The sequence below is a fragment of the Elaeis guineensis genome, chromosome 6 (assembly GCF_000442705.2).
Source record: "Elaeis guineensis isolate ETL-2024a chromosome 6, EG11, whole genome shotgun sequence".
Taxonomy (NCBI): Eukaryota; Viridiplantae; Streptophyta; class Magnoliopsida; order Arecales; family Arecaceae; genus Elaeis; species Elaeis guineensis.
In genome coordinates, this window is record NC_025998.2 from 7,194,139 (window position 1) to 7,266,227 (window position 72,089).

Sequence of the window (72,089 nt, forward strand, 5' to 3'; positions counted from 1 at the left end):
AGACGGCGGACGGCAGATGACAGTGGCGATGGTGGAGATGGGCCCACCGACAGGAAGAGAACGGGGGAGAGCTCAAAGAGGAGAGAGGAGAGGGAGAGGGAGAGCAGGGAGAGAGGGAGAGAATGGATTTCGTGTGAAGGAATGTCAATTGACGTGCATTGAATGCAGAACTATTAACAATGAAAATTTTTTCGTAATACTATTATTAGCAATAAAAAATAATTTTATCGTCAATAATTCCTGCAAAAAAAATTCCCACTAAAAAAAATTTCTTGTAAATTTTTTTTTTAAAAAAAATTATTAACGATAAAAAAATTTCATCATTAATAAACTGATTAGCAATAAAAATTTAATTTTCATCATCAATAATTCTTGCTAAAAAAAATTCACTAAAAATTTTTTTCTGCAAAAAAAATTTCATGATGAGAAAGAAAATTTCATCGTTAATAATGTTATTAGCAATAAAAATTTAATTTTCATCACCAATAATTCTTGCCAAAAAATATTTTCTATTAAAAATTTTTTTGTAAAAAATTAAAAACTTATTAGCGATAAAAAATAAAATTTCATCGTTAATAAATTTATTACCAAGGAAAATTTGATTTTCATCATCAATAATTTTTGTTAAAAAAATTTTCTCACTAAAAAAATTTTTGTTTCTAAAAAAATTTTGCCCAAACATAAATTATTTATGATGAAAAAAAAGTTTTATCAATAATAAAGTTATTAACAATAAAAATTTGTTATCCGTATCTAATAACTATCACCAAAAAATTTTCTCATAATTTTTCTTTAAAGAAATTAAAAAATTTATTTTTAAAATAGTTTTTCTGATAAAAATAATTTTCATCACTAATAATATTTTTTTTAATTAATAAATTTTTGTTCACAAAAATTGATTAAAATAATATTTTTAAAAACTATTTTGAGATGAAAATTTGATTTACGTCGCAATAATTAAATATCTTTCCAATATCAATTTCATAAAAAAATTAATTTTAAATTTTTTCCATCAAAAAAAAAATTATCCAAAAAATTTAAAAAAAAATGACATTAAAAAAATATTCGTGATGAAAAATAAATTAATTTTCTTTAATCAAAAAAATATTTGGTCTAAAAAATTTTTTAAAATAATTTCATCAAAAAAATTAATTTTATTAATCAAAAAAATTTATATAAATAGTTAATTAATGATTTTTCTTCAAAAAATTTTTTTTTTAAAAAAATTACGTATAGAAAAAATATAATTATGACGAAAAGTTTAATTTATGTTGCTAATCATTGTTATAAGAATAGCTCTTCGACTTCCGCAATAGAATGGGCATTATGGGAGATCGATGGCTTTGAGGTCTTCGATCTCTAAAAAACTTCTTGGAGCCCTCATTCTAGAAGTCGGAGTATAAAAATATCATGATGATTCTAAGATCACAAGAGAAATCCATAAAGATTGAGATTTGAAGGATAAGGTAGGAACAGAAAGTTAGAGGTCCAGAAGCTCATATATTGCATGCAATTAAGCAGAATTAAAGTAAACCTACGGATAATGCAAGTTGTATTATAAAGCACAAGCTCATATTTATGCTTTGCATTATTAGGAAGATGAGTACTCGTATTGTTTGTCTTCTTATGATTGGAACTCCTACAGAGATACATTTAGCATTGATCGATATGGGAAACGCGGTATCTTTCGAGATTATGGAAGCCATGCTAGAATGCGCTGCTTAACTATATATTTTGTACATGAAAGAGCATCCTTTCATGCAGCTTAAGGCAGACACTCCATCAAAATGATTCATTGATATCATTAGTAACAGTGACAGCAATGAACAGATAATTTTATGTCGTAAATAAACGTATGGCTCATTTCATTCAAAAGGATCTATTCATTCTAATCTGCAATATCATCCATTTTCATATGATTTTTTATATAAAAAGTTCGATCTGAATCATAACTCACATTTGCTTCTTTACCATGTAAAAAGATAAAAAATATATACAGCTGCTATAAAAAATAGATACAATTGCCTTACACAAAATCAAAAATTTAAATATTATAATTTTTTTAAAGTTCTAATTTTTTTACATATTGATGATAAAATATTTTCATCATAAATAAATATATTTATGATGAAAAAAAATTTATTGTAAATAATCATTATTTACGATGAAAAATTTCATCAAATAATTAGCAACTTTTGATTTTTTTTAAATATTTTTTTAAGTATTTACGATGAAAATATTTTCATTATTAATAATCAGATATTTATGATAAAAATTTATTTTTCATCATAAAAATAGCTTATTTACGATAAAAATTTTTATCATAAACAATAATTAATTTTTAATTTTTTTTAAATTTTTAATTTTTTTAAACTATTGGCGATGAAAATATTTTCTTCAAAAATAATTGAGTATTTATGATAAAAATTTTTTCATCATAAATATTCGATTATTTACGATAAAATTTTTGTCACAAATAATTAATAATTTTTAATTTTTTTAAATTTGTTTAACTATTTTGATGAAAATATTTTATCGTAAATAATGAGTGTTTATAATGTAAATATCTTTTTTCACAAATACTTATTATTTACGATGCGTTATTTTATCGCAAATAAGGTTGATTTTTTTAAAATTTCTTATTTTTTACTCTTGGCACGAAAATTTTTTCATCAAAAATAATCGCATATTTACGATGATAATTTTATTTTCATCGTAAAAAGCTTTTATTTACGATGAAAAATTTTTGCCACAAATAATGAGTAATTTTTAATTTTTTTAAAATTTTTAATTTTTTTAACTATTTGCGATGAATATAGTTTCATCGTAAATTATCAAATATTTATGATAAAAAAAATTTTATCATAAATAATTTATTATTTATGATATATTTTTTTCATCACAAATAATATGCAATTTTGATATTTTTTAAGTCTCACATTTTTTTTTGAAATATTGACGATGAAAATATTTTCATTGAGAATAAAGTTACTTTTGATGAAAAATTATTTTTCATCGTAAATACTGAAATTATTTACAATGAAAATATTTTCGCCGCTAGTACTTAAAAATTTAAAATTAAAATAAATGATGTATTATTTACGATGAAAATATTTATCGCAAATAAATCATATTTACGATGAAATATATTTTTCATCGCTGATATGTAACTATTTATGATGAAAAATTATTTTCATCATAAATATTTTATTATTTACGATGAATTTTATTTTTTATCGTAAATGCTATTATTAGCGATGAAAATATTTATGTCGTAAATAATTTCATCGCAAAAACTTCTTTTTCTTATAGTGTTCAGTGCATCAATTTAATCATGTAATAATTTATGAATATTTCATAGCCCTAAAAAAATGCTTGTCTTATTTAATACCTTGTAAAACCTTATGACTTTTCAAGCGTTTGATCAACTCTGGAATCATAAAAAATCAAAGAATTTCACTACGTTTATCCTAGCGACCATCGAAGCATCCTGGAAGGGAGAGACTTCAGACAAGGGATGTTAAACATGAAAAATAAAACAAAAGAGAAACATTTTGGAAACCATCAAGAGAGCCCCAAGATACGCACCTCTCTTAACAGGAAATGGTGCAGTAGAAAATTTTGCGATTCACGGTAAAATACGTTTCTTATTCGACTGGCCAAGTTTAAAAAAAAAAAAAGAATAACAGAAACAAATAATGTGTGTCAATCGGCCAATTTAGGCTGCAGTTTGATAGCCTCCAAAATTAACATTGTCCGGCTGAATGCTTTGAGCTGTTGGTTGTTGCAACAACCAATAGCAGATGATAAGCATTACATGACCACATAAATATTCAAATAATATTGATCATTTGTTTTGAATTACATTAATATAATGATGTGTAATACAAATTAAAAAAAAGGATTAGAGTAAATAATTGCCGCTCTTCTGGGCGATAGGGTGAAAGTAAACAATGGTGGCTACTTTGTATTGTGAGCGTGACTTTTTTTGTTTTTTGTTTTTTGTTTTTTTTTTATACCAGCAAAGCGGCAAGTCACGTACGGTTAAGGCTCACTGTCTGCCCAACTTGCCCGCCGGAGTCCTCTAATGCTTGCGTCACGCAGAAGATCATCCGAAATCTTTTTTTTTTTTTTTCCCGCATATTTTGTTGCACCCCGCTTAAAACAAACATTGAAAAACCAAAATAGAATGGAACTCGCGACTAACCCCATCCATCCTGTAACTTGGAAAAAAGAAATACATCAAGCATCCGTCCGTAAAGCCGTTCACTTGTATCTCTTCCTTTTCTTAAAAATATCCTTTCCTCTCCAACCATCTATATATATTAAATTATTAAATAATTTATTTATTAAATTTATATCATCTAACTATATATAATATATTAATAAATATTATATTTTAAAAATTATGTATCGATATATTAAATTGCTAGATGACTAATTTACTAAATATGTATTATCTGATCGTAAACTGTATATTGATTAACACTATATTCTGGAGCTATATATTGATTTACATAGAGCTTTGTATTGAATCATTGATGGTAAATATCAAAAAAATTTACAATACATATTAGAAAGCCGACAAGTATGTATCATCTAACCATATACCATATACTAGTAAATCTCATATTCTACAAACTGTATATTAATTTGTCTGGAGATATGTATTAAATTGTTAGATAGCTTATTTGCTATATTTTTGTCGCATACTTATATATTATGTATTGATGAATATCATATTTTAAAATTTATATATGATTTATATATAGATGTATATTGAATTATTGCTAGATATGTATTAAAAATATTTATAGCATTAGAAAGCTGTTAAGTGTATGTAGTATTTAAATATAGACAACGTGCTAGTAGACACCGTATACAAATGGAGAGGGAAGGGTGGTTTAATAAGGAAAAAGAGATGCCAATGCATGGTCTCATGAATAGATGCTTTATGTATTGTTGCCGCAAGACTCTGATCAAAGCTGATGTGGCTGGGGATGAATTTCGATCCAAAAATCAGAAGAAATCCACACGCATCGAGGGTTCTCCGCTAGGAGACCCTCTGATGCCCAAGTTAGCTGGAGCTTGAGAACAGTTAAAAAAGAGAGAGAGAGAGAGAGAGAGCTTATCCTGAGGATCTCAAGTTATCTCTTTATATATAGGCGGAGGTGTAGACTGTTGAGTTTGAACCCAATAGGCTGTTAGGTCAGGCCACGATCTGACAGGCCGTTAGAATAGGAAATCTGCAAATACAAGGTTGTCAGACGTATAGTTCATTGGAATATTCCTGATGGTAATCCATGTGGCTAAATAGGCTGGTAACCCCAGGTAGCACACAGCTAAAGCCTTAACCTGGATGTGTTATCATCAGTGTCGGTTATGGAACCTCATCCCGTATGGTCGACAAGATCCTGACCATGCGATCGGTACTCCTGAGCTCGAGGTTGGATGGAAGTCGATGACTAGACAAGATCCTGACCATGCGATCGGTACTCCTGAGCTCGAGGTTGGACGGAAGTCGATGAAGTCATTTTGATTTGGCTCCTTATGGCGGTCTTGATGAATCGTCAATTAAGTCATCGGTGATAGTCCGACCTCAGGCTCGAGAGTCTACCGACCATATGGTTAGGATCTTGCCGACTATACGGAATGAGATTTCATGACCGACACCAATGATAACACATTTGAGTCAAAGCTTCAGCTATGTGTCGATCTCGGATTACCAGCCTATTCAGCTATATGGGCCACCATCGGAAATATTCCAATGGACTATCAGAATGTGCCACTACCCATATCTAGCAATCTTTAATTTGCAGATTCCTTATCTTAATGGTGTGTCAGATCGTGGCCTGGCCTGATAGTCTATTGGGTTCAGACATAATAATCTATGCCTTCACCTCTATATAAAAAGATAACTTGGGGACCTTCGGGGTGAGCTTTCTCTCGCTCTCTCTCTCTTCAACTATTCTCAATCTTCAGCTAATTTGGGCATCGGAAGGTTTCTTGTCAGAAAACCCCTGACGTATGTGGACTTCTCTTGCAGATCGCTCTTGGCGTATCAGTTCCCTGATTGGTATCCATCTTCGGCTACATTAGCTTCAACCAGAGTCTTGCGACAACAGATTGGGGCTAAAGAAACCGGCTATAGTGTACAAGGAAGGGCTTCATTGTCCCACATAAGTGGTGAATTAAGGGAGACTTTGACTTATATAGGAAGAAATCATCCTTCACATATGAGGCGTCTTTTGAAGGGCAAAATCGTGAGGCCCATAGGCCAGAGCGGACAATATCTTACGTACCAAGCTATGAGTCCTTGACCGCAATATATATTATTATTTTTTTAGAGGGTTTTGCTATGGTACTTCAAAGGATATTTTAGCCGTTTTACTATTTATCTACTTCTGACCTTTGGATTAAATATGGACCACTCATATTTCAACTAGCTAGATCTCAATGTGTATAGCTGGTATAGTAAATATTTTAAAAAATAAGATCATTTCAGGTCACAACTTTTTTTTTTGAAAAAAATTTCTCCGTGGGCCATTGAAGGGGGCAGGTGGTGTGGTGGCCCGGGGAGGGGGGGTGGGCATGGTGGGAACCACGGCTGCACACCTAGGGGCGGTGGCGCGGAGCAGCCACAGGCCGTCGCGGGGGGGGGGGGTGTGGGGGTTGGCACGGAGAAGCTGTGGGCCATCGGGAGAGGTGGGCGGCGTGCGAAGAGCAGCCGCGAGTATTTTGTAAGGGCTGCGGTGGAGGGGGGATTTGGGGAGAAGCGATTGGGGTGCCTTGCAAGGCTGCGGGGGAAGGGGAGATTTGGAGAGGAACGGCGGGGGTTGCCGACACAAAGTAGCCACGGGGGTTGGGAGGATCAAGGCCGTCCAGAGAAGTCGCGGATGCTTGGGCCTGGTACAAAGCAATTATGAGCACCTAGGGTCGGAATTTGAGGGGGTGTGGAATCGCAAGCGTAGGGGTTGTAGGGGGTGGGGTTGGTGGTGCTGCAATGAAATCGTGGGCGACCACGGGGGGCGGTGTGTGGGGCGGGAACATGGGCGGGTGGCACAGAGGAATGCGAGGGAGGAAAAAATAATAATAATAATAAATATTATTTTAAAAAAATAAAATATATAAAAATAATAATAATATATAATATTTTAAATATTTTTATAATATAATACAATAAAGAAGCATCATAGTAAATTTGTTTTTTAAATTATGACATGGATGAATTTTATTAGTAAAGAATTCCTCCCAACTTTGATGGCTCAATTGCTAATTTACGATGGATGCGGGAGCTTCCCCCAAAAAAAAAAAAAAATGATGGATGCGGGAAATATGTGGCTAAAGACGAAAATGGCTGCAGACGATCTTTTGTGGTGGAGACCACGGCCTTCCCTTGCCCTGTCCGGCATCGTGCTCGGCCCTCTCCTGCTGAGCTGCCCATCTCTTCTCAATTGCTGTTCACTTGCTGCAAGGGAAGCAAAAGAAAGAAAAGAGGTTCGTATTTTCTATCCACGTACCAGCGACTTAGATTCACTTTCTCGTTGGAGTTTGTGTGGACAGAGTAGGGAAAAATAGGAATTTAGTAATTGGATCATATTGAGAGTTGTCAGTGTTCGAGAAAATAATAATGAGAAGCCGCTACCTGATGTAACACCCCTTCAACGTCGTAATTGACTCCAGGATGGTCCGGAGTTTGGTCCCCACCACGCCAGCTGCGATACCGGGGCACAGACACAGTCACAAGCACCTCTTTTGCCCTTCACTCCACGCAAAACTTTGGCATTAAATCCCTTTTAATCACCCAACATTGATGTGGAACTCTACTAATCAACCCTCATTAATTATTAGTTAAGAGTAAGAGAGATTTTGGACCTTAGATGAAGAGAGAGTCTAACCACCACCCAACTTCACATTTTTGCACAATTGCTTAACTGGCTGTGCTGATAACTTTATGGATTACCAGGTTTGCCCTTCGAAGCGCTGAGATTGAACATTTAGTAAAGCATACATAACTTAGTAATTTGAGACTTGTTAAGAACTGCCACAAAACCCTGTTGAACCCTTCAAACTTCCTTAGTGATTGATCCATATTTTCCTGCAGCAATTTCTGGTCCTCGACATGTGGTCTCTGCATTTGTACATGAATTCAATGGGACGAGCAGAGAAATGTTGATCCTATGACCATGGACAAGGATTAGATGCTGTTTTTCTTTGTCCGTGCTAGACTTTCCATAGCTGCAACTTCGATTGATCTACTCCCAAAGACCTTGAAATTTTCTCAGCGACCAAGTCTTCTGGCACTCATCAATTCCAGACACAAGAAATGCGTGCATTAGATAGAGAGCATTTTCTCCCGACCAATCTTTACCACCACAACCACCATCATTAGCCTTGCAACAAACGTTGCGACATGAAAGGGGGCAGAGTGGGAATCCCAATCGAAGCAACGGTACAATTACAGCAGAATGCCCACCCAAACCAACGGAGCCTGCGGCTCTGAAGTCAATGGCTCTCAGCCTTTTTGGAATCGGCATCCCGAGGCCAAATGGTCCACCAATTCATAAATTTCCAAAACAGCAATTTGCCAGGAAGCCATCGGGTATTTTCCCGGAACAAAGCAAACGGATCCCCAACACCACCAAGAGAGAGAAATAAAAGAAAAAGGGAGCGACCAATTCTTTTCATCTCATTAACCTTCTTCCACACACAAACTGTGCAGCTCTAACTCCTCTCCTCCTCCACCTCTCTCTCTCTCTCTCTCTCCGCCCTCTCCTTATCTCTCAATCGCAACACCAACTCCATCTCCCTTCCCTTTCTATCCCTCCTCCTCTCCTCCCTTTCCTCACCACTCTTTCTTTTTTTTTTTGTTCCTCTCAATTTTTAACACTACGATCGATGGAAAACCACCACCAAAATCTCCAAGAAAGAGAGCACCCATCCTCCCACCCCACCTCCCCAAATTCTACAGCCAGCAGCACCAGCAGCAAAGGCGTAGCAACCACGGTTACAGCAACAATCGCAGCAGTAGTACAGGTTAATCCACCACCTCCAATTCTACAGCCTCCAACGCCCAAACCCATCCCCAGATCCATCGAATCCAACCCCTACCCCACCACCTTTATCCAGGCCGACACCTCCTCTTTCAAGCAGGTCGTCCAGATGCTCACCGGCTCCGCCGAGACCGCCGCCAAGCACGCCTCCACCGCCGCCGCCTCCTCCAACCCGCCGCCACCCAGGAACCCCATCCCGCCCGCCGCCAAGGCCACCGGCCCCAAGAAACCGGCTTTTAAGCTCTACGAACGCCGGAGCAGCCTCAAGAATCTCAAAATGATCAGCCCACTCATCCCCGCCTTCCTCAATTCCGCCCCCGTCTCCCCGGCCAGCGGCGCCTTCTCCCCCAGGAAGCAGCCGGAGATCCTCTCGCCGAGCATCCTGGATCTTCACTCCCTGGTCCTCAGCCCGGTCACGCCGCTGATACTGGATCCCTTCAACCGGTCGCCGCAGACGGACTCGTCGACGTCGCCGGCGATTTCAGCCGAGGAGCGGGCGATCGCCGAGAAGGGATTCTACTTGCACCCGTCCCCGAGGAATACGCCGAGGGACGCCGAGCCGCCCAGGCTGCTGCCGCTTTTCCCGGTGACGTCGGCCCGAATCTCCTCCGCCTCGGCTTCCTCTCCTTGAGATTGCTGGATCCTTATGAAAAGTATTATGACTACTTCGTCCAATTTGAATTCTATCTCTTCTGCTTTCCCTCGGAGAGAGATGGCGCTGGCTAGGGGAGGCCTCTGCTTCCATTGTATACAATTTGAGTTAACTTTCTTCCTCTCTCTGATTCGCTCCTCTGGTATTCTCTCTGTAATGCAAACCAATTACCAGCCGATAGGAAACGAATGGTATCCGGAACGGCAAAAGGTGGCCTTTCTTTTTTTTTTTTTTCCCCATCTCTCCCCTCTGTCTGATGTATCTTTCGATCTGGTTATAAGATTTTGTTTACTAATGGACTCCATGAGACAATTTCCTTTCTTATTCCTCCTAGTGTTGTTCCATGTTCATCTGTGTTAATTTCTTTCGGTAGCTTCACAATATTTTCAGGGAGAAGAGGAGAGAAAAAAGAGATTTTAATGCTGTTAAATATTTTGTTGCCTTTGCTTTCTGTCTTTGCCAATTTGAGAGCTGGTTTTCCATGGGCTGCTCTGTGGATGGGGAGAATGGTGAACATAGAGAAAAATTAGGCATTACTCCTCCCTAACCTTTCTTGAAGAACATCATTAGAGGAAAACACTAGCTTTATTAACTTACGAAGTGATAGAAGAAGACCAGTTGGCGCCTGTCAGGAGCTGATTGGAAGGAGTGCCAAAAGAATCTAAGGTTGCTTGTATCCTTCTGTCTCTTTCCCTCTCCTCCACGAGAAAATGGGGGGAGCCGAATAGCCACAGTCTTTCTTTGGGCTGGGTCCTCTGGAGCCCAATGCAGAGGAACAGGACTATGTGGCAGTGAAAGAATTTTCTAAAACTTGGAAGTGGCGTGAGAATGCTGCTTCTTTGTGTGGGAAAATTTTAGAGGTGGCATCATGGCTCGGTCAACTTGGTGAAGTGTGTGACCGTGGCAGGAGAATAGCCGAGGATGGCAATTGGCAAGCACTATGCTTGTGCTCAGAGCCCATCATGTCCCCTTGTGATAGTTGGGAAGAGCCTTTCTAATACTACAGCAAAACATTTTGGTCTTCTTCCTTTCAGTTTTGGGAAAGATCTTTTTGGTCTCCAGTTTGTTTGGGACCATCCATCGATATTAGAAATCAAACCATTTGAGTACTCCACTGCAGTCAAAAGACTGGACTGAGCTAGCTGAGGGTTGGATTGGTTCACCTGAAATGAGCCTAATAAATTTGCACTCAATGGACCCATCACTAGAAGTCATGTCAGCGGGAATCGCATGGCTCCGGTACCATCTTGCTTTGACTTAAGGTTCTCTTTAACGCCTTTCTTGGGATTCTATTTACAAGACCTCTTAGATGTGGGATTGAGACGCGGGACTAATTTGTTCGTTACGCAATGGTATATAAGCATCTCATGGTTGTCCATTTACTCGTTGTCAAGTAGGTCCAACATGAAAGGAGGTTGGATCCTTTCCAAATTTGTTTCTATTTAATCCTTGTAAACTTGAATTAGCTACCGCTTTCAAATGGATCCCACTAATCAATGATTGATGATTAAATAGAAGAGTATAGAAACTAAAGGAGGCTCTCTCTCTCTCTTCTCTTCTTTTTCTTTTGTCTGTTTTTTTTTTTTTTTAATCTGTTTTCGATCAATGGAATCCATTTAAGTAAATGATGACCAATGCTAATTCTACCCCTAATACAGAATGCAAGTTTTATGTAGGACTTTTTTATCAAGAAATATGGTGACGATGTCACCACCAAGTTTAAATCCTTGATCTTTTCTGAGCTGAGAGATAGCATGCAACTAGTTTGAAACTCGTTATGAGAAAAATTTATAAATACCCAATGTCTATTTGATAAATCCTCAAAAATATCAATTCGTTGGCCTCATCAATCCTCTAGAAGCTAAAGGACAAGTATTCTTTTTCATGAGAAAAAAGGGATTCAACTTCTTGTATGCCAATCACCGTGGAATCACACAATGATCATTTTAAAATCGATATGAACGGATGGATGGATTAAAAAAAAAAAAAATTAGAATGCTTTGATATCTGTACAAGATACAATCTAACGGTTAATATCGGAAAAAGAGGTTAATCACTCTTTCGCGCCGACCAAGCAACCCCACCCCCAAGCTAAGGCTCAGAGAAGTCCGCCGAGCAAGATACGGCAAAAAGCCAAGCCAGACGAATTAGTCACCGGCCGGGCAGGTCACAGAAGACGGCCTCATGGACCAGGAATTAAATAAAAAGATGTGGAGTTGGACCGCAGCCAAGTCATTGCGTTGCAGGGAGAAAATACAAAAAAGTTTGTAAGAAAACAGGGAAGAAACCTTGACCCAGTCTTTCACGTCAGGGTCATGAACCCCATCGCCCAAATTCTCCAGAATTTTCTAAGTCTACGTTTCTGGTACCTAACCCACGCCATCCCATCACCGGTTGGGAAAAACAAAAAACAAATAGCCCTCCTTGTAATCAAATTTCCAGACCATATATACATATATTTGAAGTGGTCAATTCAATTGGCCTGACACAGTAATTTGTCCACTTTCTTTAATTCCAAAGCCTTGGACTGATTGGGCCCTCATTCCCCGTGTGAGGCGTGTGAGCTTTTACATCTCCTTTCTTCTTCTTCTTTGCTTTTTTTTTTTTTTTTTTTGGATAAGTGAGTGCTGAACATTAATGAAGAAAAGCAGTCCGATAGACAAAATGATGTTGCCACCCAAAAGCAAAAAAGGAAAACAATTAGCTCCTAACGGAAGCAAAAAGATGATATACAAAAGTCTGAACATCATTGTGTGTTATTAGAGTATAACAAAAAGTACCGTCCCACCAGCGTTGTGTAGTCTCTGTGAGTAGCATGATTTGTAGCCAATGGATTAGGAAAATACAGTGAAGCATCCAGCTTCAGACATCTGAATAAGATATAGAGGCCATGGCATAGCTGATAATTAGGTTTGACATCTCCTATTTGAAAGGCCAAGGAAGGTACCTCCAAGGCTCCACCCCTTGCCAAAAGAATTTATAGGATATGTTTCTTCTTGCTGATTTTTTTCTCATTTCATTATGCATGGTCCAGCATATTTACCAACTTCTAACGCCCACCCTTTGACTAGCATGATAACGTTAGGTTCAGACCGTTCTACACATAGAACTTGACCATTTTTTTTCCCCAAGAGCATTGGCATGCCTAATCGTTGATGTTTAAAACTTATCGCCCATCATACTATTCACTCAAATCTTTTTTTTTTTTTGATAAATTGAACAACCTATATAAATCTAAAGTGACCGCATCCAATAAAATCAAAAAATAAATTATTATAAACCTGTATCGAGGGACCAGAAGTACCTGTTCAAGTCCTATTGCCAGAATGATCCGTATCCATCCAAATTCTATTGCCAGAATGATCCGCAACAAATGATGTCATCCAGTCCTGTGCTATTCACTTTATGTATGGTACAAAATGCAAAACACTGATTGGCAAGTCTCCATATGTTAATTAGTAGGGGATGGCAATTGGCATTGCTAGATTTTCTCAATATCCAACCAATCATCCTTCAGAAGAGACCGCATATGTTCAAATAATTCGTTCATCCAACCCAAGCTACTAGAGAGGGAGGATAATTTTTTTAAACAACAATCCATATTATAATAGGAATGGTAATGAATAAATTTGATCGGATATTATATATCCATCTTCAAATCTGAACTTAATATCCTATATCAAATCCTACCCAATATCCGATCGGGTAAGAAAAAAATACCCATCTTCATACCCAATAGGTTCGGAGATACCCAACCCATACCAGTCCCATGCCCAACCCATACCAGCTCCATACCTATCCCATACTAAAAAAATAAACAATCAAAATAATTTTATGCAGTTATCAATCAAAAAAAATTATCAATTCAACGTAGAACATAATTTATAAGTCCAAATTATAGAAATCAAACATAAAATAGAATTACAATTCAACATAAAACATATAAATAACAAAATAATTTTATACATATTATCAACCAAAACAGAATTAACAAAATAGAATTATAAACATATATATTCGGGTATTATCCATATACATGGGTTCGGATTCAAATTTGAGTAGAAAACAGTACTACTCATATCCTATCAATCCGTACTACAGTTTTCGGATTTTATCCAAATCCAAACATAAATCCGATCAAATTTTATTTTTAGATTTGATCGGATTTGAATAAGATGCATATCTATCGATCGGATCGATTTTATTATTTTTAATTATAAAAAATTATTATTTATTGGGTTAGGACATCGAGACAAAAATAACTCATCTTCACTCCCGTGTTACAAGGGGTTAGCCCCTTTACCCAACCAGAAAGAAATAAAGGTAGCCAGAAAAAATAGAAGAGAGACTTTACTCCAAAGGCCCCAATCATTTTTTAATAATTCTTTCTCCCGGATCCTCAGCTTGGTGGTCTCCTCTACTTCACATATGGTCAACCTTTTCTTGCCAGGCCAAGCTCCACTTTCCAGCCAATTTCCACTCGATCATTGGCTGCTCTAGTTTCCCCACATCAGATGCATTAATACGTGACAACTAGCTACACAGCTATATGACCAAAAAGAAGTAGAACCTAGTCAGAAATAAGAAGCAAAGAGTGATACCTTTTCCAACCATGTTTGCCTGGTAATCGAAGTCAGTTTATGGGACCAACATCATTTGCGCCTCTGGAGCTTTCACAGAGATGAGTCTTGCATCATTTCACAAAATAGAAATGATCCTGTTCTTTTGACCACAAGAAAGGTTTAAGAAGGATAAAAGTTCGTCATGTGAATCCCTGATGATCCATGGAACAAAAATGATTGAAGGCAGAATACTTCATCAGTAAATAGGAAACCATAAGATCGGTCGAATTAATTTTTGACACATTATATATTGATCGCAGACTCACTTTCTGTTATGATCTGATCCAATTGAGTCATAAACCCAGCCCACAAAAGCCCAACAAAAATATTTTTTTTTTAGGAAGACTCCCATAGGGAGTCTTCTTCTCCCGACCGACTCCTAATCGGAGTCGAAAAACCTTGTCGGGAAGGAGTCAAACTCCTCCCCTCCGACTCTATTTAAAGGAGAGACCCCTTCTCCCTTCCTTTACTTGAAAATTCCGAGGCAAAATGGCGGGGATCGCCGAAAAATCCTCACGAAAGTCCATCACCGTGCTCGTCTCGATTTCTCACCGGAGACGTCACCGGAGCTCGAGGTAAGCCTCGATTTCTCTTCCTCTCTTCTTTTCCTTCCTTCTTTTGCCTGTGTACATGATCGCCGGCGATCGGAGTCACCGAATTTTGTTGGAGAAGATAACCTCTATTTCAGTCCCTCTTGTCCTTGATTTTTCAATACCGGTGGTCACCGTCGACCGTCAGATTGGCTTCTTCCGAGAGGCACCATCGTCGTCCTCCTGCCGTCGGCCACCATCGTGCCGGTCGTGCCTCTAATCGACCAATCAATGGGGAGACCACACGGTCCCTTGTTTTGCCAAAAGAGACCACGGGAAGAGAAGGAAGGAAAAGAAAAAGAAAAAAAAAAGAAAGAAAAAGAAAAAGAAAAAAATAAAAAGAAGAAGAAAAATAGAAAAAATAAAAAGAAGAAGAAAAATAGAAAAAAAAAAGGCTCTTTCTCTTCTCTCTCTCTCCCTCTTTTTTTCTCTCTCTAATCTCTCTCTAAGTTATTTCTCTCTCTTAAGATTTCTAGAATTTTGAGAAGAATAATGATGAATTAAAATTGATCCTAATAATGAATTTTGGTCTGTGATCGCCGGATGGTATACCGGCATCCACCTTAATCAGATCTAATATTTTTTAAGATTCTATTTTTTATGATTTTATTGAATTATCCATATAATAATTTCAGCATGATTTGATGTGATCGATCGGATTTGTTAAATCATATCGTCTGACGAGTCCAAGATGAATTTTCTCTCTTTAAAATTTTCTCTCTCTAAAACTATTTTTCTCTCTTGATCAATTTCTTTCTCTAAAAAGATTTATCAATGAAATTTTTTTTTTAATATTTCTGATCTGATGAAGAATCCTGATCCATGATTATCGGGCAGCGTACTAGTACTCACCTTGATCAGATCCAATATTTCTCAATTTGATTATCCATGATCCTGATTTAACCATGACTTGGATTAGATCATTTTGATCACACCAATCGAGATGTTGGACTGTGGTACCTGATTAATTTGAATTGTATCTCATGAATTCTCTCTCCTTTAATTTTTTCTCTCCACTTGATTTATGAAATCAATGAAGGAACCTCGGTCTTATCACTTCGAATTCGATTTGATCTGATAGTCAAACTTTGGATCGTTTATGTCCTAATTAGATTTTGATCAGATAAAAATTAGATGATCGGACCAATCTGGATGATAAGATATGGATGTCCATCAATTCTATTTTTCTTAATTATTTCGATCCTTTCTAATTATTGAAATTGATCTTATATAGGATTGTGGATGTTTGATTATGGGATATCACGATATGATCTACGAACAGAATTATTGAAAAAAAATTTATAGAATTATGTGGATTTATTAAAATACGTTCGAGGTAAGTAATATTTTACTTTTTCTAGATTTATCGATAAATTATAATATATTTTTTTGACATAATTTATGAAACGATGTATGAATTAGATGAATGATATTTTGTTATGAAAATATCTTATTTAAAATGTTATGATGAAGCATGATTGAATATATTAATTTTATGATATATTATATTGATTGATTTCGATACTACATGATTATATTTTTTTATCGAAATTAGAATATGAAACATAATTTATGAAGAATTCTGATATAAGAACAATATGAATTGACAACCTGACTATGTAAAGGACCCCGCTAATGGGGGCATATACGTTGGTAATTGATTTGTCCTAAGAATTTATGTCGCCAGCGAGACCAACGACATATCACCAGATAGACCAATGACAAACCGCCAGCAAGACCAGTGGTTTCGAAGGACTTTGCTGCCAGATGATTCGCAGCTCACCGCAAGAAGATACGCGATATTATGACCCTGCCACAGAAAAAATATGGTCATAGCTCATGATTGATGAAAAGAATGTAAGAATGAAAAAAATTAAAATCTCGAAATAAATTTAAATTTAAAAAAAAATAAATTTAGCATGAATTATATTGCATAATTGAAATTGATTTCGAATTGATGAACTCTATATACTTATTTTCTATAAATGATTATTTACTTTAATATCTAATAAAATCTATTGAAAGTGATCATTGCTTACTGGACTGTCTAGCTCATTACCTCCTATTTTACTATTTTTATAGATGTTAAGGAATTAAGATGATACAAGATGTGAATGGAAGAGTGATTAGAAGCAAAATCTCCATACTTTTATTTTAGGTTGAAAGTCTTATTGAATTTGATGTAAGGCCTATGGAACTTTGTTGACTTTATTGAGATATTAAAGTTAAAATTTGGATTGTTATATTTTTTATTTAAATTATTGACTAATTATTTCACGGTGAAGCATTGATATCATGATAAGATACCTTGCATGCTTATGGAAAGAGTTTTCTATAAGTATGCAGAGGTTGCCATGACCCTCGATTCACAGTCTCGGATTAGGGGTGTGACAATTAAAGTAGTATCAGAGTATAAGTGGATAAATTATGAAATATAGAATCAGATATAGAATGAGTGTAAGTGGATAGACACTAGGGTCATTATAGTGTAGATCTATGATGATTGCAGTGTAAGAAATCTTTATGATTTTTGGTTAAACATTAAGATTATGTATGGAAAGATCACAAGAGATTATGACATGTAAAGTTTGAAATATGATGGATGATCTATGGATCATATATGATTAGTTAGATTTTGATCGAAAGTAATTACAAAAAGATTGATATGAAATTTTATTGTACATTATGGTTATTAATTTGATCATTGATTATTCAAGTGAATAGTAAGCTCAAATTTGATGTAAAAATAATACTATAATATTACGTCTGGTTGAGAAGTTGATTATTATTGGTAAGATAAAGATTTGATGATAAAATATTGTTCCAGGATGGACTAAGAAAGTTTTTATGATGTTTTATTGAAATATTTATCGAAATTAAACTTGGTATGTGGATCATGTATAAAGTGATATATTAGGATGAATGCATATTTGGGGATATTGCAAAGAAGTCTATTTCTTATTGATGAAATCGATTATGAGATTGTAAGATATTCATTATGCTGGAATCTTTAATTATCATCCTTAGATCTAAATAATAGATCTTATTTGTGTCTTTTGGAGACTACATGATGTGTATGAAATTTTAATTTAAAGATTTCATATTTAAGTTGATCAAAAAAAATTTTGATATTGTTGTTGAGGTTGTTAATGAAAAACTGATATCTTTAGATTAAGATAAAAGATTCGATTTATATTTATTTGAGATTATAGGATCTATGTGAATTTATAATTTAAAAATTTTGGATTTAAGAATTGATATGGAGTTCTTTTATTTTTGTTAATGAGGTCTCTGATTGAATTTATTAAGTAGAGAATTGATTTTTTGAGGCTTGTATGATTATTATGAAAGGATACTTGATAGATATTAAGGATCGTGATGATAGAAACTTTAGAAAAGATAATGATTTGAAATTCTTATATGTTCTGATTATGTCCTAACTTAATGGAGCATCGAAGGATTTTCTTGTTGATTTGATTTATAAGAATTTTGATTTAGAATTATCAAATTGAATTGATAAGAGAATTAAGAGTTGATTCATATTGATTATAGTAAACCTATATGATGGTTTTAAATGTGATATTGGACTCAAGGGTTAATCAAGATTATTGTATATCAGTAAAAGTATGGATGAGAATCGAAAGCTAATCTTTGACTTCAATTGAAGTTTGAAATTTTAGATCTTTTCTATTGATAAGATAAAGAAATAATTTGATCAAAATTTTTTGATAAACCTAAGAAATTTTGATTGTTAGAACAGAGTGCGCAGTGGAAGCATGGTGATCTGGATTATTTTGAGTAAGTCAGGAATGTTGACTCTTTGAATTAAAGAATTTTGATAGATGATATGATTTGATACAAAAAATTCATTGATATTAGAAAGAATAATATTTTTTTAAAAAAATTTGGATATCCTTAATGTGATTTTTAAAAATAGTACTTCCACCTACTATGCTACAAAAATATTTAACATCTTAATTCTAAAATGAGTGGACCCTTGATTTTTTATTTTAGATTTAGAATATTTAGAGATAAAATTTTTTTATCTTAGAATTAAATAATTCTCTATTTATTAGAAAGAATTTGAGATTGTTTATCGAATAATGATTTTGATCTTAGATTTTTATACTCAAAAGTTTATCTATGCAGAATGTAGTAAAATTTATTTATAATCTTGTGATAAATTGATTAAATCATGAGCAATTAAAGATTTTTGGTCAGAAATTTGATATCTTTATCTAGAATTGAGAGATTAATTTCGATGATCAAAAATAGTGGTATTGATTCTAATCAATATTAGTGATATTGATCTTTTCCTATGAAATGATTTAATGATGAAGTTGCATAGTAAATTAAAATATCAAAAGTTTGAGGATGAGATTAAAAAGATAAATTTTCAACCTTTGAAAGCATGAATAAGAGAAAATATTTTTGAATTTTTACTGATTTGGATATCATCATATGATTCATACAAGTATGTTTTCCTATCTTACGATGGATTGATTAATTAAAATCGGTTAGTATTTTAAAAAAAATAAAAAAAATAAAATTCTTATTGAGAAATTAAGATATTGATTTTCTTCTATTTACAAAGATAGATTTAATTTTGATCTACTCATGAGGTATTGAACCTTATTTTTATAGGAAATGAGATCATGATTTTGAAATCTTAAAATATTAAAAATCTTTGAGATGTTGATTTTTATAATAAAAAAATAAATGGTTCTATTTCACATCAATACTTGATGTATTGATCTTTTCCTTATGAAATGATTCAAGAATAGATTTGTATCAAGAATTAGAATATTGAAATATTTGTGGTGAGATTTTTACCATAAATCTCAAGTAAGAAATTATGAAGACTTAAGCAAAAAAAATTTTGAGGATAAAATTTTTTTTAGAAGAGAAGAATGTTATGACCTGGCCCAATTGAGCCCTAAACCCAGCCCATAAAAGCCCAACAAAAAAATTTTTGAGGAAGACTCCTTCTCCCAACTGGCTCCTAATCAAAGTCGAAAAATCTTGTCAGGAAAGAGTCAAACTCCTCCCCTCCGACTCTATTTAAGAGGGAGACCCCTTCTCCCTTCCTCTACTTGAGAATTCTGAGGCAAAACGACGAAGATCACCGAAAAATTCTCGCGGAAGCCCGTCACCGTGCTTACCTCGATTCGCCAGGGACGTCATCGGAGCTCGAGGTAAGCCTCGATTTCTCTTCATCTCTTCTTCCCCTTCCTTCTCTTGTCTGTGTTCACGATCGTCGATGACCGGAGTTGTCGGATTTTGTTGGGAAAGATAACCTCTGTTTCAGCCCCTCTTTTCTTTGACTTTTCGATGCTAGTGGTCACCATTGACCGTCAGATTCGCTTCTTCCGAGTGGCACCATCGTCGCCCTCCTGTCGTCGGCCACTGCTATGCTAGCCGCATCTCTAATCGGCCAATCAATGGGGGGACCACATGGTCTCCTATTTTGCCAAAAGAGACCACGGGAAGAAGAAGGAAGGAAAAGAAAAAGAAAAAAAAAGAACGAAAAAAATAAAAAAAAAATAGACTCTCTCTCTCTCTCTCCCTCTTTTCTTCTCTCTCTAATCTCTCTCTAGATTATTTCTTTGTCCTAAGATTTTTAAAATTTTGAGAAGAATGATGATGAATTGAAATTGATCCTAATAATAAATTTTGATCTGTGATCGTCAGATGGTATACCGACATTCACCTTGATCAGATCTAATATTTTTTAAGATTCTATTTTTTATGATTTTATTGAATTATCCACATGATAATTTCAGTATGATTTGATCTGATCGATCGGATTTGTTGAATCATATCGTCTAAAAAGTCCAAGATGAATTTTCTCTCTCTAAAATTTTCTATCTCCAAAATTTTTTTTCTCTAAAATTATTTCCCTCTCTTGATCGATTTATCTCTCTATAAAAATTTATCAATGAAGAATTTTTTTTAATATTTCTGATCTGATGAAGAATCCTGATTCATGATTATCGGACAGCGTACTGGCACTCACCTTGATCAGATCCGATATTTCTCAATTTGATTATCCATGATCCTGATTTAATCATGATTTGGATTAGACCATTTTGATCACATCAATCGGGATGTTGGACTGTGGCACCTGATTAATTTGAATTGTATCTCATGAATTCTTTCTTTCTAATTTTCTCTCTCTACTTAATTTATAAAACCAATGAAAGAACCTCGGTCTTATCACTTCGAATCCGATTTGATCTGATAGTCAAACTTTGGATCGTTTATGTCCTAATTAAATTTTGACCAGATAAAATTAGATGATCTGACCAATCTGGATGATAGGATATGGGTGTCCATCAATTCTATTTTTTTAAGTGTTTCATCCTTTCTAATTATTGAAATTGATCTTGTATAGGATTGTGGATGTTTGATTATGGGATATCACGATATGATCTACGAATAGAATTGTTGAAAAAAAATTTATAAAATTAAGTGAATTTATTGGAATGCGTTCGAGGTAAGTAATGTTTCATTTTTTCTAGATTTATCGATAAATTATAATATATTTTTCAGACATAATTTGTGAAACGATGTATGAATTAGATGAATGATATTTAATTATAAAAATATCTTATTTAAAATTTTATGACGAAGTATGATTGAACATTTTTGATTTTATGATGCATTATATTGATTGATTTCAATACTACATGATTATATATTTTTTTATCGAAATTAAAATATGAAACATGATTTATGAAGATTTTGATATAAGAACAATATGAATTGATAACCAAACTATGTAAAGGACTCCGTCAATGGAGGCATATATGTTGGCAATTGATTTATCTTCAGAGTTTATGTCGCCAGCGTGACCAGCGATATGTCACCAGAGAGACCAGCGACAAACCGCCAACGAGACCAGCGGTTCCGAAGGACTTTGCTGGCAGATGATTTACAGCTCACTGTAAGAAGATACACGATATTATGATATTGCCACAGAAAAAATATGGTCATAGCTCATAGTTGATGAAAAGAACGTAAGAATGAAAGAAAATAAAATCTTGAAAGAAACTTAAATTTTTAAAAAAATAAATTTAGCATGAATTATATTGTATAATTGAAATTGATTTCGAATTGATAAATACTATATACTTATTTTTATAAATAATTATTTATTTTAATGCCTGATGAAATCTGTTGAAAGTGATCATTGCTTGCTGGGCTGTCTAGCTTATTACCTCCTATTTTACTTTTTTATAGATATTGAGAAATTAAGATGATATAAGATGTGAATGGAAGAGTGATTAGAAGCATGATCTCCATACTTTTATTTTAGGTTGAAAGTCTTGTTAAATTTGATATAAGATTTATGAAACTTTGTTGACTTTATTGAGATATTAAAGTTGAAATTTGGATTGTTGTATTTTTGATTTAAATTATTGACTAATTGTTCCGCTGTGAAGCATTGATATCGTGATAAAATGCCTTGCATGCTTATGGGAAGAGTTTCCTATGAGTATGCAGCAGTTGCCATGATCCTCGATTCACAATCTCGGATCGAGGGCGTGATACTTTTTATCTGAAATAACTCATTAAGAGAGTGTTTAATTGGGGAGAGTTGAGATCTAGAATCGAAATGAGAATGATTGACTTCCATTCCAACCATTTGATTGGAAGGAGTCCCATTCTTCGAGCAGAATGGGAATGGTTCAATTTACCTAAAACTCAATTCCTATTCTCCTTTAAGATTCAAATTTTCATTTTCATTTCGATTCCGACCATAAATCAAATGCTTCGGAGGGTTTAACTATTTCGATTTTTATTTCGATTCCGATTCTACTTGTGAACTAAACATCTCCTAAGATTAATTAGCCAACAGAAACAAACTGTTGTTCCTTAAAAATATTCACTCATGTCCAAATCGAAGGACATCCGGCTTTTAATGTTTCACAATACTATCGGTGAGAAGAGAAAAATCAATAAAGGAAAACATAAGCCATGGTTCTGTTTCAATAGATCTTCCTTGAGCAACCAACTACTTCTCATAAACCAAGTCACGTTCATCAAATTTGACGCCTCTATAAAAATCAAATCAACTCAACCGCACATTTTCCTTCTCTAGCTGTTCTGATCTTCCCAGTCTGCAACCATAATCAAATATGATGTAATTGTACAAATTACAGAAGAAGTAAAAGACTTCTTTTCCTGGCATATAAGCTTTACAGTGACATGTTCTGGATTCCTGATATATTATTTCAACATCTATTCAAAAAAAAAAAAAAGGTTATTTATTGCGCGGGATTGCAAATGAGAGGTTGCATTGTTATGAAAGAAATCTCCATACCGGAGAATTTAACAATGCTGCAAAGAAATAAATGCACACAAAGTCACAGACAGCTCATGTCTAAGGAGTAGATGCAGACGCCATATTAGGTCTGACTTACCTTCAACCGGATAGAAAAAAATCTCCCGTCTTTAGCGTTGTTTCATTTTTTATCACTGGCGACCAATTGACCCGCACATCCCCATTAATTACTGAAAGAAGAAGAAAGGTTGCATTGATCCCACTATTGATGGGCAGATAGAACTACAAGATATGATATTCAATTCCCTGATGAGCTAAAACATCAACAGTTCATTGAGAGAAGTGTTGGCACAAGCACTAAGCATATTATATGCAGAATGATACAATGAACTTGAACAATTCATTTCAAGGAAAATTAAACAAAATACACATATTACTCCACAAGATCTGTAGCAGCACCATTCGAGTCCTAAGCAAGAAAGGAAATATCTAGGACTTGTAAAGATGACGCAAGACCTTGGAGTAAACTCATCATTGTAAACATGGTCGAGGTTGCGGTCTTTCAAGAAATGTGTACATTAAAATTCTGGCAGTTTCACTCTTTTGCGAGAGTATACTGCATTAGAGGATTTTATTCGTTGACATGCAGCATGCATCCATGGAGGCAACATCAATTTGATCCGTGAGTAGTGTCTCAGATGATCGATAGGATTAGATAGCGATGTCAATAGTTGTCGCATGGTAAAGCTGCATAATTAAAGGTCTTTATTGCATGAAATACAAGAAAGAACAAGTCTTCAAGCAGTAGTGAGAAAGCTAAAATTAATTCCACAGAGAGGCTAGTTACTACAGACACATAGTGTATGTTTCTTTAAAAAAAAAAAAAACAAGAAGAAAAATTTCTAACATTGTTGTGGTGGTTTCTAGAGAAAAATGGTAAGAATGTTAAAAGTTTTTGAAGGACAGGTACCAACTTCAGTGGCCACTGAAGTTTTGTACTTGAAATTTGCATGATTTTGACTGCTTCAGGAAAACCAGGCTTGAGCAGTCCATTGCTTTTTGTTTTTTTTTTCTTTTTTTTCTTTTGGGGGGGGTGTTGGTGGGGAGGAAGGAGGAGAAGGGTGATGTTGTAGGATAAGGCTATTACTTTGTATTCGCTGGTAGTGGTAAGACTGCTGATTTCCATGACGTCTGGGTTTCAGCAAGGGATGGCCTTACCTGGTACCGTTACAACCATTCTAGTAGCATTTTCCTGGAAGATTCACTAAGCAGCTCCATGCCATGTGAGTTACAGATGATGCAAATGAAACAAACATTTAAAAATAAACTTCTTTAGAATAATAATAATGATAATAAAAAAGCCTAAGGCAGATCATTATCATTATCATCCGAGCTTATTCCATTAAATAATCCACAATGAAGCAAAATCTAAGTGAAGGAGATTAGGAGACTCCATGCAAGGTAACAGAATGTAAGCAGAATCACCATGACAGATGTTAATTCTTATGTTATATGCATAATTAACACATAATTCTCGGCTAAGCCAAGTTGTTAGTTGTTACCACACCAGTTGCACCGGCTACTTGTGCTTTTTATAGGATAAATTAATTTTTTTATCACCCAAAAATAATCAATAAATATATTTAAAAAATAAAATATCTATAAATAAGAAGAGGCCTCAAGGCAAGCACATGGCTTGTTGACGCAACCGATGTTAGCTCTCCTTGTTCGATATGGTTAACAGGTATAATTATAGAAGACCCCCGGCCGAAATGACATCGAGTAACGCACACTCAACGAGCCTAGTTGCGTAGGCCCGCGTTGCACCGGCCCGATTAGCACCTCCCCGCCTGTGCTCCGTGTCCAGCTCGGCCACTCCATCGGATTCAGGCACCAACTTCTTCCGTTAAAAAAACAAACACTTGATCCGCACCCAAATTTCCGTGCATGACCGGACAGGCTTCAACTGGCCCATCACGTCTTCTCTCTCGATCAATAAATGCTCCAACCCTAAGCACAAACCCAAAGCATTTACTACGATGAACCCAGACAACGCAAACGGCCGGGAATCCAGCAAGGTGACTGCTATAAATACTCGCTTTGTGGCTCAAACTTTTGGTCATCAAGGCTTGGAAGCTGAGTTCAGGTACTCGCACTGTGAGGGGATAGAGAGAAGATGGCTTGGTTGAGGGGAGTTCTGTTTGGGCTTCAGTTTCTGGTGCTTTTTCTGGGCTCTGTTCCTTCTCCTGCCGAGTGTGCTTACGGGGGAAAATTACCACCACCCTCGCCGTCACCATCCCCACCACCAAACACCCTAAAGCCGACGCACAACGTCTCAGTTGAAGGTGACGTCTACTGTAGGTGCAAGCTCCCGGGTTATGTTACGCCCAAGGATGCTTCGCCTCTTCCCGGTTTGTTCCACCACCTTCTTCTCTTAGTGTCGCATGCTGGCGAAGAACTCGTAGCAAGAGCTCTATAATATATTAGTACACATTGGCCAGCCTAGGCCAGAAATTGTACATGCTACCGAATCCCATGCATTTGTCCTACTATACAACATTAACTCTCTCTCACAAAAGCACATATCCAGTGGTATAGTACCTGAATAGCATTTGCATCTTCAGCTTTTCACAAGCCTTGCACATATATAAGAGGTCAATGTATAAAAGTGTGAAGTAATCATTCATAACGCATTCCAAGGTAGTCGAACAGATTTCCTCAGCGCGTTCTCGGAGAAAATTTATTTAGAAAGATGCCAATCCCATAAGGAAAGGCATTTGAGGTTAGACCTCGCAGATGGAACAAGGTGCAGTTAGAGTACCAACTGCTGAGCCAGTGTGTTCCTCCTACTTCTGCTGGGTTATTGCATGTTTACACCCTCTAAATGGACCCATTAGGCCACAATATATGTTCTTTTTGCTAATCTTAGACAACCTTCATCTCTTCGTTATGGCAGGTGTACTAGTTAGCTTCAAACATGGCAGGCGATCTTGGAGCGGGAAGACAGATGCCAGAGGACACTTCTTGGTCAATGCTAAATTTCCTTCGGAAGAAAAGGACGTGAAAACATCTGTGGCCAAGTACGGCAAGGTGTACGTGGTGTCGACCCCATTGCCGGCGTGCACCGTGCCGGAATTTCTTGGACACAAAGGGAAGGGAGCTTCTGTATTCTATGAAAGGGACATAGTGGCTGGGTACGACCATGTGGCACTCTTCTCTGCAGGCGTCTTGGACCTCGGCCCGGCCAACTCTAAGATGTGTCACACTTGAGGGGCCGTTTGCCGGAGCTTCTGGGACAAATGGAATGCATGGTGCAAGAGTGTTTAGCATATATATATATATTGCTTTAATTCCTGTTGATGTATGTCGTGGTTGTGGTAGCAAGTGTTTTGGTTGGGACAATAAAGGGCGCCTTAACTGGCTCTTGTAGGAGCCAAAGCTTGGAGGTCATAACTTTCTGTTTAGTTTTTGCCCCATGTTGTTGGTGTTGAGAAATAAAGGGCGCCTTAACTGGTGGTTGTAAACAAAAGCTCTGATTTCATTACTTTCTGTTAGTTTTTGCTGCACGTTGTTGGTGTTGGGATTAGATTTCCATAAATTTCATGGTTAGGTTCTTGGTAATTTGGAGCTTCTTAATCGCACCATTGCTGCATCCAGGAGAATAAATTAAGGAAGAAAGTTTGGGAAACTCTGTAAACAACGTGAATGGATATAATAAATATCAATGACAACCATATCCATCATGTTAGCGGTACAAATATGTGAGGAACACATATCATCTACATACGGCAGAAAAGGTTTGGAAATCAAGTTTGTAACACCTTCCCATCTAGATTCCATTAAAAAATAAAAAATAAAGGAGGTTGAAGCCTTCCTCACTTGTTGATAGCCCAATAAAAAGAAGAAAAATATTATAAAAAGGTGACAATCCATTCTCTTAGAAGAAAGAAAATAGAGTAAAATAAGCCATACAGACTATTTTATAAAAGGGAATTCAATCGATTCCTTTCTCTTCTCTACTAAATGCGAATTAAACTAGGAAATTTGGGATCACAAATCTCGTCTCAATTTATTGTTCCCCCTATCTTTAATCATACTGATTCGCTCCATCTCAGTTGGCTGTCTGTCTTCTCTTTTTAACCAGAGCCATCCATCCCATCTCAATCAACTCTCTCCTTCGCCATCTTCTCTCCAGTATTATTCACGGATTCACAGATTATGAAACAGTAGATTTCTGTACTCGTCTCATTTAACCCGATCTGGCGTACGTTGTAACGTTCCAAGAACAAACTTGAATTTTTTTTTTGTTGCAATTTATTAATTTGTTCAGACGTCCACCACGTCTGCATGGACACCGTCCGCGTCCTGTTCCGCCAGACGCTCGACTCCTTGCGTCGACCCCGACATCCTCGCCCTCAGCTCCCTCCTCGAGTGCTACGCGAGCTTGCTCCGCCTGAGCGCGAGGGAGCTGTGGGCGGAGATGAGGGGAAAAGGAATGGCGCCGAGCAGGAGGGCGGCGAATTCGATGGTGTGCGCGTTTGAGATCGGGGAGGGGCGGGCGTTGGATGGGATCACGTGCCGGACGCTGCCGGAGGAGAATTGCCGGCAGGAGAGGGTTGGCGACGTGGCGGGGCTGTCGAGGGAGATATAAGACACGAAGTTGGTGGATGGGATGCGGCACGGAGAGCTGCTGCATGGCATTCAGGATGAGTTTGGTGATTGCAGCCATGATATAGATGGTGGTAACAGCTTGGGATGTGCGAAGGGATACATTCTATCGCTTTGGGCGAGGTAGAGTCTTAGCAGGACAAGGCAGATGCATTCTTTGAGGCATTTCTACATACAGGGCATTTGGAACCAGTCGAGCTCATGGCTCCATCACGGGCACGCTGAAGAAATGTTGTGCGCGTAATTCAGTCAGTTTTTCCCTGATAAGAATGGAATTAAGTCGGTGATTGCAATTGTGAACATAAGCATAGCAATCTTTCCATGTGATTGAGGGGAAACAATGTATTTGTGGATACAGTATCTAGTGAAACCTAAGGATGAAAGAACCTGATGTCCTGGTGCTAAGGTTGTAATTTTCTTTTTTTCAAAAAAAAAAAATCTTAATTTTGTGTTTGGAAACATTTGTAAATATTTAGAAGAATTTAACATATTTTTTGTTAAATAGCATAACACTATGATTACAATAGCCACAAGAATACTAGTTGAAGGCTGGAATGCATGCATTCCGATGAGCTTGATCCTCTAATATTGCAAATGCACATAGAGACCTTAAAGTGCACAAGAAAATATGAAAGCTTATTTAGCAAAAAAATTCCATAATTTAACACATAAAAATAAACTTCAAAAATGTAAGCGAACTCAGACCCTATATCAGAAACCTGTCTCCCGCGATTGATCAGCTGCAATAAAAATAATAACAAAAACCTACAACATGTTCCGGCTTCCTGTTTCCTCTCAAACAAAACAAAAGCCATCACCCTGCCTTCAGCTGTTCGATGGAAGCCATTCAAGAGTCTGTCCTGCAAACAAGGGTACTATTTCACCAGATGCGTATGTATAGGATTCTGGCACTCTCCATGCACTCTGTCGCAATACAATCTTTGATGTGTTTCTTGGAAGACCATAGAAATCTGGGCCGTTGAAGCTTGTAAATGCCTCCAGTTTGTCAAGTGCACCAGCCTAATAAAAATAACACCAAAAAAATGTTCGTCAAACAGATTTTGTAAGATTAACTTTGCCAGACAAAAATGTCTCAGATTAACCATTCAACTTTTCATGTATCTATGCACTAAAAAGAACGAGAGACTGCACGGTAATTATCTTCATTATCTTAGATACTACGCATATAAGGATGAGAAAATAAACAAAAGTTGTAAAGAATTCAAACAAGGTAGCTGAAGAGGAGACTTGTTTAAAAATGGCTTCATAAGGAATTAAAAGGCCATAATGTTGAACTCTGCTGGATTACATGAGTGTTCTAAACATGAATCATCAGTGAAACAATAACTCACAAAGCTGAGACCAGAAAGATGGCAAGGCTTCTTATGTCTAGTTCTCTGTAATAGCATTTTGACCATGCTTGAGACATATGCCACCAAATGAAAATGGATTTCAGAGTTTCATCAAACAAAAAGTTTTGATACCTCTTCAAATACTTTTGCGTAAAGTGACAGTGCAACAGGAGCATTGTATATGCCCGCACATCCACAGGGACATTCTTTTCTTCGTCTCTCGTGGGGAGCACTGTCAGTCCCAAGAAAATATCGTCTGCTTCCACTTGTAACAGCTGATACCATAGCTTGTCCTACAAAAACAATTTATAATATGTAAGCATTGAAATTATTACAATTATTGCAAAAGGTAGAAAAGATAAGTTAATTTCCTTGAAATTGCCAGATAAATATAATAACATAAATTGGTTCATTATCACATTTCTTCATTGCAAAAGTTCGATAATGTTTACATTAGCAGTAATCACACACATATAGAGGAAACCAAGATAAAATAATGTCGAATTTCAAACTCCTATAACTATTAAAGAAATCTTCCATCAAAAAACAAAATAACTCTTAAAAAATCTATTTATTTTAGTGACATTTATTCATAATGTAACCTGAATTTATATCATCACAGACAGAAAAAAAAAAAAAAAAAAAAACACATTGTTGTACCATTGGATTCACATGACAGACCAGCATTTTTTAAGTTTTTCATACAATTTGAGAAAAACATATTTATGATTATATTTTTTCATATGTTTTGTGTCCCCTGCACAGGGGCGTTTGCATTTTGGAGATTAATAGAAAATTTTGGTAATCATCATTGTATTAGATCATAGCACTAAGTTCTTTAAGTCCTTGCCACATTAGAAACAACAGACTCAGGATTAGCAAAGGGAATGATTGAACATACTGTGAGTCTCTCTTTTCAATACTGGAAGGCAGTAATTGTGAGGCTGTAGTCCACCTTGAAACAAAGAATTTCTATTGAGAAAAAGATGCTGTGGCGTCACAGTTGCAGCAACTTGGCCTAAAAAATTACCGTGTGTTAGTAAGAAACTGAGCCCTCAAAAGAAACAAGGAAAATGGAAAACAAAATTTTGTAACAAAAGATACCTTCACTGCATGATTCAATGAACCTGACTGCATCCATAGTGGTGATATGTTCCATTACAACTTTGAGTCGTGGAAGCTTCTGGACCAGTGGTGCTAAAATTGTTTCAATAAACACCCTTTCTCTGTCAAATGTGTCAACGTTTGGATCTGTAACTTCCCCGTGAACCTGTAAAACAAGTTCACAAAGATAAAGCAGTTTCATTAGTACATTGCAGCTGGTAACCAGGTAGCTGATCAGAAATAAAAGACTGTGAAGTGCAGTAAGGGCTCTAAAGATAACAAACATAAAAATGTCCACTTGGAAACTGGATAAATGAAACCTTTATGGCAGAGCTTCATCAAATCCAACAAAAACTTCTGGTAGGTAAAAATGTATATGAGATGACAAAAGCAGGAATCAGTTCTCGGGTACAATAATAATTCCAAGGACATTAATGATGAAGGAAAAAGGATCGGTCCTTCAACTTCTGCACATTCTAATAGTTCAAGATGCAGGTTGTTCAAAAATAAGGTTGATCTGACACTGATAATAGAACCAGAAGTGTCATTAGTACGTATCAACCAGAAGTTTTGTTTGTAAACTCTCAGAACAAAATTTGATGATTTTTTGAAAGTTCAGTTCTACCGTACATGGCTTAGAAACAGCAAATGCAACCTTGCTCTATTTCACAAATCAAAATGAAGGCATATCTCTAAATTTAGCACTAAAAGTTCATCATCTCTTGGTGACATCTCAATTTAGTAAAAGTTAGTCCCTCCTAAATATTGCAGTACTCTTAAACATGTTGCAAAATCACCCAAATTCAGATGGATTGAAGATTTCCAAGAATTTTGCTGCAAATGGTCAAAACAATAACAAAAACAGGGGAATTCAAAATTCCAGCATCCATCCAAACAACAAAAAAAAAACATCCAATAAATGATCTTACATGTATATGACGAGATTTAAGAAAGTCTTTGGCAAGATATTGAAATATAAGTATCATGTTTACAAGTGCAACTTATCCAAGCATCACCTTCCATATTATATTTCTTCTGGTTTTCAACTCAAATTGAAATAGATCCAACCATATTGATGGTCCTCAATCGCATGACAAAATGATGATTCATGTGTGTATTTTATATGTTAAGTATTATGGGCTTGAATTAAATGACTTTGTTTGAAAAGGGGCAGTGTCAAACAGCTGTAGACAATATTGGATCACATATACTGCAATAGAGCAGGGTATAGCAGTTTCATTTCCCCGATTTTTTCTATACAATTTGAGAACCCATTTTATTTGGATCCAAAACATTTTGTTCCCGGTATTAATAAAAGCATCCTTTGGAACCAGATTTACAATAACCTTGTTTTTCAACTCCACATTTTATCTTACTGTTTTTAACATGCATTAAATTATTTTCGTGCGACCCCCAGAAATGGTGTCTGTATGTATGGATTTTACCTACCAGCAAAGGCATGCTTTGCTCTACCATCTCCTCAAGGACAGCTAAACATTTTCCAAAAACATCTGTAACCCCATCTTGTGAATTGGTTGTTGCTCCAGCAGGGTACAGTTTTACAGCAAAAACCACTCCACTCCTTCCTGAAAATTAACATCAACATTATCGAAAAGATGATACAAAAACTAACAAAGCAAGAAATTGTAATGAAATGGAAAGCAAAAAAACCAAACTGAACCATCCTCGTTGGATAACGTTAGGATGAACTGTGGGGAAAAGAATTAAGTTGTCCTAAAATTAAAGAAAAAGACTCGAACTAATTACAAAATTTATCGTACGTCACCATCAAAAGCCAGGTTACTGATCCGATTTTTAAGATGCTTATTCTTAATGAGGCAGAATCCAAAAGATGCTTCCAAAGATTAAATATGCTGCTCCATACTCTAGGTACGCACAAGATCATCGACACATATTGGTAGCAGCATCAAGTTCATGCAAAGGATCAAGCAAAATTATCCACAGAACTCTCATGATGATATAAATGTTGTTCGGTGTAGTTCATTTTTCTTCTAGGGTTTTCGAAAACAAATACAGAAATCACACAAAAAGGGTGTTGTTAATTCGACTCACGGGCAAGCTTGACCTCCTCCGGGCTCGTGTTATCAGTCAGGTAGAGAGTCATCAACGGATCGAAGCCATTGTTTGGGGGCAACGCCTTCAGTATTGACTCCCGGTAAGCCACAGCGGCGGCCGTGGTAGTGATGGGAGGCTTCAAATTGGGCATCACAATTGCCCTTCCAAAATGGCTCGCACTGCACTCAACACAAAATAGCTCCAGATACCACTAATAAAATCAAGAAGGAAGAGAAAATAGGAAGCCGAACCTATGAGGCACGACGGCTTGTAGGAGGTCGCCATCGCGAAGATGGAGGTGCCAATCGTCGGGCCTCGTCACAGTAAGCTCCATCTTCACTCCCTTTGATGTCAGTGGAATGGGTTTCCACGAAGCCGCACGGAGGGGAAGGAGGTTCGGTTGGCGAGAGAGGATGAAGGAGGATCCCGGTAGGCCTGTGAGAAATTGGATCGAACAGTAAGCGGGCATCGGCGGGCGATCGAGCTCGGAGGAGAAGGGATGGGAAGATCGGAGAAGAGAAGCTAGGGTCGGCGTCCAGATGAACGGAATCCACTTGGGTTTTGGGACGGAGGAATTAGGACCAGGTTAGAACGGGCCAAATGCCTGCCAAAGGTGCGACTCGGCTTGGGCTCAACTTTAACCTAATCACACCAATTAGCTTATTGGGTAAAGTTGGGTTAGCAATTTGAGAATTAGCACAATAGGTATTGGTATCAGATTCTGATTTGCTCTCATGTTTTTCTTAAGTAGAGGATAAATTATTTGCATATTGATTATTTGGACCAAATTTTTCTTCGACATAATAGTGGTTAATTCAATAGCTATAACTACGATGAAAATGGGTCAAATTCTAGTAGAATTAATAAAAAAAAATTAGTTTTGGGTTTTCTTTGCTGGAATTGATTAGGTCATTGATTATTGGATGTTTAATATCCCGTAGCTTTATAATACTTTTCTGAACTAATACTTTTATCTTTTTAACCTGCCTAACTCTAAGCATAGAGTATATTATGTAACAACCAAAAAAATATTTCTAGTATTACAATATTTCTTTTTCCTTTCTTTGTTTGAATTAGGTCCCATGGTCTATATACACCCTTATCATGTTTTCGTATAATATCTAGCCTCCAAAATTATTTCTCATATGATCTTTTTGTGTATATATGCATCTTTTATAAAAAAAATAAAATATGTAATTTGTTTTTATTATCACAACCTTCCATATTCATCACTCTAAAGTAACCAAGAGAGAAAGAAGTTGATGAGATTAACGTGGGGAATATCGAATATCCTTCAAATAATTTTGACCGATGAAACTATAGTCATTCATCAAATACTTTCTTGTCTTATATAATGTACATGTATCATGTATGCTGTATATTGATTTTTGTTGTTATCGAACTTTCAAATTGAGTTGAGGATGGTCGGACCAAAGTGGGACTGAGATCGGTACGACAGTTGCTGCTCCTCAAATGACTGTTGAATATGAAATGAAGTTTTTTTTATTAGAGTTTCTTCGACGGAGGATCTTCCGACATTCAAATCAGTCGGTATGTAGAGAATGATAGAAGAGTAAGAGCAAAAAAATAGGTCTTGAAAGATTTATCCAAGCGTTTTCTATCTTTCTCTATTTATAGAAGGAGGTCGATAGCTATTTTTCATGATAAGAGGTGTGTACAACAATTATGCAATAACGAATAGTCAGTAGTTTAAATAGATCATAACGGTTGACCATGTGCCCCGATGATTATAAGTATTTTAATCATATAATAATAGTGAAACCACCATGGACATTCTCAAATCGGAGTGATCGTGCCTTCGGATCGTCTATATCCAAGGTGATAAAGTTCCATCTCAGATCGAGGTGAGTCGAAACATCCTCTATATCAGTTTCAATGATGCTGGACATCTGTGCATGTCATATCATCCATGTGGGGAAGACAAAAATAAGAATGGTTTTTGATGTCCGCGAGAAGTAAACTTCTTATGTTTGGCATGCGTATCGGGTGGAGGACAGAAAAGGTCAATAAAAAACCTATAGAGCTGTTTGTTTCAGATGAATTAAACTTCGTCTTACCTCTTTCCACGATGTTTTCTATCCATGTGGATATCTTTTCCCTATGATTTTTTTTTCATGTTCCAGATTGCATTTTTTTTGCTTTCCTGATTTTGGGGCTATGGGCCTTGGAGTCATAAACTCTATGCTACTGGACTCAAGTGGATTTGGCATCATAAAAATTATGAAAATCCACAGATAAACTTCCAAACGACCAAAAAGAAAAAAAAAACTTTGATCTTATCAAAAAAATGTTGGACTTGAATTCACGCACAACTCAGTTCTTGGATCCAATCTAAAGTTAAGTCTGGTCAAGTCCTCACCCTGGCAACATTATTGTGTCCTACGTGACCAGCTTCACTCCATTTGATTACAATTCGCTCAAATTTTCTTTTACACCAGTCGCAAGACGTTAGATGCATCTTTTTTAATAAATTAATAATATTATATCATGTATATATATATAGCTCAGCAAGAATCAGAAAATAAAATATCAAAGAAATAAATCAAAGGATCATTTGCATAATCCTACAATATAGTCCAAGTATGGTTGGCCATATAAGCCACATTCTAATACGCACTACCATAGCTATTTGCCATATCAAATAAAATCAATATACACATAATTTTCCGACATCACAAACAAGAGGTACATCAAATCTTTGCTAGCAACCTAAAGAGGGTTTTGTAAATCTTTCAAATATCTTGGAAGCAATCATTTTATCATCATCATCATCATTGTTGTTCTAATATTGGGTATCTCATCTGACCCTAATGGAACTACAACTAAAGAATCTGAGCACAAAATGTTCCGAAGCTGACTAGGTATAATAGACAAATTCTCTTATGATATGCTAGAGAATGACTAGCTATATAAAAAGTCATCCAATCCACAACATCATTCACTTTCCTAAATATACGAGTTATTTTGAAATCTACCATCTCCTCCACCATTCCTAATGGCCAATACCCATCAAAAGTAGATAGATACCAATCGAATTATGCTGCCTCTCCACCTAGTCCACTGTTATATTAGAATATCCCTCTAAAACTATATGGTTAGCTTGAAGGACCATGATAGTATATCTGATGTCCTTTCATATCGCTCTTAACTTAATGGTAGGATTAGAAGTATCGTAAATACAGAAACCTTCTATTGCTAGCACACAGGTCTCTAATCATAAACACCGCACCATCATAATTATGCCATCAAAGTTGATCTTCAAGTAATTGGAGGGTGGGAGCTCCCAAGTAACAAAAATATCGGAGGAAGTGTATGATCTGCAGAATGAAAGTTTATTATTTTTCTCTTAAAGAGTTGTTCGGTTAGTAAAAAGTAGAGAAGAAAGTATGGTCAATGAAAAGTAAATTTTTTTTTTCTTATTTGGTTATTGTTTTCTAAAGAGAGATTTGAAGAAGGTATTCTCATGTGAATAAATTTTTCATATTTTATAAAAAAAAAAATTTACATAAGATATGAATTTTTGATCTTTTTATAAAATAAAAATTAATTTTTTTTTTAAAAAAAAAATAAATCATTAAAAAATTTATGTTTGAAATGAATATTCTCTCCACCATAATATCTCAAATCCTTCTCTAATATGATCTATAATAAAAAAATATTCTTAACCATCATGATATTTTATTTAAAAAAAATGACAATATATAAGATTGGATAAAAATTTTTTATATTAAAAATATAATAAATATTTTATATATTTAAAAAAAATTAGATATTCAACCGTGTATAAATCAATCTGAAATATATTATTTTTATATAGTCTATCAAGCATGTAGACGTTATTTTTTTTAAAAAATGATATCTTCATACGTCAGTCTCTCAAAAATAATATTTTTAAGAGAGACAAATTTTTTGCGCCAATCAAGCGACTTTCAACAGTCGTAAACTTGAAGCTGTCTATTTCACCTATCACATTTGACTGACTCCAAATAATTGTATAAAATGAAAATCTACACCGCCCACTCAGTCTCACGCGAACTTTGACGCAAGCAATCCATTTCCACTTCGGCACCACCATGCCGACAAACCACGAGCGTTCGCTAGCCCCCACCCCCCAAAAAAAAAAAAAAAAGAAAAAACCACGAGCGTGACAGCGAAAAGCGAGGCGCCGAGCGTGCGCGCACCAGTACCAAATCCGCGGCAGCGTAGGTGACGGTGACGCACCACATTCTCTCCCCCCGGTCGCAGTCGCGCCCGCCGTGTCCCTTCCCTTCCAAACCAAACCAAAAGTAAACCCAAACCAAACCGGACAAAAAAAAACAACAAAAAAAACCGGGGCCCCGTCCACCGCCCCATATCCCGCACTAGAAGAAGCCATATACGATAACATTAACTATCTCCGACTCCCTCGTTCATCACGGAAACACTCCCTTGGTGTCCATTTTTCTAGCACTACTCACGTGTTTGATTCGAGAATGACAAGAGATGAGATATAAATAATTATAGCTGCTAGAATAATTTATAGTACAAGTTACTCTTATTTTTATTTGACTATAAATTTTATATACATTTGGTCAAGATGGTTTCGTTCATTAAACAATAAAAAAAGAAAAATTGGGTCTGACGATGATTTTGTGTCATGAATATTTTATGATAAAGAAAGCGAGATTTGAAAAACAACTTTATGTCAAGAAAATCTTACAATACTTTAAAATAAATAAATATTTCCTGTTTAAGCAAATCAAAACAGCAGCTTTTGACCTGCACACCATACATGGGGAACAGGGTGGCTTGAAAGCTAGTCGTATTTATTGTTTATTTATTCTGTTACATAATTTAATACATGATGATAAATACGTATCTCAAAGTTTGACATTTATGGTTGTAAAATGGAAACTAAATTTTTGTTATCTTATATCAAATAATTATATATTTTTAAAATATTTGAGTCTGCTCTGAATTCGCAGACCAAATGCCGGAGAGAGAGGTGTCTTAAAAAATTAAAATAAAATAAAAAGGAAGGTGCTCTAATCAGCTCGAAGGCAATTACTGTTATAAAATAATATTAAAAATAGACCCCCCCGGCTGGACAGTATTTTATACGGTCTAATATACGCCTTCGATGGAGTAGCAGAGGGACAAATCCGTACCATCCTTCCCTACCCTCCCAATCCTAGAAAAGATATTGTCCTTCTTCCCCGTTTCACAGCGTCATTCCCGGGGACAGGACCAAAGCCTGGGAGGAGCAAGAGGCGGCGCTGCTTTAATCTCTCTCTCACCGTTCCTTTTCTTCTTCCTTTTAATCCAGGTATCGCTTCATTCTCTCCCTCTTCTTTCATGAGATAAAATTCCGGTTTTTTTTTTTTTTCGATGGCGAGGAACCCGTGCCGGGACGCTAAAAAGGGTTCCTGTGTGGTGTTTTTTCCTACTTTTCTAGAAAAGGAAATATGTGATTCCGATTTCGATGTTAATAAGGTGAACGGGGAAACAGTGATGGTTTCATCGACCCGTTCGCTGAATGGGACCAGTGTTGCTTTTTTATCTATTAAATTTGGTTTTTTTTTTTTTTTTTGATATTGTTTTCAGGATTTATGGAGTATTCTAATCGGATTGGGGAGGCCAACTGGAGCTCGGAAGGATTCGATGAGGATGACGGTAGGGTTCAAGAAGCCTTGCTGCCGGTTTTTTCGTGATGGATTTGGAGGGATTCTGGGATTCATACTCTGGTCGTCGAGGTACCTTTCGTTAAGATTCTGTTTAGATTGAAAAACTTGGTGTTGGAGTTTTGATGGTTCGTTGGTGGTATTGTTGAGTGAAATTGGTGAAAATGGAGGACGAGTGCAGTTCTTGGGTGAGGAGGCCAAAGTTTTCACAGACTGTTTATCACCGGTGGAATTCTTCGAGGTCGCCTTCGATCCGTGATTGTGATTTGGAATTGAAGCCGAAGAGCTTGAATCTAGGCTCGAAGAATAGGTGTTCAACTTTGGAATTGAAGGCGAAGAGCTCGAGACTAGATTCATCTAGCCAGGCAATTCCATCGTCGGCTCGACTCGATTCTGAGCGGGGACTCAAGCCAAAGGCGTCAATTTTAGAGGCTTCCGATGTGTCTTCGGTTCCATTCTCTTTCCAACCTGACAATGATCCGGTTATAAAAGCTAATAGCTTGAATTCAGGTCCTTCTGTGCAGTCTAAGCCATCTCAGGTACAATCGGATTGCAGCTTGGGGCCAAAACCAAAGAACACAAGTTTGGTGGCTCCTAGTTTGCCTTCAGTTCCGTTATCTCTCCAACCAGATGGTAATCCCTCGAAGCTGCAGCGAGAGGGCTTAGGTATAGACTCTTCTGATTTCTCTTTCTATCCTGTCAGAGATTCTGGCCTGAATCCAAAGAGCTCAGAATCTGGAAATGTTTCTATATCTTATGGGAGGGCTATAACGGATTATGGGCCTTCTAAAACTAGCTTGTTTACTGATGGTAGCAAACAGAATTCTAAATCCAAGCAGAGGTCACTATCTCCTCTTCGGACTACGATCCTTTCCGATGTCTTTAAAGAAGCTAAGTTGATTGGAAAGAGATTCTCCAGCCCACCACCTAGCAGGAAAAATTCTAATAAGACCCATGAGAGTGGTAGGTTCGCTTCGCTGTCACCTCCAAAAATGAGTTATTTTCAGCATTTGTCTTCAAGTAGAGCCTCTGAGAACTTGAAGACTAGTTTGAGCTCTAATGGTTCAGGTTCAAACATGGTTTCAATCTCTTCTGGGATGGTTAAATTAGATCCCGATTCTCATAATTCTAGCATGATTACTAATGGTAGAAAGTGGAACAAACCGAAGCAGAGGTCAAAATCTCCTATTCCCACTACTGTCCTTACTGATGTCTTCAAAGAAGCTAGATACATTGGAAAGAGATTTTCCACCCCACCTCCTAGCCGGAAGAAAGCTGATAAGACTAACGAGCATCATGAGTTCACTTCCCCATCACCTCCAAATCTGAGTCCTCTTCAACATTTGTCTTCAGTTAAAGCCTCTGAGAAGTTGAAGAGCAGGAATGATTCTTCTTGGACAAGATATTTTGATTATGGAGGAGGGAGAGTCGTTGCCTTGGAGACCACGGAGAAATGGACGGTTGATCTCTCCAAACTGTACCTTGGGCTTCGGTTCGCCTCTGGAGCTCATAGCAGGTTATACCATGGTATTTATAAGGATCAGCCTGTTGCTGTGAAAATTATCAGGCAACCTGATGATAACGAAAATGGAGTGATGGCTGCACGACTGGAAAAGCAGTTCGCTAGGGAAGTCACATTTCTGTCTCATCTCATCACCCAAACGTGATCAAGGTACTTGTTGTATCATCTTCTGTTTTTCTGACATTTTGTTGTGGCTTCTGATAACTTGAATAATTTTTTGCATCAGCATGTTGAGATGATAAATGCAATGTGACTTTGTTCGCTTGTGCCTTGCTGTAGTTGTCCACTGAGTTCAGTGATCTTCAACCAGTCCTGAACTTCAAATGAAATGTAAACTGGTGAATCCTTAACGAATTGATTGGACCTAGCCCGGAAAAAAGATGTAAACTAGCAAAGTGGGTGCCCACCAGCCTAAGCTCTGCTGGGAGAGGTTGAGGGTTCAAACACCGGTGGTGGTGTCTCCACCATATTTTTCTTTAAAAGATAAAAAGTGAAGTTGGCCTCCAGATTAACTTCTTGAGTCTTGAGAGAGATTTCAGTGTATGATTCTTTATATTATATCTTTGATGGTTATATACATGAAATTTAGATCGGTTTATGTGCATGAAAAGTATTTATCTTTATGCGGTGCTACTTGTACACTTCAAAATCTAGTTTTTTTTTTAAAGATCTCATATCTGGTTCTTATGAACACTTGGACATTTGACACCGATGTCACATTTCTAGGCGACATTGTCTTTATGTGCTCATAATTACTCAGATAAATATGCCCACAAGTTGCATTTTTGCAAAACTTAGCTCTCTTTTTATTCAAGACAGCTGATTGAGAGCATCTTATCTACTATAAAGTTTTCGGCTGAAAATTGAGCAATTTTCAATGTGGAGTGAAAAAAGAATCTGATTGGAAGATTCTTCTTATTCTTTTCCCTATGGTGGAAAAGGGTTATAATGTGTAAAGAGAGAGAAAAAAGAAGGATGAGGTTCAAAGCACTATATAGTGGTAAAGAAGGAGATGATCATCTTGTGGTTGAAGATGGCTCCCTTGATAAGATTCCTGTGGAAGATGGAGGGTGAGATCTTGGAATTTGGTTTGGCAGGTCGCGGATATCATAGACTAATTTCTTTGGATGATTTTCAATTCTGTAATGTATGCGGTGCTATTATTTTGATGTATGCCTCCACAAAGTCTAAGCTCTAAAAGTAACTAGAACCTCTGAAGGAGTGGGGCTCTTGACCTGATTAATATCCATACTTTGTAATGTTATATGCTATGTAGATTTATTTTTTTTTTGATGCTTAAATATTAAAAAAAAACCTTACACAACTATGAACTTTCTTGGTTATGCTTATATAGTAGAATTAAAGGAATTATCAAAGTTCTCTTTTGTATTCTTTCAGGCAAAAGTATTATCATGTTTAACATGATTAAGTTATCATCAATTGGCAAAATGTATTTATTTAACTATTGCAAGAAGAAGGTATAGAATTACCTCTTAGTGCTGGTAAATTTAGAGCCCAAATGCCAAGTCCTCTAATGTTCTTATAGACCTACATCTCTACCCCAATCAATGCTGAAAACAGATCGAAAATGGAATGGATACTTGTTTCGCTGATATTCTTATAGATAGAACATTATTCATGCTATGTTTATTATTTCAAAATGAGGATGTAAACCTCCCTCCTCATTTTTTAATTACTTTTTCTAAAACAAACAAATGATCATACATAAAATGACAAAGATATAATTACATCCACTCAATCACCTAACTCTTTTAGTGAATCGACACAATTCTACTATGTTACATACTTTTGCTTAAAAAACTGATGGCGAAGAATGCATCCTCCAAATTAAAGATACCACTATGTGGAAAGAAAATCAAAAGAAATATGTTGATGTGTGTTGCTTATTTCTCTTTAAAGTTCATAAGAGTTATATGACTAAATAGGATTGCAAATGGAATCGATTATTCATGTAGGGATTAAATATGTGTATTTGGATTTATTTCTGTTTTACTATGATGGATATAAATATGAATACAGATGCTTAGATGGATGCTGATACAGAAACCAATTGAATGGATATTTATCTGATCCATTTTCATCCCTAACCAGAATCCAATAGCTCCAAGTCCACTTCAGATATTAGATCCTTCTGATTGATAGAATTGATTGATCGTCTTTGGAGTGTGACCACTTGGGGTGTATATAGGGATTGGGATCACAAAGTCCTCCTTGTCAAGGATTATGCTTCCCTACATAACAAACACAGTCTAAATGGACTCAACCACTAGAATCATGCACTCACTCATAGTTTATTCATAGGCTGTTGATAATTGTAATGCAAGGTAAAATAAAATTACCATCTAAATAATTTCAAGACAATTTGATAAGGCCAACTAACTTTTATGTTTGCCAATTAATTGTTCTACAAGTTTTTGATAAGAATACAAAAAGATGATTGCCCTTCAAGTTGGAATAATTACTTTACAAATTACAATAGTTTGAAACTTTGAACCCTACTATGCATACCAACCTTTTACCTTGCTATAGGTTTTAATTGGTAAAAGTACATTATTATGATTAAACAAAGATTAAACACATAAAAATTACTTTTTTTATTAATATTATAGTAATAAAAATTTTAAAGTGTTACTAGATATTGTTGTTTCGCATATTCAGTCATAAAACCTCGGGATTTTCTCAGCACAAGACAGAGAAGACATGAGTTGAGAATAGATTTTGAGCCCCACCAAACGAGATACCTTCTCAAGGGAGAATTTTAAAACTCTAATCTTGAAAACAACAAGACAAATTTGTTTTAAGAAATCAATGCCAGGATAAAGCCTATCACCATTTATCTAGTCTTAGTTCACATTAGTCTCTTTCTTTCTCTTTCTAATAACTTTTTCAACTCCCTCCCTGTTTCTTCATCCTTAAACTATAAAAAGTAGCTCAATTTCCAAATCTTTAATTCTAAAAATAGCCCTGATTGGATCTCTCTTTTAAAGGGCTTAAAAAAGTGCAAGACTCCTATAGAAGAAGGGACTCCAAAAGCTTCTAAGAAAGATGTCTTAGTGTATCTTGACTCTAAGAACTTTCAAGGAGGAAGAGTAATACTTCTCAACCATGAGACTAAGGTGAGATATGATGCATTGAAACATTATAAATTAGTTAGCTTTAGAATTTAGATTTTAGTTAAATTATTCCAAATTTAAAATCTTTAGCAGTGCAATATAATTAGTATAAATTAAATATCAGTAACGTATTGGCAAAAAGGCAAGAGGACAAAGCACTTCCCCACTTTTCAAAATATAAAATTATATTCTTTCCCTTTAAAACCTGGCTCAACACCAATCTCTTTCCTTATGAGACTTTTAGATTTTATATAAGGACTGTGGGAAAGATAAACACAAGTTATCAAGGGCGGAGCCATATGGGCACTTTTGTGCTATTTTTTTTGGTGGGGGGCTGGGGGGTGGGGAGGGGTTGGTGGTGGTGGTTCTAGCTTCTTCTAAAAGTGCATGTTTGACTATTTCTTCTTATAGAAGCACTTTTCACTATCAAACGCTATTTGTTTGACTATTTTTTAAGCAATACACTACATGAGTCTGAAAATTTCTCTAATGTGGCACACAATTGATCCCCTAAATCTGAAAGTTCCTTCAATGTGGCCCCCAAAAGTTTTGAAGTAGTATATCTTCAAATAACTTGTATTGTTGGAATTCCATTGTGTAGGGTCTTTTAACAGAACACTCTTCCACACCTTTAATCTTGGAATTTTTAGATCCTACAATCATTGATATTTCTCATTCCAAGGCATCTTATTTCTTTGGACTCTAAATAGCTATTCTCTAGAGATTTTTATTGTTTTCTGTGTCCTATTCTAAACAATATAAAAATTAGAAAATAGTGACTATAGACCAGCAGGTCTTTTTCCATCCATGACAGCCCCTTAGCAGGAGTCTATCTTGTAGGACTCTTATTGTTATCTTTTTATTATTTTTTTTCCTTGATTTCTGTCTTTTCAACCTGAATCTCTTGAAGGGACTATTATAATCTTAGTTCATGATTGTGGATTGAGATTATCTCCCTTGCTCATGGCTCATGACCAAAACCTAACTCTCTTACAATTTACCTTGAGAATACCTTCAAGTTCGTTTCATAGAAATTATGGGCTTTGCTTAGAAAAATTGGGCGCCACTGATTTCATGGACTATTATTTTGGAGGTGGGGGCGGGGGGCACTGGTGGGTGGAGGGGAGAAGAGTTAAGGAGGGTATGTTAGATTGTAGGTAAGTTTGAAATTATAATATTTGGTTGGGAGCAAAGGTACTTAAGCAAAGGAAAGACTTAACCGCATTACCTTGACGATGAGCAATAGTTGATGTATAAGGAAAATGAAATTGGTGATCAACTTTGATGGTAAAGCAGTGGCAAGGCTAATATACATAGTGATTCTTTTGAATTTTACGTGGGAAGAGAGAATACTTGGGGATGTAATTGTAGCCCCTGCTAATGTATCATAATCCTGATTCCAAGACAAGGTATTAAGTCATGCATTGTGCCTTTTCCAGTTGAGCTACCACATCTTGCATATTGTACCACACGACCGCATTCAGCACTCACTTCTATCAAGAGTCTAAGCAAAACAGCTTAAGATATTTAACTAGCTTGCCAGGACATGCCTTTTTTTCTCTAGTTCTCATATTCACTACTTATACTTGCCCTTTTACTAAACAGTAGACATGTAAACACAAACATAATTTGTGACCTCAACATGATAAAATGTAGCATTCTAAGTTGCACTAGAAACATGTGCTGGTGGCTAACATATATGTTCTAATGACATTCTTTTAAAGAAATCTAACTCATAAACTAACTTAGATGACACTATATTGGACTCAAAAAGCAAAAATGAAGATAAAGTGCTTATAAGGATATCGAGAATGTCTGGAAGAGGAATACTATCAACTAAGAACTTAAAGTTTAATTGTATATATATGCAGTTTGATCACACCTTTTTATCTGTACCAGCTTAATTGTAGCATATTGCAGTAATATGCTACGAGCTGATAAACAATGATATATAGCTTTACAAGCTAGTACCAATACCAACTGTGGCCTAGTATATATCATAGAACATGGTATGATGTGGATTAGCACATACATTGCTGCAACGTAGGTGTGGTCTTGTGTCAGATTAGAAGGCCATTACTCGGTTATTGTCCTGGCACTCCTGGGTCTTGAGAGAGACGGACTGGCACGGGCGTAACCTTGTGGCTTTTTTTTTTTTTTCAAGAAATATAAAGTGGCTGCCTGAGGACTCGAATTCACACCATTGCGCTTGTCAGCCCAAGCCTTTTACTATTCACTGATCCGGTTTAATTGAAAAGACATGGAATTCTATTGTAATATAATTACACATCATGATCTGTCTTATCTCCATCTGATTATTTCTGGTTTGATGCAGTTGGCAGGGGCATGCAAAAATCCACCAGTCTTTTGCATCATCACAGAGTATCTCTCAGGAGGTTCTTTAAGAGCATTCTTGCACAAACTCGAGCACAAATCCCTCCCTTTACTAAAACTAATTGCAATTTCTTTAGATATTGCTCGGGGCATGGAGTACATTCACTCACAAGGGGTTATCCACCGTGATTTGAAACCTGAGAATATTCTATTTGATCAAGAATTCTGCGTAAAAATTGCTGATTTTGGAATAGCATGTGAAGAAGCATGTTGTGATGCATTAGCAGAGGACTCTGGCACCTATCGCTGGATGGCACCTGAGATGATCAAACACAAAGCTTATGGACGGAAGGTCGATGTTTACAGCTTTGGGTTACTGTTATGGGAGATGGTGACGGGTACTGTCCCTTATGAAGACATGACACCTATCCAGGCTGCTTTTGCAGTTGTTAATAAGGTATGCTTTTTTATTGTCGCAATTGTGCGTCTCTAAGATCTTTACTCTGATATTCATTTTCTTTTTTAGCTAGATTTTGTATTAGCCAATGCTAGACAATCTCGTCAACAGCAATAAACTTATCAAGGTAGCGTTGTCTGACATCCAGCCATCACATTACCCAAAAACCTTTTCATGGTGTGTTTGCAAAGCTTATGTCAATGCTTTGAACAGCTAGCCTTTTTCCAATTATATAGCTAGCTAGTGTGCTGCAAGGTAAATATTCTTTATTAACTGTCCAATCACTACCTGTATTTTCATGGTAAAATTCAGTTATTAATATATGGAGTGACGTTTTTAAATCTCAATAGATCAGTTATCTCGGTGAGTGGCTGAGACTGAGATGAACCGAGATCTCGGTTTATCTCAGCCAATATGTTAAGTGGGAATATTTGGAGGGAACCAATACTTTTCAACATCTCAACTGATATTTTCAGATCGAGATTATCAAAATCTCAGTCAATAAGGTACATCTATGATTAAGAACTATATTTAAGCATGATTTCAAGATTTATTAGTTTAGTTAGCAAAGCCTATTTAATGAAACAAAAAATTTAAAAAGGATTATTGATTGGTATGAATATGTTGTATTGGTCGATATCTGAGATTTTATCGGTTTATATCAATCAAGATAATAGGATCGAGATTTTTATATACATTGTGTCAAGGAGGTGCCCAATACTGATACCAGGAATTGAGCCAGTAATGCCCCCCACCCCCTTCATTTCCTCTAAATATGGACTCGACCCCCCACTTCAAGGTCAATCTTTTCTAACCCTTTGACAACCAATCACAAAATTAATTACTTGGATGGAAAGAAATATTGGGAGAAAACAATCTAAATTAAGGTAGGGTTTTTAGTTAGTGGGAGTCTCAAGGAGCTAATTAATGAGAGAGGGAGTGGCCTGGTATGAGAGGGTTGTGGTGATTAAGAGAGAGAAGATGAAAATAGAGTTTATGGTAATATAAAGTTTGGCTCTAATCAAGGGAAATAAAGAGGGTGGTGATGTGTGTGTGGAAGGAGAGGAGAGGTGGAGTAATTGTGTGTGTGTGTGTGTTTGAGAGAGAGAGAGAGAGAGAGAGGGTTTTGTTAGCAGATCAGAGTAAATAGAGAAAGAATAATTTTCTCTGTTTTTTGAGTGAGTGAGTTGGTTGTGATATTTGTATCCTCTAGTTTAAGACTTCTAAATCTTCAACAGTGGCTAATATAGTGTGATATAGTGACTTCCTTTCTTACTGCAACATTAATTGCTAATAGGATTTTAAGTTATTCTATTGTATTTGTCTATGAATATTAATTCTCTTTACATATATTGTACTTTGGTTTCATTGTGTAGTTAATCTTTTATTAGGCAATTTTAGTTTAGATAGTACGTAAACTAATATTCGATTAGATTGTTCATCAAATGATTTGTTCTCTGTTAGAAGATGCGCATCTTATGCCAGTAACAACCAAGATCGATGAAAGGCCTCATGTTTGTTTATGGGGGAAAAAAAAATCCCTCATGTTCTTTCAAACATACAGCAAATTCAGACATAAGAATTATATTTTATAATAAATAATATCTGTTGTAGTATCTTTTTTTTTAAAATAATTCCCAGGAATATAAATCTATAATTTATTATATATATATATATATATATATATATATATATATATATTGTAACAAATAAATTTTTTGATCACATTATTAATGATAATACACCATGGAGAAAATTCTGGCTCCATTTCTGTCCGACAGAAACCATGATCTCAGCCAAGGTCTCTGCTGCAATGAAACCTTGACATAGAGATAATGGCATAAGAAACGCTGACATATCTGCTCAAAAAAAGAAAAGTGCATTGACCTTTCTATCAGTATTTGCAAATCGATCAAAATACAAAATTACAGCCATTGTTCTATTTTGCTATCACATGGAGTTCAAAAAAGCCATCTTTGTAGATGAATTTATTTTCCTGCCGTTTTAGTACATGGTATTCAGTACTATATTGTTCATTCCTCAACAAAAAAACGTCTTTTCTCTACTGTTCAAAGGGAAAAGATCTGCTACACCTTTTTATATTTTGATTACCACTATCATCATTCTTGGATGCAACGAAACAAGCTTTGCCATGATTGTATGTGTATATTTCTCAGTTATGCTGAGAAGCATAGATCCTTGATGGCAACTTGCTATGATGCCCTAACAACTAGAAATGCACTTTTCAGAACCTGAGGCCGGTCATTCCTTCAGACTGCCCTGCACCTTTACAGGCCTTAATTGAGCAATGTTGGGCTCTGCATCCAGAGAAGAGGCCTGAGTTTTGGCACATAGTGAAGGTCTTAGAACAGTTCGAAGCTGCTCTTGCTCGTGATGGAACGCTCAACCAGCTTCAAAACTTGACCAGCCAGGATCACAAGAAGCGGCTGTTCCATTGGATCCAAAAGCTGAGACCTTTGCATGCCAATGGTTCAGGGACCCTGCAGCCCCGACTGCTATAGCTTCTCGCCCCTGAATTAACTAGTTTGAATAGATTTTCTGCCTTTGTATTTACGATGTTTCATATTACTCCAACTGAATAAAACTGCAGGTTATTTTCTGTAAATTTTTCAGTGAATAGCTGGTTCTCTTACTGTGAATAGATATTTCACTTCTTTGTCAAATGGACAGCTGTTTCTGCCTATGCAATTGCATGAGAAAACAAGCCATCACTCGTTTCAGGCACACAGCATGTCCATAATATTTTTGCAATGCAGCAGATTCTGGTTCATGTTAGTTTTCAATATCTATGCCTTTCCATTTTTAAACTTTGCTATTTGCGTGATATGTCAAAGAATTCTTAGTGAAGTTTGCCAGGCACTTCAGCATGTGCTTTGCAGGAGCAAGGAGACTAGGTTACTTTGTATGATAACCCAAAGCCCACTTTGTTCCTATGCAGAGTAGAAGTATAGATCTAAGTATGTAATCTGCGCGACTTCTTTACATCTCCTTGTTGGCTTCTTTTAATTGGGTTAGCGACTTGCTTATCAGTTATCATTGGAACAGTGATACCATATGACAAGCCCTGCGTATATATACTGGTATTTGACTACTACTAGTCTTCGAAGCACTATACGCTCGCCTTGTTCTTGAATATGTAGAATACTTGGGTGGAATCTTATTCTTTTTGAAGACTGGTCTCCGGCGGCACCAGTTGTTCTTATTGTGGGCCTTGGATGTCACCTTCGTTGGAAGGGAAGTGAGTGCGAACCTCTACCAGATTCCAAAAATAGGAGACTCACTGGAAGGACTCGGGTGCCGACGTCTTCTGAGCCTTCTTGTTGACGTATAACCATCACTGGTTCATCTCTTTCGGTGACCATTCGGCATCCTTCAAGGAAGAGCATAATAGATTGGTGTCCAGGTAATGCCGTGAATCCTCCATCTTTTTTTCCCCCTTTTTTCCTGCCTTCCCAATACTCGTGTCTATATTGCCTGCTCAATTTTTGAACATTTTGTTTTCTGATTTCGGATGTATCTATACTCGACTAGTTGATCCGTTCGACCAAAAAAATGAGTCCTTTTCTGATGAAATAATTGGTTTGCAAGGGAGAAAAATCTTCTATTTTCAGCAAATTCTTGTCTTAAAATCAGCAGTAATCAATTAGAATGCTAAAGATAAGCTTCTAAAGTCAAAGATGACTTTATTTTTTCTGATTAAAATCAGAATGTTGACAAGATAATGTATTTGAGAAGGTGCATCATGGGTTGAACAACTGAGGCGAGCTCTTATGGACTATGTTTGCCAGTCTTGGGTGGCTTGTGGCGACCTTTTCTGCATGTTTCTTTCTTCATATAATGTTTCCTTTTATCTGTATGATACTTTGATAAACCTTCACGGCTCTATCTTTTTCAATGTTTCAGTGTCAAAAGTTAGAATTCTAATCCTCTAGTTCAGAGACTATAAAAAAGCCATCACTTTCTATACTCAAGGCATGCATTTTCTGCAAGTATGAGCCACCTCTTGACTCTGTCTCTTACCAGCTATTGAAAATTATGTTGCTCCAATAATATACTGAAATCTTTCGGTTGCATGGATCATTCAATCGCTATGCTTTTAAGAACATGGTAGATTCAAAAAGGTTGTTTCTTGCTGCGATGGTAATCTTCCTGCAATTAAATCAGTGTCTCCGAAATGGTGTGGGACCAGTCCTCTTGGCCATTACTGCAAGTTTTGTTTGGTCTTGACTTTGCTAGCTAGTGAGTTTCTCACGGACAAGAAAAAGAGGGGGCAAAAAAAAAAAAAAGCAGAGAGAAGGAAGAAATATACTTCATTCTCTGCGACTTGGGTCAAAAACTTTAAAGCAGACGATGGGTTCTTATCGTCACCTTGATACCAATAAAAATCTAATAGGTAGCTAGAGCGATGGCAAAGAGGATGGGATCTAGTTGGTGGTCACCGCTTCAAACTTGAGGTAGAGAAACTGATGGTAGAAAACTCACAACACGATCGGGGAAAGATTTTTTTTTTTTTAAGATATTTTGATTGTTACTGTTTTTTCTTAAAAATTATGTTCAGAAATAATTTATATAAATTTTTAAACAACTTTCATAAAAATTCAGTATTTGATATGCATAAAATAAATATAAGCTACTTTTGTGAATATTTATTATTTTTCTTAATATTTTAAAGAGTTATAAAAAAGTTTTGTTGTTTTTTCAAGCAACACAAACATGACCTGAAAATGCTTGGGATGTGACAACGATGTTGCCCAGAGCTCTCTTAAAAAAATTGCAGCTTTTGCCGTCTAAAGCAAGTTTTTTTTTTAAAAAAAAAATCTAGGTTTTAAGCATCTAAAGATGCTTGATAGTGACTTTTTTGAATGCAATAATTCAAGTCTTGATAGGAGGTCCCTTGGGACATGGGAACCAAGTATCATCCTAAACGATGGAAGCTAAGAACATGATCATCTTGTCATTGTCCAACATCTCGATTAGCACGTCTTAAAAAAATTTTGGTACATCCTATTCGATAGGAAAACTGGAACAATCCTGCACCATCAAATTTAAAACTTCAAATTATATTGTATATATTAGTAGGAATATCTAATGCATTTGCCCACATGGCAACCTCTGTATTAAGGAATATCCTAAGAAGTTTCAAATAATAGTCTAACAGACAAAATGTTTATTTTGAAAGATTCTTGCATACAATGTGTTAATATATAAATGCATCTAACCTCTCATATAACAACTATGCTTGCACTCACAGATGTATGGGGGATTTGCTTCACTTTGAAAAGGAGAATTCTCAAAAATCACCAAAATGATAAACTTAAATCTTTCAACTCTAAAATATAGCATACATCTTAAGAGATCAGAATCTCACAAAGTATTAATTACAAGTTAGATTTCGAGAGCGTATGACACTGCTATGGTCAGATGTATGAGACTTACTCCCTTGTGAAGTCATCAAATGCTACTTCTCTACCTACAATTAGAATAGCAGCCTATAAGCAAGCAGATATCCTAGAGGTATTTCTGCTGGCTGCATGAGATTGCCCAAGTCCACAGTAATATCTTCTGCGGAGATGTGGAGCTCACCACACCAGGACCCATCAAACCTTTTGACAAGAACAATGAGCTACAGGAAATAACAAGGTAAGCAGTCAGCTAAAACAAAAAGCCTCAGGTACTCAATTAAGAATTGTAACTAAAACACATCTCAGATTTCTTTGAACTATATCTTATTGATGACTTATCTACAGATATCCCCAATTGCAGCAACTGAATCACTTTCCCCTCGGAAATTTTACAGTTGAGCAGATGTTTTATGACTTGTGTGACAACCTTGTACCTACCAACAATCTGATATCATGCAACATTTATCTTGTTGCTTTGAGATCTTATTTACACTGCTTCAAAGCAAATAGCTCCGAGCGAACTACTCTTTCCATTAACTTAGCTAGCCTATCAGCCCCTGGTCCTGGCTTCAGCCATGTCGGGTCCCCGATCGCTGAGCATGGTGGACTTCCCACACACCAACCCCCAGGGACAAAGCTGCCGTTCTTCCGGCCTAGGAGATCTGCATCAATCTTATCCAGTACTGTGTCATTGCTGCCGAACTTGCGAGCGAAGGGTGCATTGCTGCCAATCATTCTAGGGACATCAGCAAGGGATAGGATGTGTGGATGCTGCTTTGGGGGTACATCCCATGAAATGTAGTGGAGATCATGGTTCACGACGGTGTGCGCGAACTCGGGCGTGTTGCAGATGACTGTGTGGAAATAGCCTTCAGGGGAGGAGACAAAATTTGTGTAGTACATGAGGAGAGTTCTTGGCAGGTTGTCCCAGCCCCAGACACAGTACTCAACAAACTCCCGGGTCAGGGCCATCCATGCAGAGCCTGTTAGAATAACAACAACAAACTCGAAGAATGAGTGATAGAGTTCAATCTTTGGTCCACACAATATAGAAGGGAATACATTTGTTCAGATAAGTTTAAGCTATTACGTGAGCAGTGAAGTGCCATATTGTATCTCCTAGCCCGAATTGTATTCTTAACACTAAAGCAACATATTTCACTATGAGAACTGTAGGATAGTTGCAGTTTAGGAACTATTTAGGCATAGTCAGTGGTTTTTTCTGAAGTAGTCAAAGCAAATATGAATGCATATAGTACTGCAATGAAATTATGGTACCCAAAATTAGGAAAAACAGATTGGGTGGATGACCTGCATGTATTGACATGGAGAAACAGATACCTTTTTTCTTTTTAAAAATGTTTGATCACCAACTAGAACTGATGTCTAACTTGCCTCAAAAAAAAAAAACAAATGATCTATACCAGCCAGATTAGGGAACCGGAACTGATGTCTAATTCGCCTCATAAGGCCAGTGAATATTTAACCAGCCAAAGAAGGGACAAGGTGAATCAGATGGAATTAACTGACATGCTGAATTCTAGTTTTCTGGATTAGAATAAGTTATTACAGAAGAATACAAATATCAACATGTTCGATTTCGAATGAGAAAGCCATTCTTTCCCTGACCAAAATCAAGTAGGAAGTAGCCAAAATCTTACCTGTAAACAGCTTAAATGCAGTTGGTAGTTCTCTTCTCTGAGTCACCCAAAAGATATCCCTCTTCTGGGACATATAAAGCCCCGGGTCTATCATCAATGGCATTGCCCTCTGCCCCCTGTAACAACAGCACAAAACCAATCCCATTGTTATGCCACATGATTTCTATTCATCATTAAGTCTCAAAGGAAGAACGGTATCGACTTACGCCTTCCATCCCAATCCACTAGTATGCTCGAGAAAATTCAGATTCCTGGGCAGTGATGAAAAAGTGTGTAGGATATCTACACCCACAAACACAAATCATTAAAATCACCACTACTCAAGAGAATTGAAACAAGCAACAATTCAAATCAGAGGAAATCCGAGAGGCCCAAACTCACCATCTTGCGTTACAAGAGGATAGTCAGAGGCACTGAGGTTTATGAACCAGTCCCAATCCTTGCTCTTCTTGAGGAGTATAGCACAAGCATGGAGTGTATTGGCGACCATGGTCGGCCCTCGATATGTCACCATATTAGCCTTAGTGATCACATGAACGTTGCCGACCTTGCGGAAAAGTGTATCATTTGCCACCCGAGAAGCCAATTCCAATCTCTCAGCAGCCGGCGATTCCAAGTCCAAGTGGACGACGTAGAGGTTCCAGGGGTGGTAGAGAGCCTGCAACGTCCTCCACAGGCGATCCAAGTCACCCTTCGATCCTGAGACCAAGTAGGCCAGCCGGGGAATCGTCGGGCCGGCGGGCGGCGGTGGGTGGTCGGAAAGGTTGGATTCCACGATGGCATCGCTCGAGGTCATGGAATTCCAGGCTCGGAAGTTGGAGAAGATGGTAGGGAGGGAGGAGAGGAGGCCCATGTTGAAAGAGGTCACAACAAGAAAGACACAGACGGTGGTGCTCAAGGCCAAGGGGCATAACGCCCATTTCTTCTCCATGGTTGGAAGCAGAGGAGCTCTTGCCTTCAAAAATTCCATCCTTTATACGTACTGAAGTATCCTGCCCCTTGAAGCAACTCAGGATCTATGGCTTCTAACTAACTATATATACTACAACTTCTTTACCAAGAAAAAAGAGAAAAGATTCCGTGAATCAGGATTTAATGAAAAATAAAGCAAAGAGACAAAAGAGAGGCAATAACTAAAGAAGAATCCATAGGAGACAGGGGAGGAGCAGAGAGGTGGCGACTTTGTGTAATTCTCGAAGGGGATGTAAGAATTTAGAACACAAAAGAATGAGAAGAAGAACAACAGCAGCAGATAGAAGAAAGATGGTAAGACCAAGGGTTTTGAAGGTGAGATTATTCGAGGAAGCAATAACAACAACAACAACAATGGAATGACCGTGACTTTCTTCGAGGATTTTGGTGAGGCAACTGAAGCGCAACAACTACGGTTATAACAATAACTTTTAAGAAACTTGGTAAAAACAGAAGGCGATCCAATCAAGAGAGATAGAGAGGAAGATGGGACCAAAGGCTTCGGAGGAAATAAAGGATGGAGACAAAATCGGAGGTAAGCCTTCTTCTTGGCAGAGGAATCGGAAGCCGAAAAAGATATCGTATATTCTTGGGAGGTGGAAGATCAGATGAGAAAACAGAGGAGGTAGTTATCGTCTAAACTCCTTTGTATCGTGCATTGGTTGTTATTCCCGCAGCTTCTTTCGGCTTCTTTTTTTTTTTTATTTTTTTATTGTGCTTCTTATAGCGCACATTTTTGAGTCCCTCTATGATCATTAAATAATAGCAATAGCAGGGAGAGGTGTATACGTAGAAAATGAGAGTGGAGTTAACTGGAATTTCCGTTATATTGCCGTTAGCTAATAAAACGGGAAACGGTTTGTAGTTGATGGGCATTGAAGTCCCATTCAATCTGGCCGACCCGACTGCCATAGTGCCAAGTCGCCGAACTCAGTCCGTTTCAAACGTGGTTACTTGGCCACCGCTTGCTCCTTCCTTTAATTTGATTCCACGCTTCCCACGTCCGTCAGTCGCTTCCTTTCCGGCCTTCATTTCGGTAGCTTTTCTCTCAACTTATATCAACCTTAAAAAACAAGGTGCCTTTGGTTTGCCATCCGCATCGAATCTAGAATTAAAATCAAAATGAATAAAAATAAATATTAAAATAATTATATCTCTCAATATATTTGATTTATTATTAAAATTTAAATTGAAATAAAATTTAAATACTAAAAAAATGTAAAAATTTGATTTTGAGAGATTGAAAATTTTTCATTCTCCTCTTGAAATCGAAATGAGAATGAGATTAAATGAGAATGAGATTGTTTCCGACCAAATGGTTAAAATTGAAGTCATTCATTTTCATTCCTATTTAGAGTCCAACTCTTTCTAACCAACCATGTCCTAAAATTCTATTACATCGTAACGTTTGGAGTAGCTAAATTTAGTCCAACTACAATGTATTATGTTTTTCTTGTTTAGGTCTGCTTTTATATCTCATCCAAAAATAATACGAGATTTTTTCACGTATGTACCTTTATAAATATCCGAAATTATAATTATAAGGTTGTACATATAAAAATAGTTAATTTATAAGAAGATATATGTAATTAGTAAATTTGTGAGGATATGAGTATAATTTTAGATATTTATAAGTATATATATTGCAAAAAGAGTAACAAATGAGGGGATATATGTAAATCATAAATTTTTGAGATGATCCAAGTAATTTAAGATATTGAAAAATATATACATGAAAAAAATTCTAAAAAAAAAAAGGATAAATTTTTAATAATGTGGTACTAATGACACTTTATAAATGGTCCAACCTCGTGGAACTCCACATCAATCCAACTAGTAATTTTGCTTGAAAGCATTGCTGCTCGTACCAAAAATGAGCGAACCTTGACCTTAGTTTGGCAGACATGGCCTCATGATGAATTGTTGACTTACTGCATTGGAAGTTAGTGAGACAATCATTTTCAAAAAATTTTAGGAACCGTTTGGAATAAACTTTGTGGATTTTTGTTATACCTTGGAACCATGATCGTATTATTTTTTCACCCTCCAGTCTTTTATGTAATTATTAAGATACTTATCCAACAAATCAGGTATCATCTTCCCGATTTCATACTATTTAGTTGAAGTCAAGGTCATACATTTGATTTCTATAGTCTATGGAGTTCTTTGCGTAATTTAGATGGTACACTATGCACACTAACTTAGTCGTGCCGCGCAGTACGGGGAAAGGTACTCATTGGAATGAGAATCCCTACATCAATCTTTAAAACGCCACTAATGACATGCCACTACGCATGAAAACTTATCATCAATGTTTTCTTATGTACCGCTAAGCTATGAGGCCCAAATATCGTACCATGACACTATATATATATATATATATAATATATATATATATATATATATCCTAAAGGAGGATCGGCACCAGAACAATACAATGGATGTAAAATATCGGCTGATGACAAGCAAATCCTACATAATGTCCGGCTTGCATCTTTGGCTGAATAAAAAAATTATCTTCGTGGATGCAAATTCACGGTTGAGTCATCCATTGATTGTTTTGAGAATATATGAATAATAAAAGATGAAATACTTAAAATTTATTCATCGAGCAATTCAACGATGAATTTGTGTAAAAGAAGATAAATTTTTTAAAAATACAATCCGTAAGCATTAAGTTCCTTGAGCTTGCCCATGAAACTTTTTACTACCACCAAGCTTGGGCCTCCCATGTCTTGGTGATCATGTGACAGTGGCCTAACTTGGATGACTTGATGACCTTCATTTATCTATTAATTAATTGGCACTTCACTCATTATAAAATAACATTCACCCACTTGGGAAGGAGAGAACTGAGCGAGACGCTCACACTTGGCCAAATTCCAAACCCTAAACCTCTAATAATTAAGCCTCCTTGTAAGATGGGGAAAATCCATATACTAGCGATGGTGGCAGGCACGTAGACAAATGTGCGAGTGCGGAAAGGCAAAAGTGAACGTTGAAAGGCTTGACCGTGAGAGCATGATGGTGCGGACCTTTGTCATGCACGCCCAACGAGTGCATCACACGGCGAACTACGGGAAGGCCATCAAGGAGAAGTGCCAAATTAGCTGGCCTTTGACGATTGGTACTGGGGCCGAATAATTACGTGAGCCAGGTGTATTACCAAACCCACGAACGAAGTTTTCAAACACGCATCCAACTAATTTTGCTCTCCCACCATCTCCCACAACCCCAACTACCAGTCGTTCCAAGTCTCCTGCCGTGTCCGTATGCAAATGCTCCGCTTGAGGCAAATATCGTTTACCAAGTGTAAGGGCTCAGGATCCCATCCAGAAAAATTAAGTAAAGATTATTATTTAAATTTTATGATCCTATATAATTATCTAAGATCTATCTAATATATTATGAGTTCCCACTAACAAGCCATGCACCAAGCAGTATTAATGAGCATCACAATAAAATTCAGTTGGATTTGGAAGGAGAAAAGGGCACCTTGGATTTGCTATTTTTCATGGGACGTGTGGGGGAAGTTGCCGTGCTAATGACTCCCAAGAAGTAAGCTTACTGCAACAACATTTGCTTCAATTGCTATGCAGAAAGTATTAGACTTGCTCTGAAGTTTGAGCAGGCTGCTGTGGAGAATGGCTTAACGGTCCATGCAAGGCATCCGAGTTGTTAAAATATTTGCAGAAGAAAGAAAAAATAAGAGAAAGCGGGAGAGAGGGAGAGAAAAAAAAATTTATATTTTTATTCCAATCATATTCAATACATCTCAAGGATTATATATATTAGTATACAAACTTCATATGAAGAAAATGGTATAGATTGATACAGAATTATACTAACAAAAAAAAAAATTACAGACTGATATGGGCTATGATGTAATTCCTAAAATAATATATTCACTTATAAAGTCATGCTAAAATCATATGATCTTCCTAAAATGACGATAATCTCTAAATTATGCTAGTCATCCGAGAGAGAACAAGAATACAAGAGCTAGGCATCCAAGCAATTCCTAAACTGTTATGTGGCTCCTTTAATTGTGTCTAATCAGCAGTCTTGCAAAATACCTATCCATACTATCAATCTATGGCACAGGCAAAAAGAAGTAGGCATTTTGAAACCGTTATTTTTTATCTCTTCTGCGAAAAACATAATACTTATTAAACTGTTCGTAAGTTTTGAGGATTGGGTACAGAATTATTTCATGAAACCATGTTGTCCCCTACGTAATCCACATAAGACATGAAGGTCCATGTGCCTAGGTGGTGGCCCCTTCACGTATAAAATTTCTTCTGGAGATGCTTGGAACATTGAATTGGTGACAATATTATTGTACCTTCTTAAAGTAAAATACACAAATCTTGCATTTCAAGATTCGGGAGTCTTTTAACCCTTGCTTAGGTCATGCTTCATCCCAATTCAACCTGCATTAGCATTAGTTAAAGAATTAAACCTAGATTTAACTCTTTCTTTTTTTTCTTGAGGAAATGAGGAAGTAAGATACCCCAAATGCATTAGATCAAAGAATGAATGTACAAATAAGATCGAGAGGAATGCTAAGCCACCAAGCACCCAAAGGAGTTTACAAGGTCCTATTAGTGATCAATGAAGAAACACAACTCCAAATATCACATGTCCTTGTTTCAACTTAAATGTCCAAATGTTGACATTGTTGGAAGGTTTGGAAAGTCTTTTTTCTTTTGTGAAAGTCTTTTGTAGGACGGAGAAGAATGCGCATTGGTGGTGAAAGAAAATTCTCCCATTTCTCTAGAGCCACATATGCCATAACATCGCCATCGATAGATGTGACTCATTTTTTGATAGCTTGGTGCCATTTTTCGATAGATGTGACTGGTCAAGTTTGTTTTTCTACAATTAATGTTTGGCGAGTTAGGACTTGGGGTCTTCTAGAAGACCCAGGCATCCAATTTTATTAGTAGGTCGATGGTCGATTCCTGTTGGAATATACCGATCGATCTTTTCACACCGACTCATCCTCGGGTCTGTCCGATCGGCATCCGACTCTATCGACCGCACCAACCGACGACTGTCGATACTGTCCGACCGAAGGTATGTCGCTCGGGCGGACCCATTCTGTTCCCGACTAGCCGAACGGCGGAGCCCGACTCTACTGACTCACTGACAGACGGGGTGGTGGCCGATATCCGATTCCCGCAATGCGCCAGACCAGCCGACGGTGTCCCTGGGTCTTCGCCCGACGTCCAGCAACCAAATGCCGACGTATGGTCGGTCGGCTCCCCCAAACGCCGTACGACTGCTGAGGGCCGCCGTCCTGGGGCATTGTCCTGTCAAGGACTTAGATTAATTCCAGCGATTTGACAGCCCACGGTGACTTGACAGTCCGCGGTGACTCTGACAGTCTCCGACGATTTGACAACTCCCCCAGTTGTCTGCGCCATTAATGACGGCATCACGCCGCGCTCTACTATAAAATGGGGAAGGCAACAGTGCTGCGAGGAGGTTCTTTCGAAGCCCCTGGACTCATTCTCTCTCTCTAGTTCTCTCCCTCTCTCGCTGAGTCCCCCTGATTCTTTTCTACTGTTGCCTACTCTCCTCTCTGACTTGACCGTCGGAGGGTCCCCACCGGAGGTATCTCCGATCAGTGCGGACTTCTCTCATTCCCGATAACCAGGCGACGAGGGGATTGGCCGCAACAGGTTTGGTGCGCCAGGTAGGGGGATCCGACCTCCACAGAGCTTAAAAAAATTCTTTCAGAATGACAAGAATCAGGGCTCAGCGATCGAAGGCTACCAGATCGGCGAGGCACTCTTCCCGCTGGGAAGAGGCCTCTCCTCCGCCCTTCATGGCGGAGCCCAGCTCTCCGCATCCTGTGGTGACCATGGAGGTGCAAATCGCGGCGATTGTACGGTAGATGACTGTGCTGACGGATGCAGTCAAGAGCCTTCAACAACAACCGACCCGGTTGCCGCACTCATCGGCGGGGCAACCGGCGGCGCACCCGATGCCCTCCAGGAGCAGCCGTCAATGCCCGCGTCGGTCTCCGTCTCCTCCTTAGGGCAGCTGTCACAGCACTCCCATCGAGAGGGGGAGAGGCGGACGCAGCATGATACCCATCAGTCCTGACGACCCTCTCCTTCCCAGCTGGAACGAGCGAGGAAGGAGAAGCGACCGCGGACACCATCCACCTCCCCCTCAGATTCGTCGGGAGACTCGACCCCCGGGATCTCCCAGCACCGATGGGCCGACAACTACGAACGCAGGTTCAAAGAAATCGACCGTCGGCTTGCCCAGCTTTAGGTGGACGGACAGAAATCCTCGAACGACGTCGACTTTCAGACCGCCCAACCTCTCTCCCGACTCATCCTAGACGAGCTGATTCCTAGTCAGTTCAAGATGTCTCATGTGGAGCCCTACGACGGCTCCACTGATCCGGTTGACCATCTGAAGAGCTACAAGGCTCTCATGACGATCCAAGGGGCAACCGATACCCTTCTCTGCATTGGCTTCCCCGCCACGCTTCGCAAGGCTGCTAGGGCCTGGTACTCCGACCTCCGCTCAGGAAGCATCCACTCCTTCGGATAGCTCGAACATATTTTCGTGGCCCATTTCAGCACCAGCCGGAAGCCGCCACAAACCTCGGACAGCCTTTTTTTCCTCAAGCAGAGAGAAAATGAGACGCTTCGATATTTCGTGACGCGATTCAATGCGGCCACGCTTGAGGTTCGGAACCTCAACGAAGACATGGCTATTTCAGCCATGAAGAGGGGGCTAAGGGGGTCCCGATTTACATACTCCTTGGATAAGACCCTCGTCCGGACATACGCCGAACTGCTGGAGCGCGTGTACAAATATATGCGCGCAGATGAAGGAGCTTCCGACCGGCGCCTGACTGAGGCCAAGGGCCCGAAGGAGAAGCGAAGGAAAGGTCGGACCCCTGCCGAGCCCAGCAGGCCCCCGACCGACAAACAGGTCTCACCCCGACGACGGAGCCCGAGATCGCCTCGATGATGGAGTCCGAGGCCGGTGCGTCCCAGGTATGACTCCTATACTCCCCTCTCTGCTCCTCGTGTGCAGATTTTGATGGAGATCGAAGGGGAAGAATATCTGCGACGACCTCCACCTTTGAAGGCAAAGGGCCTCGACCGACGAAAGTACTATCGATTTCATCGGAACCATGATCATAACACCGAGCAGTGTATCCAACTTAAGGATGAAATCGAGGCCCTCATACGTCGAGGGTATCTCAAAAAATTTTGAAGGAAACCACCGAATCGACCCGTCCCCGACCGACGACCCCAACCGACTGAGGAGGCAGCGAACAATCAGCCCACGACCGGGGTCATCAACATGATCTCCAAACGACTGGACTGGGGGACGACTGCTGGAGGAGAGTCAACGAAGAAGCTGTGCCAAGATGATGTAATTACTTTTACAGATGAAGATACTCGGGGAATCCAAACTCTCCATGATGACGCTGTTGTTGTCTCGGCAACAATAGCAAATTATGATGTAAGAAGGATCTTTGTTGATAATGGAAGTTCGACTAATATTTTATTTTACTCGACCTTCTTTTGAATGCGTCTGTCGGCCGATCGGCTCGAGAAAGTCTCTACGCCCCTGATGGGTTTCGTCGGAAAAGCCGTCACGATGGAAGGAGAAGTTACTCTTCCCGTGACAGCTAGAATCGAACCACGATAAAACACCGTCCACCTAATCTTTGCAGTCATCCAAGTACCTTCGGCCTACAACGCCATACTTAGAAGATCTGGACTAAATGCCCTCAGAGCTATAGTCTCGACCTACCACCTACTGGTTCGGTTCCCGATCAAAAATAGAGTCGGAAAGATGCGCGGGGATCAACAGCTCGTCCGACGATGCTTCCAAATCTCTGCTCAAAGTAATGAAGCGAAGGACTCCCTGACAGCCGACAAGTTGGACCAGCGGGGAGAGTAATGGGGCGAACCGATCGAACAGCTGGTTTCCATCTCGATAGCGGAGAACCCCGATCGAGTGGTCTGGGTCGGATCCCAATTATCCGACCCTGAGCAACGGCAGCTAGTAGAGCTGCTGAAGGTCAATGCCGACGTGTTCGCTTGGTTGGCAGCAGATATGTCCGGCATCCCCCCGGAGACGATGACTCACTGACTCAACATCGACCCTGGAATGAGGTCGGTAAGGTAGAAGAAGCGGTCCTTCGCTCCTAAAAGACAGAAGGTCATCGACGAGGAATAGACAAGCTACTCGAGGCGGGCTTCATCAGAGAAACCACGTACCCCGATTGGCTCGCCAATGTTGTCATGGTGAAAAAAGCCAATAGGAGGTGAAGGATCTGCATCGACTATACCGACCTAAATCGTGCCTACCTGAAGGACAGCTTTTCACTTTCGAAAATTGATCAGCTGGTAGATGCGATGTCCGGCCATCGACTGCTCAGCTTCATGGATATCTTCGTCAGATACAATCAGATCCGGATGGCACCCGAAGATGAGGAGCACACAGCTTTCGTGACCGTCAAGGGTCATTACTGCTACAGAGTAATGCCCTTCGGACTAAAAAATACCAGAGCCACCTACCAATGACACGTCAATAAGGTCTTCAAAGACCAAATCGGACGCAATATGGAGGTGTACGTGGACGACATGCTGGTAAAGAGCGCGCAGACTTCGGATCATGTCCAAGACCTCGAAGAAACTTTTCGCATCCTTCGATGGCATCGGATGAGGTTGAATCCGACTAAGTGCGCCTTCGGGGTGACTTCGGAGAAGTTTCTCGGGTTCTTCGTTTCTCAACAAGGAATTAAGGCTAACCCTGAGAAGATAAAGGCGATTATCGACATGCGGCATTCGGGCACCAAAAAGGAGGTACAGCAGCTTAACGGAAGGATCATCGCGCTCAGTCGATTCATTTCTCGATCGGCTGAGAGATGCCTCCCGTTCTTCAAAACTCTGAGGCAGGCGAAGGACTTTTCTTGGCCGGACGAGTGCCGGCAGGCCTTCGAGGATCTGAAAAGATATCTGGCCTCCCTGCCACTGCTTGTAAAGTCGAAAGTCGGAGAAATGCTGTACCTCTACTTGACAACCTCCCCAGAGGCGGTTAGTTCGGTGCTCGTCCGGAAGAATGAGAGCCGAATTCACTAACCCATATATTACACCAGCAAAGTGCTCCACGAAGCTTGTTGGTGTAAAAATCCACCTGCGTCGGAGAAGCTGGAGTCGAGGGAGTCGCGGTCGCCGTCGGGACCTGCAAAAGAAGTCTAAACCAGAGTTGGGGTTGCTCCAGCAAGACCCTCCGACGCTCAAGTCAGTTCTCTGCCTCAATAAGAATGGAGTGCTCGAAAAAAAATTTTAACAGAATTTTGGGATAGAAAATTAGAGCTTAGAGAATAACGTACTGGGATCCCTCTTTTATAGGCGGAGGGTGCAACAGATTGACAGCGACGTTTGTAACCGCCTAGTCGTGGGTCGCTCGGAGCCAGGATGAGTTTATTATGAAGAGTAATGGGGTAGAGTCGTGGCAGTCACCATGGCTCACCACGTGGAGTCTGTTGCGGAAAGTGGAGTGGCGTGGGATTCGTCGCAGGAGGTGGAGCAGAGTCGTGGCCGTTACTGAAGCCTACCAGGGAGTGATGGAGCCGCGCGAAATCCATCGCAGGAGGTGGAGCAGAGTCGTGGCCGTTACTGAAGCCTGCCAGGGAGTGATGGAGCCGCATGGAATCCGTCGCAGGAGGTGGAGCAGAGTCGTGGCCGTTACTGTGGTCTGCCAGAGGGTCCAGACCTGTCGACCGAAGTTCGGTTGAAGTCCGATCTCCGTAGACGCCCGGATGGGGATCATTTGTCGAGGAGTCTCGATCGAGACCTGCAACAGGAGTTCAGGGCGGAAGTCCAGCTCCCGTGGGAGTCCGGACGAAGTCTTCCTACAGTTGAAGTGGGGGACGAAGTCCGGCTCCCGTAGGAGTCCGAACAAAGTTTACTTGCAATCAGAGTCAGGGACGAAGTCCGACTCCTGTAGGAGTCCGGACGAAGTCTTCCTGTCGCTGAAGTCGGGAACGAAGTCCGACTCCCGTAGGAGCCCGGACGAAGTCTTCCTGCAGTTGGAGTCGGAGACGAAGTCCGGCTCCCGTAGGAGTCCGGACGAAGTTTACCTACAGTTGGAGTCGGAGACGAAGTCCGGTTCCTGTAGGAGTCCGGACGAAGTTTACCTGCAGTCGGAGTCAGGGACAAAGTCCGGCTCCCGTAGGAGTCCGGACGAAGTCTTCCTGCAGTTGGAGTCAGAGATGCAGTCCGGCTCCCGTAGGAGTACGGACGAAGTCTTTCTACTGCTAAAGTTGGGGACGCAGTCCGGCTCCCGTAGGAGTCCGAACGAAGTCTTCCTGCCACTGAAGTCGGGGATGAAGTCCGGCTCCCATAGGAGCCCGGACGAAGTCTTCCTGCAGTTGGAGTCGGAGACGAAGTCCGGCTCCCGTAGGAGTCCGGACGAAGTTTGCCTGCAGTCGGAGATGAAGTCCGGTTCCCGTAGGAGTCCGGACGAAGTTTACCTGCAGTCGGAGTCGGGGACGAAGTCCGGCTCCCGTAGGAGTCCGGATGAAATCTTCCTGCATTTGGAGTCAGAGACGCAGTCCGGCTCCCGTAGGAGTCCGGACGAAGTCTTTCTGCCGCTGAAGTCGGGGACGCAGTCCGACTCCCGTAGGAGTCCGAACGAAGTCTAGCGGGTAGGAACTTGGGTGGAGTCCGTCCATCGTGAAGAATTTGGTCGACGCCGGTGGGGGTCTATTCGTCGACAGAACTTGGAAATGTCGCGGGGGCTCGATCGCCGGAGAGATGCCACCGAAGGTCGGACGCCGGTAGAATTCCTGAGGGGTCACTCCCGACACGAACTTCGGCTGGGGGGGTTTTATACCCAATACCAGTCCCTCCACTTTCGAGTTCGAGTTTCGATCGAGGAAGTACAAAACATTTTTACAGTCGAAGTCGTTTCCTTGAATTATGCACAGCCGAAGTCGTTTCCTTGAATTCTGCACACGACCGCCCTCGAAAATCTTGGCATTTAATGCGCGCGTGCTGGAGTCTTTTTCTGATTAGGACGATCCGAAGAGTCCTTTCGGAACTCCCATCAGGGCGTAATCCTAAGCGCCACGCCATAATGATCCCGCCGGCAGCTAGCCCTACGTCACGGTAAGTGGGGCACGTGGCGGGTGCTGATGGGCTTAGGGATATCCGCCACCATAACTGCGCCAGGTCCCGTCGCTTATTTAAGCCCCCGCCTTTCCTCCAGGGGCTTCACTTCGCCTGAGAGTCGACACCTTTCTTCTGCCTGAGAGTTTAGCCACCCCCATCGGCGCCCTCCAAGCACTCTTCACACCAGTTTTTGCCATCCCTACCGGCTCCCCGTCGCTTTCAGTCTTCCGAGCCCCTTCGGGGGGTTCTCCCACCGGGGCATCTGCCCCGGAGGCCAACCTCGAGAGGATGCCACGGACCAAGAGGAGTATGAGGGAGAAAACGACGGCCTGTGAATTTTCTGGCTGTCGAACTGTCACTGAGGGTTCCCATTACCTCAAAGGGGGCTCGAGGGAGAATTCCTTCAACAACAGGGATTTAATAACGGGGACAATCGGTGAGCGCATTTTGCCCGAGAATTTTGGAGTAGTTGAACGGGGTGACACCGGTCAAGGGGGCAGAGTTGTCGTCACAAGCCGTGATGGGATTTTTGATGTTGTCGGGGCCGAGGGACCAGAAGCGATCGGCGCTGACGGTGGGGCAGTAGAACTTGTTGCGGAGACGGTGGAAGTAGCGCATGCCGACCTTGCCGGAGTACCTAGGACGGTGGTTGTTGTGGAGCACACGGTGGTGGTGCATGCCTTCGGCGCCATCGTGGCCTCCGGGGTGCCTCCGGTTCTTCTTGATGCAAGTCATCATCGCCGCTGCCGTTGCCGTCGCTGCCCCTTGAATTCTATCCCCCCCTTTTTCCCCTAGGGCTGGGGTTTCGATGATGGAGCGGAACGAGGCGGGGGGAGAGAGCTGAGGGATTTATCACATGCACTAGAAAACACTGCCGAGAAGGACAGAACCGGAAGGAGAAGTTGGGAGCTTGAAGCGGTGTCCAACGTGTTCCTTTTGAGCCTTGTAGTAATATTTTTTTTTCTCGGCCCCCAGGGCCTTGTAACGTACACCTTTGTTAATCAAGAATGAGAAGGAGATTTTGTTACTTCGTTCGCACTTTGCGTCGAATTGCTGCCTGCTGAACTTCTTTCATTTACCATTGTTATTGTTGTATTCCCTTCTTTTTCTTTTTCTCTTTTTTTTCTTCTTTTTTTTTTCGACGTCGTCCGGAGGTCGCTGGTCGTTGCCGCATCGGCTCGCTTTTCCAGTCATCCTTCTTCTTCAGCCTTAAGGGCTCTGTAATGCACATTTTGCCAATGAAATGAAAAGGTTTTTGTTACCTCTTTTATTCATGTGTCGAATTATCATTTGCCGAGCTTCCTTCGGCTTTTGCATTGTCCAATATCGATGCCGTTTGGAAGTACCCGATCGCCATCGCATTGACCCGTCCTTCTGTTTATGGCTGCTGATTTGTTCGGGACCACTCGGGTTTGACACCTCCTTTTAGAGTTCAAGCTGGGAGGTCCGGGCTTATCGTCACCCTGAGGAGGCCGCCTTATCTCTGGCTCGTGTTGAGAGCTTTCTTGAAGATCGAGAATTTTGATAAGGACCCCAATCCTTGCTGGGACGAGGTTTCCTGCATCTTTGATGTTGTTTATTTTTCATTCGTCGCTGACGCAGTCCGCCGCTTTCCTTTTTAACTCCCCTCTCCTTTCTCCTTTTTTTTTTCGAGTGAGGGTTTTCCTTCTGCTCTTGGTGGGGTCGCGGGAGCGCGAAGGGGCTGCTGAGAAGGTCCCCTTTTTCTGATCTGGTCTTAGATGATCGGACCTCGATTGGCGTCAGGACGATGTTCTTCTCTTACTTCTGACGTAATTGGTTTTAGCTCAAGTTAGGACGAGATCCTCCTCTTGTCGCTAACGGAGCTATGGGGGCACGTATGGGCGTTGCGGGGCGTCTTCCCCCATCCGATATAAGTGTGACCGGGCCTTTGACCTTGCTCAAGTTAGGGTGAGGTTCTCCTCCTGTCCCTAACAGGGCTGGAGGGCACATATGGGCGCTGTTTGGCCTCTCCTCCCATCCGGTCTAAAGAGAACCGGGCCTTCGACTTTGCTCAAGTTAGGACGAGGTTCTCCTCTGTCCCTAACATGACTGTGGGGGCACACATGGGCGCTGTTTGGCCTCTCCTTCCATCCGGTCTAAGGAGAACCAGGCCTTCGACTTTGCTCAAGTTAGAACGAGGTTCTCCTCCTATCCCTAACATGGCTGTGGGGGCACATGTGGACGTTGCTTGGCCTCTTCCCCCATCCGATCTAAGGAGAACCGGGCCTTCGACTTTGCTCAAGTTAGGGCGAGGTTCTCCTCCTGTCCCTAACATGGCTGTGGGGGCACATGTGGGCGTTGCTTGGCCTCTCCCCCCATTCGGTCTAAGGAGAATCGGACCTTCGACTTTGATCAAGTTAGGGCGAGGTTCTCCTCCTGTCCCTAACATGGCTATGGGGGCACATGTGGGCGTTGCAGGGCCATTTCCCCCATCCGGTCTAAGGAGAACCGGGCCTTCAATTTTGTCGAGATGAAGTTCTCCTCCTACTCCCGACACGGTTTGTTTTGACTGTCCTGTCGATATAAGCTTGTGCCAAGAGAGGAGACATGTAGATATGCAACTTTTATTTAAAATAAAGTTATCGGTAATACATTCGTAAGTTTTTCGAGCTCCATGGTCGCGAGAGGTCTGCTCCTCCGAGCTCCTTGAGGTAATAAGTTTCGGGCCGGACTACTTCTTTGACTTTGTACGGACCTTCCCAATTTAGGGCGAGCTTCCCTCGATCCTGAGGTTGCGAGACGGCGGCTCGTTGAAGCACTAGATCTCCTGCTCTAAAGACTTTATTCTTGACCCAGGAGTTGTAATAGCGGGCGACTTTCTATCTGTAGGCTACCATCTGAACTTGAGCTACCTCCCGCCTTTCTTCCAGCAAGTCGAGGTTGGCTTTAAGACCTTGCGAATTGTGATGCTCGTTGAATGCCACGACTCGTGCCGACGGGAGTTTAAGCTCAATTGGGATAATAGCCTCCATTCTGAAGGCTAGAGCGAAGGGGGTCTCCCCCGTGGGCAGTCTTTGGGTAGTTCGGTATGTCCACAGCACATGATAGAGTTCGTCTGCCTAAGTTCCCTTCGCCTTTTCGAGCCTTGTCTTGATCCCTTGCAGCAAGGTTCTGTTGGTCACTTCAGCTTCGCCGTTCGCCTGAGGATGGGCTACTGATGTGAAGTTGTGGGAGATGTTTAGATCTTCACAGAATTCGATGAATCTTGCTCCCGCGAACTGCCACCTATTATCAGTGATTAGGGTTCTTAGCAGGCCGAACCTACAAACGATTGACTTTCAAATGAAATCTTGCACTTTAGCTTCTGTGATTTTTGCCAGTGGTTCGGCTTCGACCCACTTGATGAAGTAGTCAATCGCTACCAGGAGAAACTTCCTCTGCCCTGACGCCATGGAAAAGGGTCCAAGGATATCCATCCCCCATTGCGCAAAAGGCCATGGGGCACTCAAGGGTGTAAGCTCGGTGGCGGGCTGTCTCTGGATGTTGGCATATCTCTGACATCGATCACACTTTCTGACGTATTCAATCGAGTCATGATGCATTGTCGGCCAGTAATATCCTTGGTGGAGCAACTTGTGGGATAAAGATCTAGCCCCCAGATGGCTTCCGCAGATTCCTTCATGCACCTCCCACAAGGCGTATTCAGCTTCCGAAGGCCGGAGGCATTTTAGAAGGGGCAAAGAGTATGATCTCTTGTACAACTTATCCTCATAAAGGATGTATCGGGAGGCTTAATTTCTGAGCTTCCGAGCTTCTTTTGCGTCATGAGGGAGAACTCCGTCCCTGAGATATGCCATCAGTGGGTCGATCCAACTGGGCTCGTGATCAATTTCCATCACGGGCCGCGATTCTTCCGTACTTGGGCACTTCAGAACTTCAAAGAGAACACCCTTGGGCAGTTCCGCCGGAGCCAGCGTGGCCAGCTTGGAGAGAAGATCGGTCCGGATATTTTTCATTCTTGGAATCTGCCTGATGTGGAAGCTACTAAAGGTGGGGATGAGCTCCTTTACCTTTTCAAGATACTTAGCCATGCTGTCCTCCCGCGCTTTGTAGTTTCCGTTGACTTGTCCCACTACCAATTGGGAGTCACTGTGAACGTGGAGCCGATCTACTCCCAACTCTTTGGCGATCTTCAATCCTGCGATCGGAGCTTCATATTCTACTCCATTATTTGTAGTGGGGAACTCGAAGCGCAGAGCGTACTCTGCGACGATTCCCTTTGGACTGATCAAGATCAGGCCCGCGTCCGCTCCCGACATGTTGGAAGACCCATCCACGTAGAGGGCCCAAAAGCAACCAGAGGGGTCTGCTTCTTCTTTGGGGGAGTTCGGTCGGGGCTCCAGGCCGTCAATTTCGTCCTGTTCAGATTCAGCCTCCTCCGGGATAGTGCACTCCACTATAAAATCTGTCAATATCTGGGCTTTCACTGCTGATCTAGGTCGATAGTTAATATCAAATTCTGTGAGCTCGATCGTCCATTTCGCCATCCTCCCGGAGGCATCCGCCCGGTGCAGAATCGCCTTGATCGGCTGGTCGGTGAGCAGCGTTACGGTGTGCCCTTGAAAGTAGGGTCGGAGCCTCCGGGCTGCAATCAACAGGGCGTAAGTTAGTTTCTCTAATTTAGTATACCTGATTTCGATGTCTCTCAATGCGCGACTGACGTAGTAGATCGGCCGTTGAATTTTTGCCTCTTCCTTAACAAGGACTGCTGCGAGAGCCATAGGGGAGGCCGCCAGGTACAAAAATAGCTCCGCTCCAGGTTCGGGCTTCGCCAACAACGGAGGCGAGCCGAGGTAGCTTCTTAGCTCTTCGAATGCCTGTTGGCACTCAGGGGTCCAACAGAAGTTCTTCGACCGCTTGAGGGTTTGGAAGAAGGGTAAGCACCGTTCGGCCGATCTCGCGACGAAGCGATTCAGGGCTGCTACCCTCCCTGTAAGGCGTTGAACCTCTTTTATCGACTTCGGGACGGTAATTTCCTGGATGACGTGAATTTTCTCTGGATTGGCTTCAATCCCGCACCCCGACACCATGAAGCCCAGGAACTTCCCCGAGGTCACTCCGAAAGCACATTTAGTCGGGTTCAGCTTCATCTTATATTTTTGGAGGGCACCGAAGGTCTCCTCGAGGTCGGCGACGTGGTTCATGGAAGATTTGCTTTTCATGAGCATGTCGTCCACGTAGACCTCCATGTTGTGGCCGATCTGCTCCTTGAAAATTTTATTCATCAGCCGCTGATAGGTCGCACCTACATTTTTGAGGCCAAAAGGCATGACCCTGTAACAGTAAAGGCCATGGTTAGTAATGAAAGCGGTCTTTTCTTCATCTTCCGGTGCCATCCTGATTTGGTTATAGTCGGAGAATGCGTCTATGAAGGTGAGAAGCTCATGGCCCGAGGTCACGTCCACCAGTTGATCAATTCTGGATAGAGGGTAGCTGTCCTTTGGGCAGGCTTTATTCAGCTTTTTGAAGTCTATACACATCCTCCACTTGCCGTTTGCCTTTTTGACTAGGACAACGTTGAAAATCCAGTCAGGATAATTGACTTCCCTAATGAACCCGACTTTCAGGAGTTTGTCCACTTCCTCGGCTATCGCTTTCTGCCTCTCCGGTGCATGACCTCGAATTTTTTCTTTCATCGGTCGATGCTTTGGATCGACGGCCAGACGGTGCTCCATGACTTTCGTGTCAATCCCCGACATGTCTGCTGGGACCCAAGCAAAAACATCCGTATTTCTTCGTAGAAAATCGACGAGATGCGCCCGCACCTCTTCCCCCAGGTTGGAGCCGATCTTCACCACATGCTCCGCATTCCCGTCGTTCAAAGGGATCGAAACCAGATCTTCGATTGGGCCGCCCCTCTTCTCAGTGAGGTCATCGTGGGCGTCCAGCCCATCAACCGGACAGAGGTCGGATTGGTCACTTCTTTGCAAGGCTATGTTGTAGCAGTGTCTGGCCAGGGCCTGGTCTCCCCTGACCTCTCCGACCCCCTGGTTGGTAGGGAATTTCAATTTCAAATGGTAGGTTGACACGACGGCCCGGAGAGCGTTGAGGCCAGGTCGGTCGAGGATCGCGTCATAGGCCGACGGTGCCTTCACCATCAGGAAATTCACCAGAGCCCTGGATTGTCTTGGATATCGACCCGCAGCTACAGTCAAAGTTATTACTCCCTCCACCGGGACAGCATCGCCGGTGAACCCTACTAGAGGGGAGATAATCTGCCCCAAATGGCCGTCAAGGGTGGACATTCTTGAGAAGGCATCATAAAATAAAATATCGGCCAAACTTCCATTGTCGACAAGAATGCGGCGGACGTCGTAATTAGCTATATTCAAGGAAACTACAACCGCGTCGTTATGAGGAAATTGAACTCCCCGAGCATCTTCTTCTATGAAAGTTATGGATTCCTCAATCTTTTGCCGCTTGTGAGGTCTGGCCAATACGCCGGTCGCTCCCCGCCGGGATTCTTCTGAGATGGTGTTGGTGAAATCCGTCGGAGGCGGATTGTCTGACCGCTCCATGTCGGCGGCCGTTGCTGGAGGAGGAGGAGCCTGGGAAGCTGGCGGTGAGGCTGGAGCCTGAGATCTGGCCGCGGAGGCTGTGGGTCGCCATGTGGATGCTTCGCGAGAAGGCATCGGGCGAAGATCTAGTGGGAGAAGGAGGAGAGGATGCCGAAAAAGATGATCGGAGGTGGTTCCATTGAGCGCTCCTTTAAGAACAAGGGTACTGCAAAGATACGGCCCTTCCTCTAGCGCCAATCCTGTTGGTGCAAAAATCCGCCTGCGTCGGAGAAGCTGGAGTCGAGGGAGTCGCGGTCGCCGTCGAAACCTGCAAAAGAAGTCTAAACCGAAGTTGGGGTTGCTCCGGCAAGACCCTCCGACGCTCAAGTCAGTTCTCTGCCTCAACAAGAATAGAGTGCTCGAACGAAAATTTTAACAGAATTTTGGGATAAAAAATTAGAGCTTAGAGAATAACGTATCTGGGGTCCCCCTTTTTATAGGCGGAGGGAGCGACGGATTGATAGCAACATTTGTAACTACCTAGTCGTGGGCCGCTCGGGGCCAGGATGAGTTTATTATGAAGAGTAATGAGGTGGAGTCGTGGCGGTCACCATGGCTCGCCACGTGGAGTCTGTTGCGAAAAGTGGAGCGACGTGGGATCCATCGCAGGAGGTGGAGCAGAGTCGTGACCGTTACTGAAGCCTGCCAGGGAGTGATGGAGCCGTGCAGAATCCGTCGCAGGAGGTGGAGCAAAGTCGTGGCCGTTACTGAAGCCTGTCAGGGAGTAATGGAGCCGTGCGAAATTCATCGCAGGAGGT

At 39.7% G+C, this 72,089-nt stretch overlaps 5 protein-coding genes across 5 annotated transcripts; 3 read left to right on the forward strand and 2 right to left on the reverse strand.

The window, feature by feature from the left end:
• Window positions 1-8,595: 8,595 nt before the first annotated feature.
• LOC105047418 (VQ motif-containing protein 4) lies at window positions 8,596-10,029 on the forward strand. Its single transcript, XM_010926332.3, has one exon. It carries the CDS (start codon window positions 8,899-8,901, stop codon window positions 9,682-9,684), a length of 786 nt encoding a protein of 261 aa, XP_010924634.3. The 5' UTR covers window positions 8,596-8,898; the 3' UTR covers window positions 9,685-10,029.
• Window positions 10,030-25,314: 15,285 nt separating this feature from the next.
• Window positions 25,315-26,756, forward strand: LOC105047419 (uncharacterized). The gene is made up of 2 exons (XM_010926333.4): window positions 25,315-25,615; window positions 26,161-26,756. The coding sequence occupies exons 1-2, from the start codon at window positions 25,381-25,383 to the stop codon at window positions 26,472-26,474; spliced, it is 549 nt and encodes a 182-aa protein (XP_010924635.1). The 5' UTR covers window positions 25,315-25,380; the 3' UTR covers window positions 26,475-26,756.
• Window positions 26,757-28,487: 1,731 nt separating this feature from the next.
• On the reverse strand, window positions 28,488-33,003 carry LOC105047421 (dihydroorotase, mitochondrial). The gene is made up of 7 exons (XM_010926334.4): window positions 32,656-33,003; window positions 32,402-32,583; window positions 31,778-31,914; window positions 30,329-30,494; window positions 30,126-30,242; window positions 29,357-29,517; window positions 28,488-28,892 (listed from the first exon to the last, which is right to left on the reverse strand). Exons 1-7 carry the CDS (start codon window positions 32,871-32,873, stop codon window positions 28,698-28,700), a joined length of 1,176 nt encoding a protein of 391 aa, XP_010924636.1. The 5' UTR covers window positions 32,874-33,003; the 3' UTR covers window positions 28,488-28,697.
• A 4,556-nt stretch (window positions 33,004-37,559) lies between these two features.
• Window positions 37,560-48,342, forward strand: LOC105047422 (uncharacterized). Its single transcript, XM_010926335.4, is given in 5 exon segments — window positions 37,560-37,730; window positions 38,009-39,732; window positions 39,735-39,757; window positions 45,077-45,532; window positions 47,782-48,342. Coding segments are annotated over 4 exon segments (2,235 nt in total). The 5' UTR covers window positions 37,560-37,730; window positions 38,009-38,249; the 3' UTR covers window positions 48,055-48,342.
• Window positions 48,343-51,206: 2,864 nt separating this feature from the next.
• On the reverse strand, window positions 51,207-54,288 carry LOC105047423 (beta-glucuronosyltransferase GlcAT14A-like). The gene is made up of 4 exons (XM_010926336.4): window positions 52,998-54,288; window positions 52,823-52,898; window positions 52,617-52,732; window positions 51,207-51,938 (listed from the first exon to the last, which is right to left on the reverse strand). The coding sequence occupies exons 1-4, from the start codon at window positions 53,584-53,586 to the stop codon at window positions 51,439-51,441; spliced, it is 1,281 nt and encodes a 426-aa protein (XP_010924638.2). The 5' UTR covers window positions 53,587-54,288; the 3' UTR covers window positions 51,207-51,438.
• Between the last annotated feature and the right edge of the window lie 17,801 nt (window positions 54,289-72,089).

What these genes read in the sequence shown, in the direction of transcription:
- LOC105047421 (XM_010926334.4), bottom strand. Translation starts at nt 32,873, where the DNA reads ATGCCCGCTTACTGTTCGATCCAATTTCTCACAGGCCTACCGGGATCC. An exon ending in GGAGGAGGTCAAGCTTGCCC is followed by an intron (nt 31,915 to 32,401) that starts GTGAGTCGAATT and finishes GTTAATTTTCAG; the next exon opens with GAAGGAGTGGAGTGGTTTTT. An exon ending in ATTGAAAAGAGAGACTCACA is followed by an intron (nt 29,518 to 30,125) that starts GTATGTTCAATC and finishes TTGTTTTTGTAG; the next exon opens with GACAAGCTATGGTATCAGCT.
- LOC105047419 (XM_010926333.4), top strand. Translation starts at nt 25,381, where the DNA reads ATGGCTTGGTTGAGGGGAGTTCTGTTTGGGCTTCAGTTTCTGGTGCTT. An exon ending in GGATGCTTCGCCTCTTCCCG is followed by an intron (nt 25,616 to 26,160) that starts GTTTGTTCCACC and finishes TCGTTATGGCAG; the next exon opens with GTGTACTAGTTAGCTTCAAA.
- LOC105047418 (XM_010926332.3), top strand. Translation starts at nt 8,899, where the DNA reads ATGGAAAACCACCACCAAAATCTCCAAGAAAGAGAGCACCCATCCTCC.
- LOC105047423 (XM_010926336.4), bottom strand. Translation starts at nt 53,586, where the DNA reads ATGGAATTTTTGAAGGCAAGAGCTCCTCTGCTTCCAACCATGGAGAAG. An exon ending in TCCTCTTGTAACGCAAGATG is followed by an intron (nt 52,899 to 52,997) that starts GTGAGTTTGGGC and finishes TTGTGGGTGTAG; the next exon opens with ATATCCTACACACTTTTTCA. An exon ending in AGTGGATTGGGATGGAAGGC is followed by an intron (nt 52,733 to 52,822) that starts GTAAGTCGATAC and finishes CTGTTGTTACAG; the next exon opens with GGGGCAGAGGGCAATGCCAT.